Source organism: Telopea speciosissima, chromosome 1 (genome assembly GCF_018873765.1).
Source record: "Telopea speciosissima isolate NSW1024214 ecotype Mountain lineage chromosome 1, Tspe_v1, whole genome shotgun sequence".
In the NCBI taxonomy this organism is placed as follows: domain Eukaryota; kingdom Viridiplantae; phylum Streptophyta; class Magnoliopsida; order Proteales; family Proteaceae; genus Telopea; species Telopea speciosissima.
Window position 1 is genome coordinate 76,706,466 of NC_057916.1, and position 72,089 is coordinate 76,778,554.

General features: G+C 37.6%; 4 protein-coding genes and 1 non-coding gene across 6 annotated transcripts; 2 read left to right on the forward strand and 3 right to left on the reverse strand.

The window, feature by feature from the left end:
* Positions 1-15,701: 15,701 nt before the first annotated feature.
* On the reverse strand, positions 15,702-22,975 carry LOC122670277 (O-glucosyltransferase rumi homolog). Its single transcript, XM_043867152.1, has 6 exons — positions 22,697-22,975; positions 16,963-17,525; positions 16,690-16,882; positions 16,514-16,578; positions 16,205-16,415; positions 15,702-16,111 (listed from the first exon to the last, which is right to left on the reverse strand). The coding sequence occupies exons 1-6, from the start codon at positions 22,877-22,879 to the stop codon at positions 15,749-15,751; spliced, it is 1,578 nt and encodes a 525-aa protein (XP_043723087.1). The 5' UTR covers positions 22,880-22,975; the 3' UTR covers positions 15,702-15,748.
* LOC122649279 lies at positions 19,980-20,068 on the reverse strand. The gene has a single exon (XR_006331245.1). It is a non-coding gene; the product is annotated as a small nucleolar RNA snoR8a (small nucleolar RNA).
* Positions 22,976-47,832: 24,857 nt separating the features above from the next.
* LOC122648945 (heavy metal-associated isoprenylated plant protein 39) lies at positions 47,833-48,658 on the forward strand. The gene is made up of 3 exons (XM_043842272.1): positions 47,833-47,907; positions 48,062-48,143; positions 48,305-48,658. Exons 1-3 carry the CDS (start codon positions 47,899-47,901, stop codon positions 48,544-48,546), a joined length of 333 nt encoding a protein of 110 aa, XP_043698207.1. The 5' UTR covers positions 47,833-47,898; the 3' UTR covers positions 48,547-48,658.
* Positions 48,659-56,805: 8,147 nt separating this feature from the next.
* Positions 56,806-63,183, reverse strand: LOC122648943 (tRNA-specific adenosine deaminase TAD1). 2 transcript variants are annotated; one of them, XM_043842269.1, is made up of 10 exons: positions 62,915-63,183; positions 62,553-62,673; positions 61,681-61,835; positions 61,413-61,514; positions 59,981-60,094; positions 58,276-58,448; positions 58,120-58,196; positions 57,906-58,025; positions 57,673-57,760; positions 56,806-56,920 (listed from the first exon to the last, which is right to left on the reverse strand). In XM_043842269.1, exons 1-10 carry the CDS (start codon positions 63,090-63,092, stop codon positions 56,810-56,812), a joined length of 1,239 nt encoding a protein of 412 aa, XP_043698204.1. In that variant the 5' UTR covers positions 63,093-63,183; the 3' UTR covers positions 56,806-56,809. The 2 variants fall into 2 exon arrangements, with proteins under 2 accessions (XP_043698204.1, XP_043698203.1); XM_043842268.1 differs by having other exon boundaries at positions 61,645-61,835.
* A 7,150-nt stretch (positions 63,184-70,333) lies between these two features.
* LOC122648944 (protein LURP-one-related 4-like) lies at positions 70,334-71,314 on the forward strand. The gene is made up of 3 exons (XM_043842271.1): positions 70,334-70,651; positions 70,762-70,980; positions 71,090-71,314. The coding sequence occupies exons 1-3, from the start codon at positions 70,379-70,381 to the stop codon at positions 71,222-71,224; spliced, it is 627 nt and encodes a 208-aa protein (XP_043698206.1). The 5' UTR covers positions 70,334-70,378; the 3' UTR covers positions 71,225-71,314.
* Positions 71,315-72,089: the final 775 nt, after the last annotated feature.

Consider the following 72,089-nt stretch of genomic DNA (forward strand, 5'->3'; position numbering starts at 1 on the left):
TGAGGGAATTCTTTCTCTTTAAAACTATGGAGTCATATCTTCCACATCGTAGGTTGGTTGCTGGCCCAAATATTTAATCCCAAATATACTACAGAAAAATGAATAGAAAAACTATTCACCAAAGGACAATTTTAGACTATTACCAAAATTTAAAAAGAATATGGAAAAATATGTAATACATTGTAGTTATATGATTAAATAAACAGATTTTTTTCTCATAAAAAAAAAAAAGAAGGATTTTCCTATTGACATTTCTTAAGGTGTCAAATAATCCGTCTTACACGGCTCCCTCTTGTCTTGAACTCTCTCTTGTATTATTTCATATTCTATGTCACGGGTTTGAGGTTTCACCGTATAGTTGCAATAGCTTTTTCCGTCTAAAACTCCGCCATAGTGCGTGCTTCCCTTCCGCCACTGTGCATGCTTCTCTTTCGCCATAGGTTCTTTTCCCTCATTTCCTCTTGAGCTTCTCCTTCCGTTTTGCCCTTGCTATCGCCTTTGAAACTCCACTTTTCTTTTTGGCCTAATGGCCTCGGAACTTCCACTTCGTTTACTACCTCCAGAGGGACGTACTGGCACACTTGTAACGGAACCCACTACACCGGAAGAAGATGACACACTTTCACTGGATGAAGAGTTTGAAGATCAACTCGATGAGTGGTGCCGACCTCACCCTGGTTGGATAGATCGATTCTCACTGGTAAACCATACCGAAAACAAGCTACTCAGGAAGCATTGATCGCAACATGGCACCCTTCACAGAGTGTTTAGGTAACCCAAATAGCTAACCATCGATTTATTTTCCACTCTAATCACCCCCTTGATGTGCATAATATATGGGAAGGAAGCCCCTAGTCAGTTTCAGGGAATCTATTACTACTGGAGAAATGAAACAATAGTGGTGAATGGGCATTCTAGACCCAGGACTTTTGGATTCAATTCCATAACATCCAACATGAACTGCTATATGTTGAGTTGGGGTTGAAACTAGCATCTAAGGTGGGAGTTCTAAAGATAGCGAGGTTGATCACTGGTTCAAGAGATACTACTCCTTTCTTGCGATGCAAAGCTACTCTGGACATCAGGCAAACTTTGAAGAAAGAGGTGACTATCAAATGGCGATCAGGAAATCAGATAAGTATCTCTCTTCAATACGAGAGACTCCCTATCTATTGTTATAACTGTGGCAAGATTGGCCATGAGGAGCGAAGATGTGAAAGTTTTTTTATGGCCTAACAGAACCACTACGTTACTCATGGTTGTACTGATGTTCTTAACTGTGCTCTATTCCTGAAATCACCATATGGAAACATCCGAGCAAATGTCCCGATGGTTCAATTAATCGAAGCGGCGCCTACTGTGAAAGCTCCACCAAACAATTATTCAGTGGCAAAAGAAATCAGGACTAGGCATGATTCCCACACTAGCTCATCAGAAAACCAACCGAGACACTTCTCAGGCACCGGACAACAAGAAGGAGATCGCAAGAGCCAACACCTAAACCAACTACGCATGCCCCCTTCCCTGCCAAACCAAACACGTGGCAACACCATACACCTCCCAGCCCACAACCTCTACCATTCTGTACGATCCAATCACCCCACAAGTCTGTCAATCAGATCCCTGTGAGGACAAATGACAATGGCGGGGGATTGCCATGTGTCCTCCACCACGTACCCTCTTCGGGCAGAGAAGAGAGAGGTGAAAGTGAATGTCGGAGTCGCTACCTAGAGGAGGGTCTAGGACCTGAAAATGTAAATGTAATGATTCTCATGTTACGTCCTTTTGGGGACAAATGGTCTGTTGGTCTAGGTACGGGTCAAGTTATGGTCCGGGGAAGGTGTTAGGCACCCCAGTCCGCCCGAATTTGCTGATCTTTCTATTGCTAGGCAAAAATAGGTAAGGTCATAACATGCTTTGAGAGGAAAAAAAAAAAAAAAAAAAAAAAAGCTAAATCTGTAAAAAAGTAAAATACAAGGGAATAGGGGAGAAACACATACCCAGAGGTTTAGCTACAAGGCAAGGGTTAGTATACAGAAAAAGTATGGAAATGACTCAAAAACCTATGGGATCGAGGCATGGTTGACACTGAGCTAAACAGGATATGATGATGAACATATATAATCAAAGATAGTGGTTCGATGCATGTGCATGAGGAGCATGGAAATTGAGAGTAAAACAACATGAAAGCATGTGTACATGGCGTGTATGCATGAGGGAGTCTTAGACTACAAGGGATGGGGATCATAAGAAGGTGCATGCATGGAAGTAAAATCTTCATTATAAAAAGAGGATAAATAAATATAAAAAGGAAGAAGAAGAAGGGGTGTGATCACCATCTAGAAAGATGGGATCACATCCCCCTGGAGATGCAAAACAAAGATTAAGCGATTAATATCAAAATTTGATTAAAGTATAACGAGAAAGGATCTCCTACCTAGTTAGAAGACAAACAAGACCGAAGATGTGGAGGTTTTCTTTTTGTAACTCAGGAGATTTGTATGTAGAGCAAGTATCGCCGCTTGTGGTGGCTTCTCTTGTCTCTTTGTAAGCGAACACTTCGTTGTCAAGCCGAGACCACAGGATGGATGTCTTTTGATTTTGAATCTTGAAGCTTCAAGTGGGTATTGTCACACTCAAAATGTAGGAGAGGCAATAGGCTAAGGCTAAGGCTAAGTAAGGGCCAAAGGTTAAGGACTCAAAGCAAGAGAGTGGGAGATGGAATTGGGGCAAGCAAGCACCAAGGAAGGACTGTGTAACCCTCCTCAACGTAAGAGGAAGTGTATTTATAGATGTAGAGGGGTATGTGCACTCCCAAATTCGTGTAGGGACATTAGGTGTGATCTAGATCGTTCAAAGTTTGGGTCTTTGCATCGACGATGGGTGAAAAGTCAAGATAAGAGCCAATGGGGGGCAAGCATGTATTTTTGTTGTCTTAGGGGATGTTTCTTGGGGCCTAAGGAAGTCATAATATGCATACAAGGTGCCAAAAATAGGCTTGGTCATGAAAGCAATCGAAATCAGAGTAAAAAATAATAAATTTTGGCTTCTCAAATTTGCACAGATTCAACAATGAACTGGGGTCGAGTTGACATTGAAGAGGGGTAAAGTCGACATTGAGTCGTTGTCGATGAAAAACACTCAACATCGAAGAAAATTGATCAGCTAGTGAATTTTAAATTCTGAATATAGAGGTAAGTTTGACAGTAGAGATGTTCTTCCCGACAGTCAAAGGGGATATATCGATGTCGATGGGGTCAATGTCGACTCGGGGGCTTTGAGTGTCGACCTAGGCTTCAGTGTCGATAGGGATGGAATAGGCTATTTGGGCCAGGTTCTGTGTTGGGTTAGGCTGGTTCCAAGGGGTTTAGGTCAGGGCTAGCTTTTCCAAGGGTTCTTGGAGGGCTTGGAGGCTTTGATTTGGGCTCCGGCAAGGGAAAATCAACGATCGATAAACGGATTTGGGCAGTGCACACTGATGCTACATCCATAGATACACCGGCTCTAGGCCTTGGAGGGTGCTCATAATCGTTACGAGAAACCTCCGAGGGGACAGACAAAATGAGGTGTTTACAATCCCCTCTACCTTTTTCCGTTACAATAACAAAACCATAATTTCTCCATCCCATCACCTTAACATCATCATTACTTAACCCAGAATTGGAGACATCATCGTTACACTTGTTAATAGCTTTACAGAATCACCTACAACAAATTCTAAACCAGCAACATATCCTCAGTTTAATTGGCGCCCTGCCGGAGAACATTTCCCTATGTCACCCCAATAACATCGCCCTTCTTCCCAACCCCAATCCCACACCCACCCAAAATTCCCTAAGCCCAACAAACAACCAAACGATCATAAGCCCGGCTCATCATCTCACTAAATAAACCCAAGCCCAATAACTCAAATGAACCTAAGCCCAGTTCCAACCCTCACTTCTAAACCAAACGTCCCACAATATACACTCCAAGTTGACTCATCCCAAGATCCAAACCTTCTAATTCCAGAACAAGTTCTCCACCATTAGGTTATCTCTAGCCCAGAAATCCCTTTACAACATACCCAGAAGATTAATACACTTCAAACCAATCCCCCCCCCCACCTGCACTTCCCTACCCCTAATTCTTACAACCTTAGTCCCCACAATCTAAAGAAGCAAACCAGAGAAGTGAAGTAAAAAACTAGTCTCAAGTCAGGGTTGGTTGATATGAAGCCTCAGAGGACTCGCTCTAAGAGAGTTAGGTATAACCAGTAGAATGAGCACACAGGCCAAAAGGAAGAAATCCCATCCATTGTTGATCCTTTTTATTGGAAGGCCCCTTATTGGTTAGGGGAAATCAACCTCCAAGGACATCATGAGGCTTATCATCGGAATTGCCAGGGAATTGGGAGACCATTGACAATTCACTCTCTATCTAGTCTCTCATGAGTGTTTCATCCGGACATTATAATTCTTATGAAAACAAGGAGCTCAAAGAAGAAGTTAGCAAAGTTGGGCCGTCGTCTGAACCTTCTTGCATCCTTCATAGTCGATCCAATTGGATTTGCAAGAGGCCTTACTGTTCTTTGGGATCAACAACTCCACTTGAATATCTTATATGCCAACAACCGTTTGTTGATATTAAGGTAATCTCTTCTTTAAACCCCCCTTTTTTTCTCACCTGTATTTGTGGTAACCATGTGAAATCTAGGCACCAGCTTGTTTGGGACATGATTATGGACATAAGGGTTTTGGTTTGGTTCAGAGTGATGATGCGAGGAAAGAATAGGAGGAAGAGGAGGAAGAAGAAGGTTTCAGGTTCATGTGGGCTTTTAGGTTCCAGCCCAATCCAACCCAACCCAATGTTGTGTGACCCAAAGAGGGATTTGTTCTCTGCACAAGAGTGTGCACCTACCTGTATACGGTAGCCAATAGGAGCTAACACGGTAGCATCGCATCAGGCGGCCTTCATTTTTCCCTTTCATGGGGTGAAGCAGTCATTTCAACGTCTCTTGGAGTTTGGGCAAAGAAAATCCTACTTCAAACCTCTTGCCCGGAATACATACATCATTGAAAGAATAAAGGGTTCTGACAAAAACATTCACTCGACCAAAGAGTGTTACTTGGTGTCACTTCGCTTCACGCCCTTTTGTCTCTCTGTAACTCCGTCTTCTAGGTAACACCCTTCCTCCACACCTATGTGTGTGTCTCTCTCTAAACCTAGTTTTTCCTAATAGACTATTATTGTAATCATATTTCAACTCAGCATGATTCTGTTATTTCTTTGCTCGTAAAATTTTTTTTTAAACAGAACAGTTCTTTTTCTATAGAGGCATAGTTTTTTCCTATCTTTGTATTTTAATTATTATTTATTTTTTATGGATATTAATTTAAAATTTTTATTTATTTTGTAATTAAATCAAGTTTGTTTATTTACTTATTCCTTCACTGTAGAATGAGGTACTTTTAGTCCATGTGTTCATGGACAGATCGATTATGATAAGGTTTATAGACAATGTAGTTTTGACAAATTTCAGTCAATGGAGGAAGAAAATTATTCTAGAGGTTAGTGAAATTGTAGTGCATAATGCAATACCTTACATAAATACTCTTCAAATTTTATTCTGTAATCTTATGGGTTTGTAAATTTCTCAAAGGAGTTGAAGTCATTGCCATTGAGAAGGCAATGAACTTAAAAGAATTCATAACTCAACATAAAGAAACATTTGTGTTAATGGATTCCTTCCTTGTGCCTATTTATTCTGATCATCTGCTGCAAAAGATGATCAAGAAAATAATAGAAGCTCTAAAGAAAATTGGATCAGGTTATTTGGTCAAGGTATACTATATTCTGTAGTGTATACTAGACCGATATTGCATAAAAAATAGGAGGTGGATTGGGATAAAGGTAAGGGACTAGAGGTGGATAGTGGTAAGGGCCCAAAAATGGATAAGGGGCAAAAGTTGGATAAGGATAAGAAACAAGAGTTTGATAGTGGTAAGGGTAAGGGGCGTAAGAGTAAGAGGCAGGAAGTGAAAGTGCACAGGAGTAAGGAGTCGGAGGTGCGAAAGCTTAAGGGGTCAATTGTGCAAAAGAGTAAGCGGTTGGAGGTAGAAAAGGGAAGGTTCAAGCTTGTTCGGCTCATATCTAAGGATAATTTTAACATGACATTCTAGTTTATTAATATAAAAATTTCAAATTATATGTTATAATATATATTTTTTGTTTTGATTTATTTTAGTTTTGCAAGAATTGATGATGAATTATATAATTATGTTTTTTGATGAATTAGACAGGATATGCCCAGTATTGAGAGATCTGTCCATTTTCTAAGTTTTTTACAATCAATTGTAAGTGGGACAAGCTGTGTAGGTCAAAGAATAAAGGTGGATTGGGATTTCAAATGCGGTATCAGTGTTACTTGGGACTATCAATTGATATCAGAGAGAGGTTATCCAATAAATAAGTTTAACAACTTTCGGTTCAGTATACTGAGAGAGGATGTGCATTACTTAGTATGCCTAGCTACACAGTGGTTGTGAGGTAGGGTGTGCATGCGAATTATAAATTGATAATTGAGATAACCCAACCAGTCGACGTCTATGCAAATCATCTGTAGAATGTAACGTTGACTACAACAATACTATTCATAATATCCATCACCATCGAATATCTTAGGATGTATCTAAAACCATTAAAGATTTGTTTCAAGATTGATTTCAATATTTCAGAAGGAAACAAGGGGTGTCCGTTTCTATCATAGATAAAAAATTCAATGCCGTTCTAATTCAATTGTTGCAAATACTGTTAGAGGGAAATCGATCGCTCATAGGAAATAATATCATTTTCTTTGAAAGAAAAGAGTCCACTGGGGTGAAATACGAAATTCTTATTGTACGAGTAAAGTTTACGCATATAAACCGTTGAGCTTGGCGAATTCACCGTGTACCATCCCATGTAATCATTGTAAGACGATAATCGAATAACATGGTCATAAAATTGGACTTAACCATGAAATATACCATTTCTACTTCGATGACGGTTGTTGAAGACAAATGAATAAACCTATATAAAAAATATAAAAAAAATTAAAACACCGCCTCTATTCAGGGATTTGCCTGTCCAGATGTTAATGTTTAGTCCATGTGTTCAACAACAGATATATTATGACCAAGTCTATCGAAAATGTAGTTTCAACAAATTTTAGTCAATGGAGAAAAAAAAATTATTCTAGAGCTTGACGAAATTATAGTGCATAATGCAATACCTTCCATAAATACTCTCTAAAATTTATTCTGCAACCTTATGGGTTTGCCAGTATTCCCAAAGGAGTTGAAGTCATTGTCATTGAGAAGGCAATGAACTAAAAAAAATTCATAACTTAACATAAAGAAACATTTGTGATAAAGGATTCCTTCCGTGTGCCTATTTTTCCTGATCATTTGCTGCAAAAGATAATCAATAAAATATTAGAAGCTTCTTAAGTGAAACTAGACCAGTTTGTTTGGTCAATGATATACTACATTTTGTAGTGTATACTAGACCGATGTTGCATAAAGAGCAAAAGGTGGATGGGGGTAAGGAACTAGAGATGGATAGTGGTAAAGGCCCAACGATGGATAAGGGGTCACAGTTGGACAAGGATAAGAGGCAAGAGTTGGATAGCGGTATGGATAAGGGACTGAAAGTGGAAGTGCACAACGGTAAGCAGCCAGAGATGCGAAAGCGTAAGGGGTCAGTTGTGCAAAAGGGTAAGCGGTAGGAGGTGGATAAAGGAAGGTTTAAGCTTGTCCGACTCGTATCTAAAGGTAATTTTAACATGATATTCTAATTTATTAATATAAAAATTCTGGATTATATGTTATAATATATAATTTTTTTTATTTTAGTTTATTTTAGTTTTACAAGAATTAAAGATGAATAATATAATTACATTTTTGATGAGTTGGAAAGGATATGACTAACATTAAGAGATCTGTACATGTTTCAAGAATTTTTCAATTAAATATAAATGGGACAAGCTGTGTAGGTCAAAGGATGAAGGTGGATTGGGGTTTCGAGTAAGGTATTAATGTTACTTAGGACTATCAATTGGTATCAGAGAGAGATTACCCAATTAGAGACGTTTAACAGTTTTTCATTCAGTATACTAAGAGAGACTGTGCACTACCTGACAGGCCTAGCCACACAATTGGTGTGCATACGAGTTATAGATTGGTAATCTCTTATTTAAATCCCCCCCTTGTTTTCTCACCTGTGTTTATGGTGACCATGTGAAATCTAGGCACCAGCTTGTTTGGGACAAGATTATGGACATAAGGGTTTTGGTTTGATTCAGAGTGATGATGCGAGGAAAGATGAAGAGGAGGAAGAAGAAGGTCCCAGGTTCACGTGGGCTTTTAGATTTCAGCCCAGTCCAACCCAACCCAAGGTTGTGTGACCCAAAAAGGGATTTGTTCTTTGCATAGGAGCGTGCACCTGCCCATATACGATAGCTAATGGGAGCTCACAGATGGCATCGCATCAGGCGACCTTCATTTTCTCCTTTCATAGGGTGAAGCAGTCATTTCAACCTCTCTTGAAGTTTAGGTAAAGAAAACCCTATTTAAAACCTCTTACCCAGAATACAAACATCGTTGAAAGAACAAAGGGTTCCGACAAAAACACTCACTCGACCAAAGAATGTTACTTTGTGTCATTTCGCCTCATGCCTTTTTATCTCTCTGCAACTCCGTCTTCTAGGTAACACACTTCCTCCACACCTATGTCTACGTCTCTCTCTAAACCTAATTTTTTCTAATAAAATATTATTGTAATCACATTATAACTCACAATGATTCTGTTATTTTCTTTGCTCATATAATTATTATTTTTTTAATAAAACAGTTCATTTCTATGGAGGTATAGTTTTTTCCTATCCTTGGATTTTAATTATTATTTATTTTTTATGGATATTAATTTAAATTTTTTATTTATTTTATAATTAAATCAGGTTTGTTGTTTTACTTCTTCCTTCACTGTAGAATAAGGTACTTTTAGTCCATGTGTTCAAGGACAGATCGATTATGATCATGTTTATTGACAATGTAATTTCAATAAATTTTAGCCAATGGAAGAAGAAAATTATTTTAGAGGTTGGCGAAATTATAGTGCATAATGCAATATCTTACATAAATACTCTCCAAAATATATTCTGTAATCTTATGGGTTTGTAAGTTTTCCAAAGGAGTTGAAGTCATTGTCATTGAGAAGGCAATTAACTTAAAAGAATTCATAACTCAACATGAAGAAACATTTGTGTTAAAGGATTCTTTCCTTGTGTCTATTTTTCCTGGTCATCTGCTGCAAAAGATGATCAAGAAAATAATAAAAGATCTAAGAAAAACTGGATCAGGTTGTTTGGTCAAGATATAATATATTCTGTAGTGTATACTAGACCGATGTTGTATAAAAAACAGGAGATGGATTGTGATAAGGGTAAGAGACTGGAGGTGGATAGTGGTAAGGGTCCAAAGGTAGATAAGGGGCAAAAATTGGATAAGGATAAGAGGTAAGAGTTTAATAGTGGTAAGGGTAAGGGGCAAGAAGTGGAAGTGCACAAGGACAAGGAGCCGAAGGTGCGAAAGCTTAAGTGGTCAGTTATGCAAAAGAGCAAGCGGTTGGAGGTGAAAAAGGAAAGGTTCAAGCTTGTCCTGCTCGTATCTAAAGGTAATTTTAACATGACATCCTAGTTTATTAATATAAATTTTTTTAATTATATGTTATAATATATATTTTTTGTTTTGATTTATTTTAGTTTTGCAAGAATTGAGGATGAATTATATAATTACGTTTTTTGATGAGTTAAAAAAGATATGCCCATCATTGAGAGATCTATCAATTTTCTAAGATTTTTATAATTAATTATAAGTGAGACAAGCTGTGTAGGTCAAAGAATAAAGATGGATTATGATTTTGTTATTCAATAAAGAAATTTATCAATTTCGATTCAGTATACTGAAAGAGGGTGTGCACTACCTCGTAGGCCTAGCCACACAGTGGTTGTGAGGTGGAGTGTGCATACAAATTATAGATTGATAATTGAGGTACCCAACCAATTGATGTTTATGCAAATAATCTATAGAAAGTAACGTTGATGGTTGAAAATTTTTTAAGACACTAATTTACCCTTTTATCTGTATTACTTGGGACTATCATTAGTATCAGAGTGAAGTTACCCAATAAAAAAAAAAAAAAAATACTCACGCTCGTAATCGTAATGTCGCTCTCACTGAACAATGCATAACACATTATTTTAAATTTTTGAATTCCATACAAAATTACATCAATTTTATGAAGTAGGAAAAAATTGAAATGTTTGTTTTCATTCATTTCACTAGCTCTTTATGTTTTAAAATTTTTAGTATTTGATTTCATCGTGTCTTTACATTTTAATGTTTTTCTTAGTTATATTTTAAAGACATTGGAAACCGTACGTTCCATTGGCGAAGAGGTAATCATGTACAAGTCTGTAAAAAATTTTCTCTTTTTTTTCAAATTGAAATTAAAGCACAACCTCTATTCAGAGATTTGTCAGTCCAGATGTTAAAGTTTAGTTTATGTGTTCAACAACAGATATACTATGACCAGGTTTATCGAAAATATAGTTTTGATAAATTTTATTCAATGGAGGAAAAAAATTATTCTAGAGATTGATAAAATTGTAGTGCATAATGCAATACCTTATATAAATACTCTCCAAAATTTATTCTGCAACCTTATGAGTTTGCAAGTACTCCCAAAGTAGTTGAAGTCATTGTCATTGAGAAGCCAATAAACTTAAAAGAATTCATAACCCAATATAAAAAAATATTTGTGATAAATGATTCCTTCCTTGTGCCTATTTTTTCTGGTCATCTGCTATAAAAGATAATCATGAAAATATTATAAGCTCCTTAAATGAAACTATACCAGATTGTTTGGTTAAAGATATACTACATTTTGTAATATATACTGGACCGGTATTGCATAAAGAGCAGGAGGTGGATGAGGGTAATGGACTAGGGGTGGATAGTTGTAAGGGCCCAAATGTGGATAAGGTGTCAGAGTTAGATAAAGATAAGAGGCAATAGTTGGATAGTGGTAAGAGTAAGGGACCAAAAGTGAAAGTGCATAAAAGTAAGGAGCCAGAGGTGCGAAAGCATAAGGGGCCAATTGTGCAAAATGGTAAGCGATCGGAAGTAGATAAAGGAAGGTTCAAGCTTGTCCAGCTTGTATCTAAGGATAATTTTAACATGACATTTTTGTGTATTAATAGAAAATTTTCTGATTATATGTTAAAATATATATTTTTTTGTTTTGATTTATTTTAGTTTTGCAAGAATTGAAGATAGATTATATAATTACGTTTTTTGATGAGTTGAAAAGGATATGTCCAATATTAAGAGATCTGTCCATGTTTCAAGAATTTTGCAACCAATTATAAATGTGACAAGCTTTGTAGGTCAAAGGATAAAGATGGATTGGGGTTCCGAGCGAGGTATCAGTGTTACATGAGACTATCAATTGGTATCAGGGAGGTTATCGAATAGAGAAGTTTAGCAGTTTTCGATTCAGTATACTAAGGGATGGTATGCACTACTTGACAGGTCTAGCCACATAATTATAGATTGGTAATTGGGGTACCCCAATCAGTTGACGTTTTTACAAATCATCTGTAATCAGTAACGGTGATGGTTAGAAATTTTTTAAGACACTAATTTACCTCTCTCTGTGTTACTTGGAACTATCAATTGGTATTATAACGAGGTTACCCAATATGAAAAAAAAGTATTTATACTCGTAATCGCAATGTCATTCCCACTGTGCAATGCATAATCAATTATTTCAAATTTTAGTCTAAGTCTACGTCTCCTTTTTTCATAGTAACAATAAAGATTAATGATGTCGTGACCAAGTGTTCTTGCAAAAAATTTAGAATAAAATCTGAACGCAGTTTTTGGGGTTCCATATAAGATTTCTTTAGTTATATGAAACAAGAAAAAGTTGAAATTCCTGTTTCATTCTTTTCACTAGTTTTTTGTATTTTAATTTTTTTAGTCCTTGATTTCATCATCTCTTTACATTTTAATTTTTTTTTCTTAGTTTTATTTTGAAGACATTGGGAGCCATACGTTGCATTGGCGAAGAGGTAGTAGTGTATGAGTCAGCAAAAAATTTCTCTTCGTTTCAAATTCCTTTTATTTCCTTCTAGTTTTGTTTTATCATATTTTATCTTTATTTCTTCCCTTCCTCTCTTTTTCTTGTATTCCCCTCTATGGTTTGCTGTTTTTGTCCCCCCCTCCCCCAGGTTTTGATGTATCTCCATTTTATGGTTTTATCTTTTGTTAGGGCCTTTACCCTTGGATTGCATTTTTGTCTTTGCAATTGTTTCCTCTTTTCCTCTTCTCTTTAATATATTATCCATACACCTCCCCCACCCCCCCCCCCCAAAAAAAAAAAAATTTCTTATCTTGAGAAGAAAAAATAAGGCAACAGTCTTTACTGACCAATGTTTAAATGAATCTAGTTGTTGGTAAGGGTGTTTGGGTCCAGAAGTGGAACCGTCTCAAAATTGTCCCGCTAAAACCTGAAACTGACCCATCCCATTATTAAATGGAATGGATATGGGATTTGCTTTTGGGGATCGATTATTAACTGAAACAAGCCAGCTATGGGACGAGTGTCCCCCCAATAAGGAACCAACTACAACTAGAATTGCTAAGACTCGTTTTATTTGAATTTGATTTGGTATTGGTGAGTTGGAAGTGTAAAAATTATGGGCTTTGTTAGTGTTTGTATGGTTAAGAATTGTTGTATGGTTTTTTTATACTTAGAAATATATATTCAATTATTTGTATGTTTGAGAAAGTTTTTTGTATACTTTTGAATTTTGTATATATTTGACTGTTTGAAACTTTGAGTGCTTAGAACCGTTAAGGAAGCAGAATCAAACTGTCCTATTATTAAACGTGATTGTATCCTAGTTTTGGGATCTTTTAGTAAATGAGACGATTATGGGATTGGCCCCTTGGAATTGGAACCAATATGAAACCGTCCCAATTACCAAGAACCTTCACATTTGACACCCTTAGTTATTATGGATTCTACATGGACTCAATTTAAGGAAGAATTATTTTCTCAAATGTGACTTTTTACAAGCCACATTGGGACGATCATGGGTATGGCGAAGTATCTTAGCCAGGAGCAAAATTCTTCTTATGGGCCTTTTAAGACAAGTAGGGAAAGGGGACCAAATCAAAATTTGGGACGACCAATGGGTTCCGAGCCTACCATGTTTCAAGTTACAACAGTCTGGCCTAGATGCATGTCTATTGCATCTTGTATCTGACCTTATTGATGAAGAAAATAAGTGTTGGAACGTCCATCTCATGGAATCTTATCTTCACCCCGGTGATATTAAGGCAATTGTTGAAATTCCTCTGCCCTTATTTCTAATTGATGATTCTTAACCTGGGGAGGAGCCCCAAATGGATGTTACAATGTGAAGTCCGCTTATCATGTCCTTTGTGCTAAAACTTGAATGATGCTCCATGTTTAGCATTATCATCTTCTTCATCAAGAAGAGTGGGGCCACCTGTGGTATGGCAACAAATTTGGTCTTGTCAAACCCTTCCAAATATTAGATCTTTCTTTTCGCGTGCTTATGCAGATGGACTAAGCAACAACATTAGCTTTATCACATTGAAAAGTTCTATCGGGGACGGAATGTGTACAATGTGGAGATCCTATGGAAACAATTGATCATGTCCTCTTTGCATTCCCATTTGCAAAAGTGGTGTGGTTTGGTAGAACATTATCCTATATTGTCCCAGTTTTGTATACACCACACATACACCTCTGGGTCCATAATGGGAGGTCTTGAGAGTCCATGGGAAGAGAGCATATAGGGAGACCACTTCTCTCTGTAGTTTCATTGCATGATATATTTTGGCGGGCTCATAATGGTTATGTATTCTAAAGGCATACATGGTCTCCCAAAGAAGTCATTCATCAGTCTCATCAGGCCTTATTGAATTTCAAGAATCATGCATTCTCCAACTAAATACCATTACATTAGAGCATACACCATTGCAAGAATCATTATGGGAGCCTCTTGTGAGAGGCTATCTAAAGCTTAATTGTGAAGCATCACGAGTACCTGGTAGCTCTAATGGGATTCTTGTGTTTACTTTCCGGGACAAATATGCAGGCCAATACATGCTGTCTAAACCGGCTAAATTCATAACCATTCTCATCAGTGAAGCATTGGCAATTCTGGCAGACATTCTTCGAGCTATTGAAGATAGTTTGGACCATCTAATTATTGAATCTGACAACAAAGAATTGATTCTTTTCTCAAGTTTAGAATCATGTACTTTTGCTTTCATCCCAAGGGAGAAAAACAGTTTTGTTAACTCCTGCCAAGAGGAACTGGTCATTGACGTATAAGACTGATAGGCCATCTTCCACTCCATGACTTCTAGAAGCTTGTAATTCGGAATCCATGTGTACTGCACATTCTTATATGTAAAACTTTGTATACCAAAAAAAGGTCATTATTCCCTCTTCCTCTTGTTGTACGAAGTTTGAAATGCCCTTGCATTATTCTAAGAGTTCCACCTAACCACTAGAATCCATAGATTAAGGCTATGTTTGGATACAAGAAAAGAAAAAAAAAATAATAAGACAAAAATTATGTTGAGACAATGATTGATTTATGCCTATTTCTCTCCTCAAATTCAAAATTTTTTGAATTATTCTTTTCTTCTCTTTGCATCCAAACATAGGGAGATTTTCTTCATCAAGAATGAAAAAAATCACTCCAAATAAAAGAAGTATGAGAAAAGGATGAAAGAAACTCACTCCAAATAAAAGAAATATGAGAAAAGGATCGACACATTGCTCGTTTATATTGGCATCTTAAACCTGTAAGCTAATATCGAGGAGTGAGGAAAGGAATTTGGGTGTCAATTTGCATACAACAGGCCCACCACATTAAATGATGATACAAGAGAAAGAGAGAGAGAAACTATGGCTGTGTTTGGTATGTATTCTGGACAATTTTGCATTCTCGAACGATAAAAACAACTATTTTTATGATTCGAAAATGCGAAATTAACCTAGAATACATACCAAACACAGCCTATAAGCATGCCTTCAATTTTTATAAAAGTTTATTTCTTAAACAGATTTGCCCTTAATACGATTCATTCCATTGCTACGGATTGGTAAACACCGATATGGACACCTTAACTTAATCCCTAATTCAAATATGATAAATACAAGGCTGCCAGGCTATAAGAAGAATGGAGAATTTTCATTTTTTGATAGAGACGAAACATCGTTTACCCGATTTTCCTCCATTAGGAGGAAAAGACGCTGGTTTCTTGGAAAGTGGATACCTCTTTCGAGCATTCCGCAGTGACCAAGACCAGTAGAGCTTCCCAAATTAGGGGATCGGGACCTTACTTAGCACCACGCACATCAGAGTCACCTGGTCAACTGTTCCAGGTGCAAACCCTCAAGTTCCTCGAGCGGTATGTGTGCGTTTTTTGGGGTCCAATCCCAAAATCGGGACGAAACATGGCTTACGTAACGGATCCAGATACTCTACTGCCAAACTGCCCCGTCCTGCCATGCTGCGCAGACACAGCAAATACTCTAATCACACGGGTGGTTAATAGTCAGCAAAAATAAAGTCAACAAAATATAGAGAGAGAATCAAACAAGGACTAAGCTCTAGCTACTGTTCCATATTCAGATTCTCCCAATATTTTTTCTCCCATAATTCAACCTGCCGTATTGAATTCGCTTTTCTCTTCAGTAAGGCTTGGAGAGATGCAGGATCATAGGGAGGTGGCATTGTACATGGGCTTGTATCCTTAGTAGCATTCACCCTGGAATCCATCATTAACTCCTTCTCCAACCCCTCTGCAGGGCAAGCCATTACCTCTGGACAGAGCTCACTTGCTTGTTCAGGTATACTGGGTTTATATTTGAAAAGCTTCCCGTATTCATTTAGAAGATGAAACATATAATCATACACATAATCCATCTTCAGCTCCTCTTGTATGAATTCACTGGCTGCTCTTCCTATGCCCTGTGCCTGCCATGTCCCTCAAAGGTTTCAGAATTAATAACCAACACTCAAATCAAAAAGAAAAAAAAATATCAATAGTGATAGGATTTTCATTCCCACCTTTTGCTTGTGACGATTTCCCCAATCAACGGCAAACTTAATAGATCTGCACTTATCATCTTCCCTTATTGGCCAGTAGTGGTGAATTGGTTTTAGATGCCTTGTAAAGAAATCGTAGTAATGAGGCTTTACTAGTAAAGTGACAGAGTTGCAGGCTAGAATATATTTCTGACTAACTGACCATGCGGAGCCCTCAATGTAGACCTTATATCTGTATACGATGTTCATTAATGTTGGATTTTATTGATTTTCAATCCTTGAAAGTAAAGCAACAAATAACAGAGGAACTAGATTGTATAATTAGATTACCTGTGAGTGCATTGCCGTGACAAATCTGATTGCTTGTAGCCTTCTTGAGATTCACGGGCCCAATCCTGCAAAAGAAAATTCTATGAGCCCTATGTGTTTGTGATTGGGTCAATGAGAAGTTAGGAGAACAAAGTTATGCCCTTAACAGTGACACAACAGCTGATTCTGAGTACTACTTGCTTATAGAGGCGAGCATTCCAATCCAGTTTGTCGGATAAATTGCATTTCATGAGGTCTTGCCTTGTCGAAGCCACGTCTGGGTTTCCTTTCCAATAAGCATATGGTTCCCTGTTGATCCATTTGATTCTCTCATTGCCTTCTTTCAACTCGCCCAGCAGATACTCCCAAGGCTTCATGTGGACCTCTGGCCTGCACCAGCAGCCAAAGCTTTGATCAATGGTCATACTCATACTACAGGAAAGAAAGAAAGAAAAGCAAAAAGAGCTTACCAACCCCAGAAAGACCAATCAGGGAAAACTATATCTAAGGTATACTCGTTCCCACAGTAACGAAACAAGGGTGGAGGGGCAGTGGAGTTATGCCCTTCGTAGTCGCGTGCTTGGACGACCGGCCAATCGACGCAATCGAACATCAGCTCAAGGTCCGGCAACCTCCCAGGGTACCTGTTCAACATCTGTAAGATCCCCCACAAGGTGAAAACGTCCCTTGTCTGGAATGCTTTCGAGAAGGTCTCCAAGTAAGCTTTCCCATTGACGATCACTAGTCTAAAGTTAGCGGTCTTCTTGGCATTCTCCACCATCTCCTTCGTGATCCCCCTTTCCTTCCACGGCCGCAGATCTTCATGGATCCAGCGGAAATAATCAGGGCAAACTGGGTTCGATGATGAACGGTCATCTTCTACCGTCTGAATTGCTGCTGAGAAGCTTCTGGCAGGACAGCTTTGAGTCTGGTTTCCGGCGAAACAATTGAGTGGGATTTCTACTCTCTGATAATGTTTATGAATTGCGTCCGAGTTAACCACCAGTTTTTGCTTCGAAGCACCTATAAAAGACTGCAAATTGAAACCATTATCACCGTCTCAGCAGCGTTTAAGGGAAAATGCACGCTAATCCGATCGCATGGTTAGTGTGGTTCTACTTCTAAACACAAATCAATGCCTTTGAGCGTGAAAAGGCCGTTCATCGCAAGTAACATTACATCCAAACCACAACACAGATCTTCTACGGCATGCTGCCCTGTCCTGCCTGTACTGCGCAGACACAAGGCGACGCGCATTGACCACCTTAACCCCGCTCGGGTGAGGCGCTCGGGCAGGGGTAAGACTGTCAATACGCGCCGCCTTGTGTCTGCGCAGCACGGCAGGACGGGCAGCTTGTGTTGTAGAAGATCTGGATCCTCCAAACCAAGGATTTGGATCCTCCACTGCCGAGCTGCCCGGCAAGACTGTGCTGCTAAGACACGGTGAGGCACGCAATGATTGCCTTACCCCCACTTGGACAAGGTGCTCGGGCAGGGGTAAGGCGGTCATTGCATGCCTCACCATGTCTTGGCAGCATGGTCCTGCTGGGCAGCTCGGCATTAGAGGATCTGGATCTATGCAGTCATTGGATATCGTGTTGGTGTAAGGACTACACAACCAATTAGTGTTCGCTTATCCTTGAATTAAATATAAAAACTTTTGTAATCATTACTCTAAATTATTTTAAGGAAAAAGAACTGCCTGATTACGTGGCCCATATGTCCAGACACGAGGGTGCAAAAAATTACCACCCGCCCCCTTGAAATAAAAAACCCCCATCCATGTAGAGCACTAGCCATGGTTTTAGTGCACAATATCAGATTAGATATCAGTCACGTTCAAAACGAATATGATATCGATACTTACTGGCACGGATCGGCATGGATCGGCCCAATACCTCAAACCAAGACGCAAGCGCCTCCTTGTATCTATCTCTCTCCTCCCACAGTAAAGGGCAAATATGCCATTTCGTAGGAGGGAAGAGAGAGATAGACACAAGGAGTTGCTAGTGTATGGTACGCAACCTGGCAGTGTTCTTTCTCCACCTTCTAGTTGCATGGCCCTTGCACCAACACAAGGGCCAATGAGACTATGAGAGTGTGTGCAAGGGGATCAACATGGATGAGATTTTTGAATTCGTAGAAGGTTAGACGGTAATTTCATACACTCCTATGTCTAGACTTAGAATCCACACAACCATGTAGCATTCTTTTTTTAAATTAATTATTATATGGTATTTTATTTGCAAAATAACCCCTTAAATTAAAAATACAATAAAAATTACATTAAAAAATATGGGAGAGGGATTGCTACAACTGCAGAGTCCAGTTTCCTACCAATGATGGGGTGCTTGATCGAATCATCCATTTAATAATTGTACTTTTTGGGAAAAATATCATCTACATTACCCTAATCATTGAGTGTAGCAGAGAGAAAATATAGTAAAAAAGGGAAAATTTACTTGGATCCACTAGATAAGCAGGTTTTAAATTTGTTTTATATCCATTAATTTCTATTTTAAAAAGATCTACTTAATCCCTAAAATTGGTTAGTACTGTTTTAAAAAGGGTTAAGTACATGTACCCCCTATAATGCACCCAATATTCCTTGGGGGCTTCTGATAAGTTCACGTACCACCCCTCAATATTCCACGTATCACCCCTATTTTACCCCCCTAAAGCCATTTAAATCCAAAATGCTAAAAAAATGACCAAACTACCCTTTCTTCTATCTTTTCTAAAATTTGAAAAGACCTAATTACCCTGACCGATTTCCTAAAATTTGAAAAGACCAAAATACCCTTATCTTCCCCAAATCATCATCTTCTTTTACCATGTAGATACCCACCACCACCACACGGATATGCAGGTACCACCACCACCCTCTCTCTTCACCCCTCCCTTGCCTATTCTTCCACCAACACTGCCGCCCTTACCAATTCCACCACCGAGTCCCCCTCCCTTGCCTATTCCTCCACCAACACCACCGCCCTTACCAAATCCAACCCAGCTCCACCACCCTTTCCAAACCCACATCCAGCACCGCCAACCTTTTCGATTCCACCACCAAATCCATGATCGTGGCCCTGAATTTCCGCCCTTTCCATTCTCATCTGCAAAGCCCTTAACTAGGGCACCCAAGCCCTTGGTCCACCAAGTATAGATATTTTTCCCAAAGTTAACACCCTCATCCAAATCGTTATCTGAAGTCATAACCCTTTCCTGTTTCATTCTCAGTTTCTCTCATGTTAAGTAAAACCCATCACTTCCATTGAAATTTTATCGTGTTTCGCAACTGGCAATTGTTACTTAACTATAATTTTCAGTACTGAACTCCATTCTGCCGCCAAATCGTTTTATAAAGTTACAACAACTTTCCCGTTTCAGTCTCAGTTTCTCTAATCTTCAACTACAACCCATCACTTCAATTGAAATCCATTTCGACAACCTTGACACAAAACAGGAAGAAAAGAATATGAAATTTCGGTGGTGCTCATATTCTATGGGTGTTAAGGAGTCTATCATGCCATGGCGATGGCATTCAAAATGAGGAATTTTTATAATCATCACACCACAAACCTTATTCTCGAACAAACAAATTAAACCAAAAAAAAAAAAAAAAAAAAAAGGGGTCTAAATGTAAGAGTCAACAATATGGAGGCGAGCGTAAACCTAATCTCTGGATCTTTCATTTCGACAAATTAGGGCTTTAAACGCCACTACTCATTATTAGGAATGGTTCATAAGAGATTCTTAGATTTGGTAAGGGCGGCGGTGTTGATGAAGGAATAGGCAAGGGAGGGGGACTCGGGTGGTGGAATTGGTAGAGGTGGCGGAGTTGGAGGTGGTGCTGGAGGTGGGGCTTCACGATGGTGATGGTGTTAATGGTGGGTGGCGGTGGTGGGGGTGGTGGTGGGTATGTAAAAGAAGATGATGATTTGAGGAAGATTAGGGCATTTTGGTCTTTTCAAAATTTAGTAAATAGGTCGGGATAATTAGGTCTTCTCAAAATTTAGAAAAGATAGAAGAAAGGGTAGTTTGGTAATTTTTTAGCATTTAATACCTAGTGTGGACTTAAATGGCTTTAGGGGGTAACGTAGGGGTGGTACATGGAATATTGAGGGGTGGTACGTTGACTTATCAGAAGCTTAGGGGGGTACGAGGAATATTGGGTGCATTACAGGGGGTACGTGTACTTAACCCTTTTAAAAACCGTGAAATCCGAAGAAAGTGCACCTTAATTGTAAGAATAGAAATTAAAGCTCCTATTACTCCCTCCAAAAAAATTTGAAAACAAAACTATAGAATCGCATTAGAAAAAACAATAAACCAAAACAAAAAAAGAGGATGGTGGGATTCATAAACACCTCCTAGGGTATTAGAAATTAAAGCTCCTATTACTCCCTCCAAAAAAATATGAAACAAAGCTATAGAAACGTATTAGAAAAAACCAAAAAACCAAAACAAAAAAAGAGGATGGAGGGATTCATAAACCCCTCCTAGGGTTTTATGTTCCAAAATACCCTCCTGATGCCTATTCCTGCCCTCTTCGCAGCGCGGTGAATGGGAGTGAAAGAAAACTTGGTAAAAAACATAAAACAAAAAACAGAGTAAGAGAACCAATAAAAAAACGAGTAAAGAAAGTGGAGCACCCTTCCCTCCTATTTTCCACATCATGATTTAAAACGGAATTTTTGGGCAATTTTAAAAGTTTGCTTTTATTTTTTTTCTTGCATGGCATGATTACTAACCAACTTTGAAGATTGAGTAAATCTTTCAAAAAAGAAAATAGTGGATGTAAAACAAATTTAAAACCAACTTATCTTGTAATTTCTGTTTTTATCTAGTAGATCCAAGAAATTGTCCCCTAGAGAAACTATATAAGAGGGAAATTGCAATCTTGTAATATGGGGAAATTTTTCCGTATTAAATGTTAAAAAAAAAAAAAAAATTTAAAATTAAATGAATATTACAATATCAAGTCACTGAAAAAAGATTGCCACGATGTGAGTGTAAATTCTTACACAAACCCTCTCAGATATAATATCTATGGACCTCACTCCCTCTCTCTTCATAAAACCTCACGGATTATATATATAATGATTTTATTTTATTTTATTTTAAAAAAAGAGCATGTTGGAGAGCTTGGCCCTTGTGCATGCACCTTGGCCAATGGGATCGTGTATGGGGCGGGGAACCAAGGGGCATGATGGTTATTTCATGCACCTCTATGTCCAAGCACAGGGGCCACACTCCCTTCTCGCGAACACTCACCCTTTTTTTTTCAAAACAAGGGGTAAAGTTTTCTACTGGGGAGAATGGCCAATAAAATTCCTTTGCCGTGCTGCAAGAGTGCAAGGTACTTAATCGGTTTGGTTTCGCTATAATCGATTCGGTTCAAATCGTTTAATTAAACGGTCTCACTTTTGAAATCATAATCGAACCATTTATTAAACGATTTCATGGTTTCGATTTTAAATGGTTTGGTTCGGTAAACGATTTCTATTTGCTTTTGACACATTTTTGTACATTTAGAGTGTTAAACGGTTTATTCGATTAAATGATTTGATTCGATTCAATTCAAAACGTTTAACTAAATGACCTTAATTTTAAAACCATAACCGAACAATTTATTAATCAATTTCACGGTTTCATCTTAAACGGTTCGATTCTGTTTCGATAAACGGTTTGGGTTTGCTTTCGACACCCTTAATTTTAGGGGGCTGTATATGTAGGAGCGGTCTTTTTTTCCTTTGAAACAATCTTTGTCTCCTTTCTATTCGTTTTTTGGAAGTCTCCGTAGACGCATAAATCAAGGGGTAAGGGCAATAATAAAGATCAGTTTTCCGACAGTCGTTGATTGGTGTAACGTGTACGTTTTACAAATGCTCCCCTACTGCCTAAGTAGCAGGTAACGGTAATTCCGTTTTTAAACGAGACTCACGGCGCAAATTAGGAGAGAACAGGTTCCAAGTTCTAGGCTTCAATGGTCTCTAACATGGAGGGCATTAACTACCAATTAAGAACTAACTCCCCGAAATAGCTGAAATTGAAAATTCTAATTTTCTATTCTCCTCCTTCCCCTTCTCCTCCTCCTCCTCCTGCGGAGAAAGGGGGGAAAGGAGAAACGAAATCATTAATTTTCTTGAGCTTAGACATCGATTTTGGAAATTTTATGGTTCTGTAAGGAGTAAGGTCACATACCAAGTCGATCCAGCGAAATGAGAGGAAGGCTCCAATGAAAAGGACGATGACGAAGAGCACTGTGGTTCTCGCAGATCCCTTCTTTAATGGCCGCTTGAACATCCCTGAAAAATGTTTATAGATTCCAGATCCATGCCAGAACATTTCCTGGTCCTGATGATTTCTCTCCATGTTCTCTCTCATTCTCTGTTTCCCGATCTCCGATCCACCTGACTGCTTCCTTATTGAAGATGAACATCTAACACTCAGTTGCTACATATCTCAGGTCGAGCTAATTAAGTTTGTCTGCTTCGATCTGAAAACACAAATCGGAAGCATTTAAAAGAAATCTCCACATTTTTCTAATACTCTCTCTCTCTCTTTCATCTAAAAATTTCATCTTGAACCACGAATCAGTAGCGAGTTTCCACATCAAAAAGTAGCTTCACAACCGCAGAAGAAACCATAAACTTACAAGTTACAACCGGTCTCAGTCACTAAGACCTTCACCTTCGTTTGCCTTACTGTGTCTCTTCAGCTTAGATTTCTGTCTGGCTTTCACCTGAAAAAAAGGGAAATATGAAGGCTGATAAGATAAAAACAGAACAGGGGCGAAGTGAAACAAATAAAAATTAAAAAAGGAAAAACTCAAAAAGAGAAGGAATTTCGTGAACATGCAATTATAAGAGAGAGGAGACCTACAGAGAAGCATTCCCGCTAGCAAGCGGGTGTAGAGAAGCGCAGAGAGGGGAAGGGGATTCCTCTGTTCCTTCTTCTTCTGCTTGGTCTTCGTCTTCTTCTTCTTCTTCTTCCTCTTCCTCTTCCAATGAAATATGAGACGGGAAAACAAATAAATAAATAAAATTTGGAATCCTTGTTGGAACAGAGGAATCAGAACCTTTTCAGGAGTGACTGTTTAGAGGTAGAGGTGTAGATACTAGATAGACAGAACTACTAGAAGGATCCGGGTGGCATTGAAAGTGAAATGACAAAATGCCCAACCGAAACTAAGGCGGCTTCGGACACAATTACTAAAACGGGAGGGAAAACGGGAATTGCAAGTTGTGGGTTGGAAACTGGAACTTTGGAGTTAAAGTGGCCAACAAACCCAACCGAGTCACAGATAATGGACCCGGGTTTGATCCATCTTTGGGGAATTAGGTCACCAAACCCTGGAAAAAAGTGCTAGGTTGTTGTTGACCTTGTAATCCCACGTGGTCCAATTTTTGCAACAAAATAATTTAGGTATCAGACATAGATATGGCTGCAATCGAAAATTGAAATTTTCTGCAAAAAAATTGACCTTTTGATCTAAAATTGAACCAATTTAACTGTGTATACATATCAGTATCTTCGCTTTGGAGAGGTGTGGGAGCATGTATAGAGTGCTTATGATATTAACAATGAGAGTAAAAAGAGATTATATGAGAAGGGTATATAGAGGGGATCACATTTGTTTGTTTCTGCATTCCACTTTCAAGTTTCCAAGTTTTTTGTCCCATAATTTGACAATAACCGAATGAAATGCATGAGTCGACGGGGTTGGAGTGCAGTTCAAGGAACCGGGATTAGATTGACTAATTTTGAATTGGAATTGGTCACAATTGATCTCAATTCTAGTCAATCGGATCTAGTGGTCATTTTAAGATCAATTTAGACCGATTCTTACCGATCGGAATTGATCTCCAATGCCAACTCTGATCTCTTGAACCGTGGGTTGGAGGGAGTGCTGAATTAAACCTGCAGGTAGGATTCAGGCATTACAACGAAATCTGTTTATAATTTTTTTATTTTTTTTTACCATTTATTGTCACAACCATTCGAGGTGACATTAAGATATCATTCACCAAAAAGTCATCCCTTCCAATTATGGGTGTGTGGTGCGTGTTATTTTGCTAGACTTGAGTGTCCACCAAGAATCCCAATAACAAATTAAAGGTAGCATTACAACATAGCCCCGTGCGAATGGACCTTGGTACAATGAAAAGGTTGCTCCATTGTGACTAAGTAGTCATGAATTCGAGTTTTCGAAAACAGTCTCTCCACAAAGTAGGGGTAAAATTGTATACATTATGACCCTGAACATTGCAGTAGTGGATTTTAATCCTCTTCAATTCATAAAAGTGTGCAATGCGGCATTGCTAAGTGAAGATGTCGATACGTGACAGCTCAAACATTCAACAGTCCAAGCTCATCATAAGTCAATGAGCTTAAACCATTGAATGTCCAAACTGTTACGTATCGACATCTCCACTACGAACTGCCGCACTACACAGTTTTTAGAAATTGGAGAAGATTAAATAAAAGTTATTAAATTATCATTATCAAATCTTCCATTAATGAATCGCGTTACTTAGGGGGGACCATGGAAACCACAGTCCAATCTAATGTTGACTATATCAATTGACTTGCGAGTCTCAACTCTCAAGAGGCATTCGAGTTAAGTTGAATTCATGTTATAAAAAACAATGATTATTTAAATAATAATATGATTATTCAACGCAAATACTTAAATTCAAGGAGGTAGTTTCCCCATATTTACGGTGAATGGAGAATCTTTGCTCATGGGTTTCCTTGTCTTGAGATGGGTATCAAGAACAATGGGGAGGCTATTATCGCCTTGTACAATAGGGGTCAGAATAATAACGACCTTACATGGGTATGTAAACCTTACTCTAAGTAGTGGATCAAACCTTTTTACTTAATCTAGACTCAAATACGTAATCTGGTTGGGAGAAAGGGCAGAGACTAACCCTAATATGATAACCCCCATCTTAATATTATGGGATTGAATTTTCATGTTTATTTACGTAGACTCATGTCTCCCTATGTGTATCTCTCTTTTTCTTCTTATGAAACGATATATCTATCCCCTATTGTGGGAGAAGAGAGATTGACACTAAGAGACGCTAACATATGCTATGCAACATGGTAGCGTTCTTTTCCCCTAATATTACATAGGAAAAAAGAACTTTGTTTGGGAGTGTGGCTCCAGTGCCCAAACATAGGATGCGGCGAAATGACAATCCCACCTTTGTTGATACTTTTGTGTGCGTTCCCGTTGACTCCTACAGTGGCATAAGAGCCATACTTCAAGATAGACGACTCTTTTTCCCCTATCATATGTCCTCATAATTTAAGTTGTTACCAAAGTGATGACCTTAGAAATTATAATCAACTTTTGATTGTTATTTGTCTTAATCCTAAATGTTCTTTAAATCAAAGGTAAAAGGGGATTTTTACCATTATGGTCATACTACAGGTCCACCTTTGAGGGCCATGAAAAGTATAGAGCACAGCTGCATAGCTATCCTATTCCTTTTAACTCCCAAAGTACATCAAGGGATCTGAACATATATGAATCATCTCTAATACGACCGGATTCGATCATGTCCGGATCCATGAATCCATCTGTTGACACCCAAATGCAGATTAGGCCTTGTAAATTGGTTGGGTTTCCGGTAAAATCCATCCGGTTCCTAATCAATTCCTGTCTTAAGGGGTTAGGATCAGAATTGGCATGTTTATCTAATCGGTTTCAGAATTGAGATCCAGAATCGTTTATTAATGGATGGGACGGTTCGATTCCTAATCGAAAATTTTACCTAACCATACTAAAATCCAAATATAATGTTCAAATCAAAATATAAACAAAAATGCATAAAAATAAATCTCCATTACTAATCATACTAATAAATCTTAAATTCAAAAACCCAAATCACCAACACCAAATATATAATTAGGGAGAGGGATATCGTTCGTGTACGGTAAATTAGAATCACTTTTTCGGTAACAAAACTAGAACCAATAACATCATACAAAAGAGGTAAATTGATCATATTAAAGGGAGAAAAGAGAGAGAGAGACAAAGAGACCGCTAGCTTACGGTACACCAAGAATGTGTCCAGTTTTTTACCATATGGCTATAATACTATTTTATGCTCTAAAAAAATAAAGGCTATAATCCATCATGGTCGAATCTTCCATTAAATGAATAACATTAAGGGGGACATGGAAACAATAAAATCCAATCTGAGGTTGACTCGCGAGCTATCGAGCCTTCTCAAATCTCAACTCCATGGGCCTTCACATTAAAATTGAATTTCTGATTATAAAAAACCTGGATTATAGGTCCCCAAAAACACATAACTATGCTTACTCTATGTCAGACTTGTCGGTACTTAAATCTAGAGTGACAAAGTCAAATACCGCTCTAATTTTATAATAATTCTGGCCATTGGATGGATAGGTCTACGATTGGATGGGTATTTATCAATTCATGATCTAATTCAATCAAATATCTTCAAATGTATTGGCATGCAAACTTATATTTTGGGGAAAAAGGCTTTGTTCGTGAGCGTGGCTCTTACGTCTAGATAAAGGATGGTGCGAAATGATCACCTCACCCCTATGAAAGGCAAAAACCCCACCCCTGCTTTGATGTTTGTGCGTGTGGTTCCATTGGCCCCCGTGTTGGCGTAAAGGCATGCTCCTAGATAGAATGCATTCTCTTATATTTTGTAGTCATGCGTGTATGCCCTTGCACCCTCTTGTAATACCTAGATTTTCAAAACCTTATTATGTCATGTGGGTAACTCTTTATGGGCTGAAACTCAAACACGTAGGCTACTAACCTTGAGGTCTACATATGTCTATAAAATTTGAGTTTCATCTGATCTGCTATAAGGCAAAATAACTTGACACCTTTTATTTTTATCTAATGGTTGGAAAAAAATTTAGCAAGATCTCCAGGAGATAAGCTAGTAAGCTACCAATCCGACGGTCAAAAAAGTATTGACTCCAAATTTTCAGCTTCATGTAATATTCTTCGAAATTGGGCATGTCCAATGAGAGGTCACAAATTCTTCAGAAATGATACAAAATGTCAAAATGATAGGTCATGATCCTCCTTAGATTCTTCACAAACATAAATAAGTGTCCAAGCTCCAAAGCCATCAGATATAAATCTAGATTCTCTATTAGTGATGTAACCATGTGACTGGACTCTTGTATCAAAATTAATTCCTAATTTTCATTCCTAAAAAGTTGAAACTACCCCTCCTCGTTCTAATTGGATGGTATCAATGGTCATCATAGTGAGCGGATTCTTGCTTCACCATTGGTGAAAGGAAACTGTCCTATAAACTCATACAAAATGAGGAAGAGTTTAGCTCGTCTCCAAGGAGCACGCCCAGGGTGCTGCCAGCCATTGGGCTGTGCCGCACACATCCCTAGGCATGCGTCGAGATGTGTGCGGCACAGCTCGACCACTGGATGCCCCTTGGCAGCACCCTGGGCGCTGGGCTCCCTGGAGACGATCCTGTTCCAATGAGGAAAGCATAATAGTTTTTTGGTTTTTTTGGTAGAATGGGTGAAAGCATAATTAATAGTTAACGACCCCAATAATGTAGGTTTGTTAGGTGAACGGTGACCCTGCCTGAAATTCAAGCCCACCTTTTTGACAGCCCATAAATTGAACATACGTCATACATATGGGCCCAGATCTGCTGAAAGGTTTTTAGGCCTGATTAGGCTGGTAGGAATTGGCCCAGCAAAGAAATTAAAGTAGAAATTGCCTAGCGCTTCTGAATCACCCATGTCTTTCCGATATTTTCTGTCTTCCCTGACCATGAAGGTCTGTTATTTACGAAACCGATTTTTGTATTCTAGTTGATGTGGTGTTGAACAGATTCCCCCATATCGATAATGTAGGGGTGTCAAAATTGGAATCAAACCGAGTAAACCGGCTCATATTGAATCAAGATGGCCTAGACTGAATCGGATTAATGTTTTATTGAACATGTTTCGGAATGGGTATTACGACCCCAAAGCCGAGCTGAACCATATTGGAAACAGAAATAACCTGACCACGAAACCGATACTACTCAAAACCCGGATTGAAATTGAATCAAACCGATCTACCCCGATAAGAACCCGAACCCATTAAAAAAAGTTCAGTTTGTTCCATAATTTTGAATAAATATGTGTGGTAAACAGAAGTCGACCCCGATAACAAACCAATACAACCCGAAACCAAACCAAATTAAAAACTGAACTTTCCTTAGTGGTTTGGTTTCAGATTTACCATTTTCACACCAAAACCAACCGATTGACACCCCTACCCTAAGCTTTTATATAACTTTCTTTACCTTATTTTATTATTATTATTTTTTTCTTAAGGTGGGAAGAACTTACTAAACATGAACATGGTTGCATAGCTACATTAGAAATTTAAAATTTTATGTTAACCCAAGCGAACCCAAGTCAAGGCCAATGATAATATAATGTATGGGAGTGGAGCTAATCCAAGGTTTAAAAACTTGGAATCCGATAGGAATCAGGCTCTATCAAGTGCAATTTAAATTGTCTCAGAAACGGCTGGACACAGTTCACATTGAACAGCGTTAATTGGAATAGACCCTTGTCAATTCCTCTGATGTCGATTTTAAATCCACTGAGCCCAAAATTTTTGATTAGATTAGATTAGATTAGACCAACTTACTGGGTTAGACTTGGTAGAATAAAATATGTGGAACATCCATAGAAATTAATGAGCATACAAAAGCATAAAGGTGTTCTTGGCGTACCTAGATCCATGTTTGTGGAAGTTGAACTCTTGACGATCCCTGTCGCACACGAACTGTTGGTCTGGTCTGCCCTCTGTCACACAACTTTTGGTTTTCTCAGAGTGGTTACTTAATGGACCAGTGACAACTATTTATAGTGGTGAGGGCAGAGACCAACCCTGTATAGAAACTAGGGTTTTCTTCCCATTAAGGAAACAATACTTTAGGTCCACACATAGTAACTGGACTCATACCATTAAGACAACTTCCATCAACACAACTAAATCGATTTTAATAAAATAAAAGTGGGACTATGCCAGCCCACCTTATGAAAATTTTACAATCTCTTACTTGGACTGCATATGTCATAAGTTTTGATTTTGAAAACCTTTTAAAACAACTCTCCGGTTTAGACAAACTGATTGTGGCCACAAAAGATAATGTTGAATGGAGTACGTCTTAAAACTGATGTCTTGGTCCGAATGAAACTACAAACACCCAACAATGCAGATCGTCACATCTAAAGAGACATGAGACCTAACACGTCAAAGTGCTTATGGCTTCACCGACTTGGGCTGTACAGTATGAGAGTGTGATATAGAAAATGCATGATATAATGATCAACATGCCAATTTTCAAATTGGTCCAGACTCGAAAACCGAATGAACCGCATGAGACAAATACTGGAGATCTCATTTACCATAAGCGTCGCCCAAACGCAAACACTTCACATAAGGAAACTCGTTGGGATTGGGTCCGAATGTCCCAACATAGCAGTTCACGTCCTCTAGACTGAATGAGGCTTTTCTAGTGAACAAAATATACGTGTATTTACTGAAGGCCTCAGATACCATAGGAGACAAATACACCACATAGCCTCAAATATCTGAAGGAGGCAACTGACCAAGTGTACACAATAGCATCTGTATGCATTTACTTAACAACTGGATGTACATGTATTGACTGGAACCTCGTATACCGAGTGAGGTAAATACACCACATATGACCTCAATTAATTCTCTATGAGGCAATTAATCAAGTGTATACACATAAACAAATGGCCATAACAAATATGCATGTATATTCTCGAGAATAAAATGTCACGAAAAGACATGAATCTGAAATCAGTTGCAACTATATACACAAGCAAAACTCCCACTAATAGAATGTATCAAAAGATCTAACAAGTTCCATATTACTGTCATACTCCTGAAAATTTTTGGAGTCAAGTACTTAGTGAGAGGATCAACAATCATACTGTCTACAGTAATGTACCATACTGAGTTTTATGACTCACAAACTTTCTCTCTAACAAGGAATCATAAATATCAAATTCCCTGAGTTGAAAATTTCTCAGCCATAAAATCTAAATAGTGATATCACAATAAGCCACAAATCCCTATCTGCATAGAAAAAAGTAGTCGGTGTCTGTAAAACACTCTCTTAACATATAGCACCATCTGTCATTACAAAGAAATATTCACATATGGTCTTTTAGGTCATCTTGGCAGTTACCTAATGTGCTACTCCAAGATTATTCAAATATAAAATAAGCAATATCACTCCATATGTATTCTTGAGTTCACATTAAACTACCAACATTAAACGCACAAAGAGTATTATTCACATGAGTTCACTGAGTGTTGGTAAATCTGTTTTCGTTCATAAGAAGTCTTTTGAGACAAACCAAGAATACATATAGCTCTATTACGGTGAATCTTAATGCCTAAACATAAGAGGCTTCACCAAGATCTTTTTACCAAAATGGTTAATACTGTTTTATCTGAAGTAAAATGATAATATTATTACTTGCAGCAAGAATATCATCACTATAAAATACAAGAAAAGATTATCTAACTCCCACTGATCCTCAGATAAATATTATCAAACTAAGACAAGAATAACTGAATAATGTACCATACAAGAAATGTATTAAGCATTTTATCTCCATTTAGCTCAACTTGCACGACATAATTAGTAATTTATAATATATTCATGAACATACACTATTATAAGAACTAAGTGTAAACAACACAAAATCCATGTAAGTGTTCTTTAAAGCTCATCATGAACAACGAATCTTCTGTTTACAGGTGTAATGAGTTTCTGTTCCTTAGCATTCTCAATCAAAATGATACTTTTCTTGATGGTCATGTCCATAATGTATATTATAACTATCAGATATAATCGATTTGACTCCTCCCACTTTTCATAAAGACCTTTATGTTCAATGGAACTGTCAGCCAAAGGCTGGGGTGGTTTGCTAATAAATTAAAATGACAAAAACCATACTCACTGTAGCCATAGAAAATATTAAAGAATCCGTTCCATTCCCTAAATTGGAATCATTCAAGATTTTGTGATGGAAGATAATTAAGAAGTTAAAACTGGTAAACATGATCACATAAAAATTTATCAAAATATACAATATGTAATAACTGAAGGCATATCTATATCCCAATAACATGACTGAAAATGATTAATTAGGAGTTATTAACCAGATTTATCCCAGTTTTATTTTCAATAACTGTAGAAAAACATAAACTGGGCAAAGATCCGACGTCATTGGGGTCACACCTGTAGTGGCAAGATCGCCCAACACGTAGTGGAATCTCTCACATGTAAGACGAGACGCTTGCAACAACACCACTCTAAAGATTCCGTCACCTGTGGTGGCAAGACAAGAACCTCTAAAATAGAGAAGTCCAAAATGTCACCCTCACACCATCAAGCGAAACTGACCATACAATGACTCACCTGTGGTGGCAAGAGCACATCATTAGCCATATGGTTTCCTTGACTGCAATCCATCCGAATAGTCAATGATGATCTCACAGTCCAAGTAACTAGCCCACTGAGTGGAAGCATAATCACTTAAATCATGAACCTCATAGACTTGGATTGCTATTGAATGCCCATTTATTTCAATAATCTCCATCAATATTGCTTTTATCATAAAACACACATAGCCAGTATATTTACAGTAATGTCACTAACCTTTTCGTGATGTTCAGAATTATCACAGAATGTCAACATCATGAGTAGGCTACATGCAATCCCTCGTGACGAAATCGAATGTCACAGACTATATAACACCAATGAGCAGGTCTAAATACATCAAATTGGCTAAAAATTTGTGAAAAACCAGTGTAATGCATCCATCACCCATAGTAGGGCATAGTAGGATTGAATTCTTTCTTCCCACCGGTGACACCCAAATAAAGCTTCATATAAGATCTAAAACATGTTCACTTTTGAACTAAACAACCTTGTTAAAAAAAAAACTGTCATAAACTGAAAGATCAAAATCGGTGAAAATCAAAAGATCATACTGGCAACGGGTCTACTGATCCAAAAAAGTCGACGGACTGGATTATTGAGTGTACCAAACCTAATGGAATACAATGACAGAAAAACAGTGCATAATAGGGTCTACTGGTCCAAAAAAGTCAACGGGTCTACTGATCCAAAAAAGTCGACGGACTGGATTATTGAGTCTACCCAACCTAATGGAATACAATGACAGAAAAATAGTGCATAATAGTAGGACGAACTAGTCACTAGATTCATAATTATGACATCGTAGAGGTTCCAAAATAATGACTGTAAGCACACAGAAACTAATCCACAAATGCTTCTTGATAAATGATCTTCAAGATCAAAAATGATATTAGAACCAATCAACAAAAGCGATTTCTAGAGATGAAGTCAAACTCAATAATCATAAGGTCATATATGGGATTCAGAAATTAAGTCACACTTAAAATCGTAGGATTTCTGATTCACTTCCATAAATAATTTATGGCCAATACATTTACAAGACTTTTCAAGTAGGTTACATTAAAACTATGATGGAAGTATTTAATTTATAATTTTATAAGTCCAAGCTCACTATTTTAATGATCCAAAACCTCAATTATATGTGGGCAACATCATGCCCATCTTGTGCAGGAGTTTAGATAAAATTTCACTACCTTCACATATTTATAAGATTGCCTAAAATAACTTTATGGGATACGAACTGATGGAGCATGTGACAACAATATCCCCTCAATGACAAACTTCTAAATACCAGACATTAAAGATTGTATTTTTCTAAATGTCACAAATAATCCAAAAGCATACATCACTGATTATAATACCTCATGACAATACAAAAAAGTCACGAGTTCCTTATGTATTATAATACACATGTGGTTTTACTTACTACCTTGTAACTTACTTAGATGTCACAACCTTAATGGCACTGAACCCACACATAGAATGATCCTAAATGTGATGTTGCAAAAGTACATGTGTGTGACATAGTATAAGGAAAAACAAAGCGATTAACCATTTAAACAACCAATATGCACCAAAATTTACTTTATTTATCCAATCAACATTTTAAAAAGCCAAAGGGATACATATTACAGTCAAACAGACCCTTATGTGAGAGTTTAATCTAATGTCTCTCAAAATTGAGAATATACTTTAACACGTTCCTGACACTGTATGGAACATTAAATTACCATTGACTCAAATTTTATGCTCCCATCGATCCATGGTGCCCTTAAAATTCATGGTAAAAACGGTTCAAAAATGGCTTAAAATAGCCTTCAATTAATGTAGAAATCAATTTTGCTAAAACGATCTGTCAGAGAATAAATGAAAATTTCTCTGAAAAAATTCAACCAATGGAAATTTCTTTGAAATGCTTTCATGAATTATATCAACAAAAAAATTATTTTTGTAAATGGAATGAACCAAATCATTTTCTACAAATAATCCATAGCCTGAATTGAACCAAAACTAGGGTTGTCAATAATACCCGGCTGGCCCGAACCCGCCCTGAGCCCGGCCCGAACCTGACCCTGATCTGCCAGCCCGAAGGGCGGGTTAGGGTTGAGTTTTTGGCTGACCCTGGCAGGGTCAGGTCGGGTTCGGGATAAGACCCCGGGCTTAACCCGGCCCAGCCCAACCCGACCCTGTATTAGTTATAAACATATATATTAATAATAATGTATAATATTATAAGTGAAAATACAAAAATGCCCATAAGAGATAACCTAGTAACCCTAATCGCATATTCCTTTTTCAATTTTCAATCTTCACTCTTCATCAGCCGCTCTCAACGCTAGCCTCTGCTGCCTTCATCTTCCTCGGTTCCTCCTTCCCGATGGCTATTCACTTGACGATCAAGGGCCGGCATTAAGGTATGTTCATGATTTCTTCTTCGTCATCTACCTCGTCTTCATCATCATCGTTCCTATATCTGTGTTTTGGGGTGAACAAGATGGATACTCAGCCTGCAAAGGCACGTTTGGTAATCATCCTCTTCAATCTTCGCTAAATCCTGAATTTTAACTTTGATTTGGGCCTTTCTTCCCCATCCTTGCAACAACATTGCTGCTAGTACTTGCTACAGAGTTTATCTCTTCCCCCCCGCCTCCGATTCTTGATTGATTCAACCATGGATTGATTAATAGGGATCCGTTCCAAAAGAGTTAAGGGTAACAGTTCGTTTTTGGTGTTTTTTTTTTTTTTTTTTTGGTGAACAGAAAGGAGTAATAGTTTGGATCAGAGGAGGTTATAATGGTTCTTAGAGAATGTCTCTTCTGATTTAAGGATGGTGTCTCGTGTCTGCTTTGTACAAAGGGATTTCAAGTACTCTTTCATCTTCAATACTTTTAATGATGGACAAAAGGTCATAATTTTATGGAAATATATATTGTGCGGCTTTGTGCCTCTGTAGCTAGAACTGCGTAAACCTGGACTACTATATACCATGGTTGTGCTTCGACTTCAATAAAATTTTGTAGTAGAAACAATGCAGACATCGTCTGTTTCTTGTATTATTTTTATCGTCATTTTTTTTTACTCTGCACTTTGGTACATGGCTCCAAAACACTCATCCAAACTTCCTGAAACATTTACTGATAAATTTTATTATTATTTTTCTTCTTTCATTGAGGCCCTTACATTGTAGCCTTAACATCAATCCCCCTGCCATCTGAAATTTAAAAGGGTTAAATGATTACCTGGATCGGCCCCTCCCTTTACCTCTGTACATAAAGGGATCTTGACAAGTGAAAACAACATTAAGCTGTTCTCAGGCTTAAAAACCAGCCATATCACCAAATTAGCCTTCTGAAGGTGTCAGCTGGATCCGGTGAGATCCCAATCCTTCATCATACATGAGAAAATAGGGTCAAGACAGGATCAATCAGGGCCAACCCGACCCTGCCTGACCCTATCAGGGTCGGGTCGGGTCAGAGTTGAGGGTTTCTTGGCCCTGCCAAGGTTGGGTCAGGGTCAAGGTTTAGGTTAAGGCCTCTAGAGTCAGGGTCAGGGTTTAGGCAGGCCCGGCCCAACCCGACCCATTGACAGCCCTAACCAAAACAGACAAATTGAACAAAAAATTGAACAAAGTTCATAATTACATTGTCTCACTGGTCGAACCATATGATCGGTTCGGAGTACATAATTCCATCCTCCCATCGGTTCGATCAGTCAATTTGACAATATGATAAACATGGCATGAAACGATGATAAGCCTTTAACAAAGAAAATTAATACAGACTTATATCATATTGCACATTTTAATTTATTGGACTTTATAATAATAATAAGCTACCAAAAAATCGAATGGGTTCATTTTATTTCTGTTAAAAATCTTCTTTAGGCATGTAACAAGTACAACTGAAATAAAACTAAGTGTTACCTTGCATACTAGTTTCCTATCGTGCCAATTTTCAACATAATAAAGTACAAATCAAACACATAAACGTGTTCCTATTGGAACACCACAATGTACAAGTATTACCGCATGGTGACAATAACAAGAAGTCAAGAGGTATATATCACATATGTCCTTTTATTACAATGTATACCATTAATGATTCGTACTGTATCATGGAACACTAGAGTATGAAACAATTAATATCTATATAAGGTGTTTCATCATGCCATTACTAGATCCAACAAGTAAATAATTTACTATCACAGTGACAATCACAAAATCTCATTATGTGAAAATTAGTAACATAGCAAAAAAAAAAAAAATTCTAAGTGTTAGAAATCATGCGTTCCCTATCATGACAGATCAGAACAACACAAAATATAAACAAAACCAGAAAAATAAACTAAACCTCTCTTCTTTTTTTTTCTGTTTTGTTTTTGTATACAAAAAAACGTTTTTTCTGTTTCTGTTTCACCCGTTTTCTGTTTCTGTTTCCCTTTTTTTTTTTTAAAGATTCTGTTTTAATGAACCAGACCAAAACAAGGTCAAACCGATCCTGATCAACGGTCAACCCATTGACCAATCAACAATCACCTAGGTCTGATCAACGGGTCAAAACTCGGGTCAGTGGGCCGGGTTACCTAGGTGCACGTTAGCAACCTTGATCCGTGCACGATAGCAAAACCCATTATCAACTTTTATTAACATTTTGTTTTATTTATTTACTTATTTTTGTAACCTTTTTGACTTTTTAAACCTTTTTTGACTTTCACCTTTTGAACCCTTTTTTTTAAATAATTAAAGGGGAGAATCAAATAGGGAATATTCCCTATCTTGTTCCCCAAATCGCAAAAGGAGAAAACGCAGGTGGGTTTTTGCAAAAAAACCTTCCCACTACCGCCGGTCGTGGTGGTCAAACCAAGGACCGATGGCAAGCATAAACGTCGGCGAATGACCACCGTCCACGGGCGACCAAAACCCCAGCCTATGCTGACCGAAAAAGCAGACAACGGGAGAGATCGAAACGAAAAAACAGGGTTTCAATAGAAAAAATAAAAAAACTCTTTTTGCCTTTTGCAGTGGGAGAATCATGGGTCGACGGCCAGCAAACACGCCGGCGAACGTTCGTCAACCACCGGTGACCTTAACCCCGGCCTCAATGGCCGGTAAAACCCCACAGCCAAAAAACTTTCCTATAAAAAATCAACACCCAAAACCTTTTTAGGGTTTCATAACACCACCGCTTCAACCCTTCCTTTTTCTTTTTTTTTTGATGTTTCTGGTTGCCAAAGGGAAAAGCATTCGGCCAAACCTGCGGCCAAAAAGGTTCTGCTCACTCGGCCATGGTTTCGGCCATGGCCAATGCAAAATTTTTTTTTTTTTCCTTCTTGATCTATGAGGCTTTCACACACAACCAAAAATACAAAAATGCAGCCCCATTGATCAACCATGATCAATCTCTGATACCATTGATAGAATAAAATATGCGGAACATCCATGGAGATCAATGAGCACACAAAAACATAGAGGTGTTCATGGCGTACCTGGATCCATGTTTGTGGAAGCCGAACTCTTGACGATCCCTGTCGCACACGAACTGTTGGTCTGGTCTGCCCTCTTCCACACAACTTTTGATTTTTTCAGAGTGGTCACTTAATGGGCAATGACAACTATTTATAGTGGTGAGGGCAGGGACCAACCCTGCATAGAAACTAGGTTTTCCTTCCCATTAAGGAAACAATACTTTAGGTTCATACATAGTAACTGGACTCATACCATTAAGGCAACTTCCATCAACACAATTAAACCGATTTTAATAAAATAAAAGTGGGACTATGCCAGCCCACCTTATGGAAATCTTACAGGACTGACACTATTAATCAGTCTAAGGGTGTTTAATCGGTTTGGTTCGGTTCAGTTCAAGGTATGAAGTGTAGAAACTGGAACCAAATCACTTATTAAATGGTTCCAATATCCCACATCGAAATCGTATCTAATAAAATATTTTAGGCCTGATTTGGTATGATTTCTATTTCAATTTCAGGGGGTGATTTCTATTTCTGAAATTGTTTGGTTTGATTTTTGCACCTTATTTCAGTGAAATAGAAATTCTGAAATAGCTGAGGAGCTGTTTCAGAATTTCTATTTCATTTGATTTAGTACTCTTGCTCTTGAATGAACACATGATTAATTTCATGGGCAAAGTAGTAATTTCATGTTAAAAATAAAACACCACCCTTCTTCTCCTAATGGTCTCACCATCACCACCCCACTCCCACTATTGCCACCGCCACCACCACCATTACTACCCTGCTACCACCACCACCACTATCCCGCTACCACCACCACCACCACCACTATTACCCCACTACCACCACCACCACCACTACCCTGCTATCACCACCACTGTTACTGCCACCGCTACCGATACCACCTCCACCACCACTACTTCCATGTCACCACCACCACTACCCCGCCGCCACCATCACCATCCTTCCCAAAGAAATATAGAGAATCTATTCTTAGAATTTGAATTATCAAATGGATTTTTTTATTCTTGAAATATTTCATATTTATACAACCAAAACAATTTCAATTTTTTGACCAAAAATTTTGTCACCGGTTTGAGTTAACAGTTCTAGGCCCAATTGAGAATGAATCTATTTTGTTTAACCCAATCAAGAAATCTGATTCTGTTTTGCATGACCATGGCATCTAGGCCTAAATTGTGATTTATGAAATGAAAAACAGTTTAAATTAATTTACATGGTGTACATTTACTATAACACACTAGAGAGTCTATGTAGAATGTCGGGATTAATCGATTTTTGTATGTATAATCGGTTCAACAATGTAATCGATTATAAATAATTTTAAAATCAGTGATTTATCAATTCAAAACCGAACCACAGTTTATAAACGGTTTGTTTTTTTTTAAATCATAATTGAATCATTAATAATGGAATCGATTCCAGTTTAAATGATTCGAGTTACTTCCCGTTTAAACAATTTGATTTACAAATCACATCCTTAATAATCTGTCATAACTTATAAATAATGACAAATGCCAGTTTATATAAGCCTTTTTTCCTTGGCAAGTTTTCCTTCGATTGCAGAAAGATAGAATTTCTTCTTCACTGGTGAAGTGATATCATGATTGGATTCTTAAGTCATCATTATACCTTCACCCCCTATTGATGAAATTGAAAATGCCTCCCCTTTGACAGGTACCAATTTCCTTTGTCATGGTTGACGAGAAATTCAGTCCTTCAAACTCGTTTGCCGTAGTATTCCCTTACATCAAAAGACAACACTTCTCCCTTAGATTTAGATTTTGATCCTAGATTTTCTCAAATGCTGAATATAGGGGTAAGTAAGGGTGTTAAATGGTTTGATTCAGAGTGTAGTATATATAAATCAAAATTAAACCGTTTATTAAACAGTTCCAGTTAGCAAAATTGAAACCATTTATAAAACGGTTTTGTTTTCCTAGTTTATAAATGATTTTGGTTTCCTATTTTAAACAGTTTTGATCACGATTTTATGATGGGTTTGAGGCAATAAGCTCATCATAAATTCATAAATGGTCCTTAAATGGGTCTTCTAATGGTTCTTAAATGGTTTTCTTATTCTAACCCTTTTCGTAATTGCATATATATTTTAAATTCTAATTGGTCACTTACCAAAATGCAAAGACTTGGCATAAACGGTCTAACAGATTAAACGGTTTAGAATTGAGAAAAAATAAACCATTTATTATAGGTTGCATTTTTATATAAATTAGAACCGAAGTATTTATCAAATGATTTATTGGTATTTCGATTTCGATAAACTGTTTCGGATTTATATTTAGCACCTTTTAAGAGTAATTAATTTTTTGGGGCGGATCATGGGAAAGACCGTACCGGCTTTCTATGGATCCACAAACAGAGAGTTGGATCTTTATTGTCTCTATTTACCTGTTCTTCAATTTCCTCCATTACTTCTAATAAGGAATGAAAATGATCACCCTACCCTTTGCCCGAATACACTGTCTGGGTGAGATCCACTCCCCCTGTTAGATGCAATGGAGGAAATGAAGGGACAGATATGTGGGGACAATAATTTTACCAGAGAATCCACTGACAAGTGACAAGCTCAATTCAATGATGCAATGATGCAATGATGCTATACTGCTATGGAGAGAATTGTTGGGATAGTTCTTGGAAATTCGAAGAGGGAGGTCTACCCGCTGATCCAAGAGGTCCATGAACTGGAAAGAACAACCACACAAACAGAAGGCAGAAGGCATAATCATTGCATCACTGCTTGTACTTGAGAAGGAATAAAACCGGAAAAGAAAACACAATTAATATCTTAGCGCTAAACTCCTTTCTATGTCTTCTTAGTCTTTCTTTAACAGTTTTGGCAGCTTTCGAAACGATTGGATTGGAGCAAGAGGATCCGGCTCCTCTCCTTCGATCCCTACACTCAAGGAGTACAAGGGGGAGGCATCCAACCGCGTTGCCCTCCTAAGCATGCAGGGATATGTGCCTTTGTGGGGTCTGGCGCGCATCCTGGTATGCCCCAACAGCCCAGTCCCGTTGGATGCTCCTGGGCGCTGGGTTCGCAAGAGAGGAACCCAATCCTTGGATCAACCATACAAAAAATAAATAAAATATAATAAAATGAAAGATGGAGAAGAAAGACTGCATTTGATTCCGACAGTCAGATTCTGATTCGATGCTTGACTAATGTTACAACCTGACAACCATCTGACATTTTTACCATTATTTTAGATATTCAAATAAAGGAAAACCTCGAGTTTTGTTCCTACTTTCATGTACTTAAATCTAAAAGTATAGGCATCCAGTTTCTGGTGTTTTTTTATTCTGAGAAACACATAAACATCTAAAAAATGCTTGATAAATACTGTTTCATAGAAATTATTTTTTGATGGATAATTCATAATTTCTATTCCTCAGAAGACTTTTTACAGAACATGTTGGGGCATTGCTGATCACATTTGGACCAAAAGTGTGCCCGATAAAATCGATTATCCAAACCCTCCAAAACCTAAACACTCTTTCACTCTCGCAAACTCTCACAAAAAGACCTTCTTCACAGCGGAGCTCCCTGGTCTCGCTCTCTTGCTCTCTCGCTCTGTCGCTCTCTGGGGGCTCTCCTACAGACGATCTGAAGGTATTTCGACGGCAACCTGCAACTCTAAAGGTAACTCATCTATCTCTTGCTATCTCTCACTCTCTGTCACAACTATGCTTTCTCTCAGTCACTCTCTCTGTGTCAATCTGCAACTTCTCTCTGGCTCACTCACTCTCTCTCTCGCTCACTCTCTCCCTCTCTGTCGTTCTCTCTGTTCTAAACCCACAGTACAAGGAGAAAACCATTTTGAATCCCTAAAACGAAGAAAGAGAATCCTTGTAAGAAAGAGTAACCCACCCAAGACCTCAAGATCTCAGTAGAGCTACATGGTTGGGCCTCTTCCTCTTCCTCTACCTCCCTTGTTCAAGATCTCAGGGCTTTTTTTTTCTTCTCAATTTCTTTTCTTTTTCATATTTTAATTGAAGAAACTTATGAGATCTGTAGTGTTTTGTGATAAAGATTTGCTAATTTGTGATTTCTGATATTAGAAAACTTTTTAGTGTTGTGTTTTTTCATTATTCCTCCATATCGGATTTGTTTGGTTGGATTTGAACAGTTGTATTGCTTATGAATGATTAATTTCTGGTTTGATAGACTCTACTCTTGGATCTTGGTTTTATTATTATTTTTTTTCCTTATCCCTGTCTGGTTTTCGGAGTTAGTTAATTCTCTGTAAGCCTTCTCAACTGTTTCTTGTGATTAATAGATATATATTTTTAATTTAAATGTGATTTCTCTCTCTGTAATCCATTCAGGCTAATTTAATTGTAGTTTTAAGCTTTGTTTTCAATTCTGCCAATACTAGAAACTTGAATAGAAAAAGATTTGCATCTCCTCTTAGTGCCATTTAAGTAAGTCATCTCTATCATTCTACTTGTATTAACTCAGATCCCTATCCCTATGCATTCATATCAAGCTTCACTCCACAGATCTAACTGGAAAAAATTGGAGATAACCCCAATAAGTAGTCTTTGTTTTGTGGTAAACAATAAGTAGAGTTTCATATCATTGTACTGAGTGACAACTCCCATTTGAGATGGTCACTTTGATTTTTTTTTTCCCTTCTTTTCTTGCATATCATTACTCACAATTAGTCAACATAAAAGTATAATGCATTAGTTCATGATCATAGTTTTTTAATTATAATTTTGTTATTGTTCCAAACATTTAATTGGTATGTTTGGAGCTCAAATGTGGCGGAATCATTCATGGAATCATTCATTACTTTTTTGTACAGAACAATTTTGCATTATTATAACTGAATGCATTGAGGGATATTTTTCTAAGTTCTAATATTTATATCTCGTCTCCTCAACCATCCATATCCTGAATTGACTCTTAGCCGGTGCTCTCTATCTCTCTCTCTCTCTTCTCATCATCATCTTGTTGATGATCAGGAAGAAATCTGCAGACCTTGTTCATGTCTTGTTATGTACTTTGCATCTCGTCTTTGCCACCCCCACCCCACCCCCCCCAAAAAAAAAAAGGATATTAATGTGGGTTTGATTCTTTTAGAATATAGGGTTGATACAAGAGTGGCCTACGTTGATACCCCCAAATTTTGCCATGTGGCAATTTTGAATGGGGTCCAAATTTATGGACAGGTAGACCCCAAATTCTTTGTGCTCACATGTAAAATTGCAACTTAAATAGAGTTTGTCAAGTGATAGAATAGAGTTAAAGGGGCATGGAGATAATCTGTTATCATTTCCTTGATAACTTTTATTCAGGGTTCTCGGATATGAAACAACATTGTTGGTGAGAGATGACCTTCAGATCATGTGCAAGCGTTTTGGGTGAGGTTCATGTATCCACATTGTTTGCATCCATGGATTCCTTCTTTCAATGGTTTTAGGATTCTTCAATCTTGCTTCTATCACGTTTCTTATTCTTTTGTAAGTGAGTTGATTCTGCCATCAAGGTAATGAAACCTGAACCTTCCTAACCATCTTTAATCTGTTGTGTTAATTCAGTGACAACTTGATGGGCCTTTAGCTTAAATTGGTAGAGCACTTGGAACATGAGCATGTTCCAAGAGGATGGTGGTTCGAGTCCACCAAGGCCCTCTTTATTCAACTGTTCATAGCATAGTTAGTTATGCCACTAATCCAATCAAGAACCCAATTTTAATGGCATCTTTGAAATTTGACATCTTTTTATACTTACTTTGATTATGTTAATGAGATATTTTAATTTTATGCTAAGGTTGGTAAGAGAAAAGGATTTTACAAGTCTTTTTTTGGTATAATTGATAAAGAAATGGCTTTATCATAATTAATATTAAATAGGAAAGATATTTTTTAATTGCAATGTTTATTATTAAAAGTACATTATTCAAGATAAATATTATTAAAATTGGTCACATTTCCAAAATAGAAACAGATTTTATCAAGCACCAATGATGTTCAATTGTCTTCTGGAAACGTTTCCAGAACAGGTTTACCAAGCGGGTAAAAAACGGTTTCTCAGTAAAGAAAATGAAAAAAAGTGTGTTGGGAAACAAAAAAATGTTTTGGTGTTTCTCAGCACATTTCCAAAACAGAAACACCAGGTAAGGTTATCAAGCGGTGCCATAGTTTCCACCATATAGACTCTAAGTTAACCTTTCATGGAGTTTTGAGAGTCAGTAACTTACGATCCAGCTGTCTCATCCGAGAGTAATGAACTCTGGTGGGTATCTCACATCGGAGAGTAATGAATTCTGATGTGTGCTAATAAAGTCTTGGACATCCTCACCTATTGAACCGGTTTTGTGGGCTGAGATCCTGAATCGTATCAGTCCTTCCATGAAGGGCAGTATGACGCCCATGACCCCTGTTCCAAACACAGAGGGGCATGGAATGACCACCTCACTCCCATGAAAGGTCATGAAAGATAAAAATCCAACCCTTATTCATGTTTCCACAAACGCTTTTATTGGCCTCCACTTTAGCGCATGGGCCATGCTACCTTTCAAGAAACTTTCTCCCAAAAATAATATAAAGGATCGGAAGAGTTTTACAAAAGATTTAGAGTCTCCTGAATAGTTATACATGAGCATCTTTTGCAATACTATTATTGAGATCTCTAGCAAGTAATTGATATAAAAGATCTACTCAATAGGGTTGGATTGCAGCCTAACAAAAACAATTTGCAGTTCAATTCGTTTCTCTACCCAAAATAGAATTAATGGATGTCCAAGAATAGTGATATGAGATTTCAATTTGATCCAAATGCCACCAAGTTTTCCATGGATCTCGCAAATTCTTTGTAATATATTGAATGGCAAACTTCAAATCCAAGTAAACTTTTTTTACGGCCACCATTAACCCCCTTCTTATACGTTCAAACTCCAACCAAATAACCAACTTATTTTTGTGAGCAACCATATCCAGCTGACCAGCTCTGTCCAAGTATTTATGTGGCTTCTCACATTACTCTTTAGAGACGGACTCTATCCCTCAAGCATTGGTTCAGGCTGGTCCCGTTTTGTTCTACCTAATTTGTAGAGGCTCAAGCTGTGACGAATTAAAATCCTCTTCAATGCCCGCATCTGTTAGTGTGGTGGTGTCAGAGCTCGACACCTGGTAGATGCTATATTCAACTGTGTCAAGGTTTTTTTTTTTCTTTTTTCTCAAACTCGACACCATTGGATTTAGCATCTGCCATGTGTTGAGCTCCAACACAGTGCACCTGGAGAAGATCTTTGTCCAGCTGTGACCACCAAATCAGATTTCTCACCCCTTGTCGGTAACAACCCCACACCATCTCCCACGGGATCCATGAAATGTGATCCAGACACGTGACCGCCACTGGTGAAACAAAAAAGCATCTTTAAGTTTTCCATAAAACAGTCTAGCAGCTGAAAAGCATTATACTACAATGTCATCCGTACTATTTAATATTTAATAATACACCTACAGGTAAGCAGATTTGGAGGTGCTTAGTGGTTAGACTTTCTTAATTTTGCCAACTAATTAGGCTGCGTTTAGTATGCATTCCAGGTGGATTTCGCTTTCTCAAATGATAAAAACAATTATTTTTATCATCAAGAATGCAAAACTAACATAAAATGCATCCCAAGAATGCATATCAAACACAGCCTAATTAACTAATTGCCTAAAAAAAGCACTCAAAAAGGAAGGTGAGGAGGCTTTCTATCTTACACCGAATCTGGTCACAGAAGATAGGGGGGAGGGTTTTAAAAAAACAAAGGGAAAGAGAAAAGAAATATGCTTCAAGCCCAACAAACTCGTTCAAATATGGAGGACTAAGGCTGGCGACTAGCTCCCATTGTCAAACACATTAATCTGAAGGGAAAGAGAACGTCACCCAGTTGTGCAATGCACGTTGTCCCTGCGTCCTGACAGGGGCACACAAAATGACCGTTGCACCCTCCTGAACCCCGAAAATAACTAAGGATGCGACAATCATTTCATGCACCCGTGTCAGGGCGCAAGAGCAGCATGCCTAGCACAACTGGGTGGCATTTTTCCTCCTCAGTCTGAGAGTCCATCTAGAGGCTGGCAGCTAACCCCAGACCTTATTCAATCTATTGTCAAACCCATTAATCTTAGATTTCATTTAGAACAATGGTGGCATTCAATCTAACTCCCGAACTTTAGGGTAAAGGGCTTTCCTCAAGATCTTTGTCGTATTATTTGAGAGGACAAAGGTGGACTTCAAGTTTTTCGTATGTAATTTTATATTTAATTTGTGATGGGAAAGGGTGAGGTGATTTGGTTTCGAATTGAAAGTGATTATTTCTCCATGAGTCAGGGTAAGGCGGGTTATGTCCCCCTTGTTTTTACTGGCTTTATATCTTAATAAAGTTTAGGGCTTCCCTGAGTCCCAAATAATATATAAACTTTAAAAAAATAAAAAATGTAGAGAAGTTCTTCCTAGGATCATAAGCCCAGTAGTCATACATTACTACTCGAAGAACGATGTGAAATTGAAACCTTTTGTTCTTAACCATGGAGCTGCACTCACTGTATCAAACAGAATGACGAAATCAACAACCATTATATGGTGCAATGAAGTTCATGGTTCAAGATTTCGCAAAATATTGCCGATATATCGGCATATTTCAGAAATCTCGACACTACCGAGACGAAATGGCTATACGAAATGAAAAAAGTACAAATTTTGCCGAAATTTCATGATATTTCGAGAAATTTCATGAAATTTCAGGATTTACATGACAATTGTGGATGACTATACTCGTTTCTTTTCCAAAACTATATCGTGGTCCACATATGTCCTTTAGACAGAGAGCAATGGACGTCGACTCCAACGGAACATGAATGAGATCAATCTAGGAAGGCATAGAAATTATTACTAGGATTTTTTTTTATGACAGTTGTAAGTCTTGTGAGTTGTGAATTGTGACTTTGTGTATTCATTATTGAGTATTGAACCAATGATTTTTATGGAGTTTATGACTTATACACTTATGACTGTATGAGTTTAAAGTTTAAACTAAAGGTTACATTTAACTTTATTTTTGTTTCATTACTTTATTTAAATTTGTTATTATATGTCTTTAGTACTTATGCAATGTGTATTTAACTATTTATACATCAAGGTCCGACCGTATACTGTCAATCAAAGGTGCAAACCCAAAACACCACTTTAAGTTCACTTTTTTGCAATATGAAAATTTAAATGTGTTTATTTAGCTTAAATAGTTGTGTATATAAAGTATCAAACCTTAATATAGTCAAAAATTCACCAAGATGGACTGCCAAAATATGGCCAAAAAAATACCATATAAATTTCAGATATTTCGGAAATCTCGACCTACCCAAAATGGCGAGATGAGACGAAATCTAGAACCTTGATGAAGTTTGGTCAATCTTAAAAGCTCCATCAAGAATGAAACATGCCTACACAACTATCCAACTCAGACTGGTGGTTGATTGTGCATCTCTCGCTTTGCAAAGGATGTGCGAATTGTGTAGTTGGACTTGAAAACCTAAATCAGGATTACTTGCCTCTCAATACTTCTTCCATTTAAGTTCTTTTTTTCTTTTTAAATAAAAATATTCTAGCCAATAAGAGGGAATATGTTCACCTTTGCTAACTTTCTGTAACTGGTTCGTTTGGACACTTTAATGAAAAAAAAATACAGATCAATAGTCAAAATGGCATAAACAGACACAATTGGGATCACTACCCAGTCCCCACAATAGCATGATAGGGAAGGTTGGATTGTGATCATGGGTACCACAAAGCAAATCAATTACCAAACCCAAAAGTTGTACCTTAAAGGCTTAAAGATGGAAGGTACATGGTTGCCACTTCATATGCTACTGAGTACTGATAGAAAAGCAGAACCATTAGCTTCTCTCCTTCCATTTTATCACAATTAGTATAGGTCCATAGGGGTAATAGGATATATGCTCGCCCAGGCCTCTGGTGTGGAGAGATTTGGGGAATATCCGGTCCAAATGCCTTCCCAGCCAGGACATTTTCGTCATTTAAAAACACACCTGAAATCCACTGAACTTTATTGTGCGCTACAGTAGGAATGAATCTGAGTGCGGAAGAAACTTTGAATGGATCGAAGATGGTCAGTCTCTCGAAAGTAAAATTAAACATTTCGGTAGTAGGTGACCATTGACTATGACTTCTCCTTTCTGACCTTTTGGGCCCATAAATATGAATGAAACGAGCTCAACCTGTTCTCATTTCTGCAATTTTTTTAGATCGTCTTTCTTCCGCAAGTGTTCACACCATCCAGTAAGCATTTTTAATTTTGAGCTTCACCTGATTTACTTCCGATCTCCAACCTTCTCTAACCTTAAAATCAAATGGCACAGGTACTCTATCCTTCTACCCATTTCTTAATTTTTATTTTTTGTTACTTTGATGTATCAGAAGAATCTAATCTACTCTTTCTCTTCTCTCCTCTTCCCCAACACCCCCCCCCTCTCCCACCTTTTTTTTTTTTCTGGGATTTGGTGGAATCTTTAGCAGAAGGTGGTCCTGAAGATCCTGACCATGACCGACGATAAAACGAAGCAGAAAGCAATAGAAGCCGCTGCTGACATATACGGTAGTTTACAATATCCTTCTCAGCTCTTGAAATTTTCATTTTAAAAGAGAGATTAGAACTTGCTTTGAAATTTCTTTATAGAATCTCTCCATTACTCTGAAATGAAAAGAAACGCATTGGTTGGTTTCTAAATACTTAGATTTGATATTTTTTATTAACAGGGGTGGATTCAATAGCAGCTGATACGAAAGAGCAGAAGCTCACAGTGATAGGGGAAATGGACACAATTGCAGTAGCAAAAAAGTTGAAGAAATTAGGGAAGGTTGACATCATATCAGTAGGGCCAGCTAAAGAAGAAAAGAAAGAAGAAAAGAAAGAAGAGAAGAAAGAAGAAAAGAAAGCAGAGAAACCCGCTGCTGCCCCAGCTGAGAAGAAAGAAGAAAAGAAGGAAGAGAAAAAGTAAGCAAATACCCCAAATTTTCTTATTTCTTCACAGTTATGATGTATATGGGTGTCTGAGTTGATGATCATTATATCCTTTATTTAGTGGAATAATGAAAATTTTCCAACATGAACTTCATTAATTCAAAGACTAATCCCAAATATTTAAAGGGATGATAATGTTCTCTGCACTAGGGTGGATGAAATGACCTTCCCCCCCCCCCCCCCCACTGAATGGCCGAAATGACCGTCAAACCCTGCCCCATGTGGTTGTAGGCCCTTATTAATTGTGATAAAATGAGGTTTTCATCAATGTATCTGGAAGCGCAGCCCTCTATCTTGACAAAGAGGCCGTCCTGGTGACAGACAGACCTTCGTTAACAACCAGAAGCCGCCTCCCTAACAACCCTTTCCAAAGAAGATAGTCCACGTGCATGAGCCTTTGAAGTGGCTTGCTAGATTTTATAGAAAAACCTAGAGCGATGCAGGCAAAAAATAGAAATTGCAAATAAATAATAATACAAATACACACAAAGATTTATGTGGTTCGGTAAGATTATCTATATTTATAAAGATAAGATCTACTTCAGTATCAAGGGTTATAGTCATTCATCATCACACCTCTTAGATTGATTTTAGAGAAACATACGTCAAAACAACCGTATCTACAAATAAATAGCAAAATCCTATATAGATAAATTACCAAAATACCCATATAACCCTAAAAAATCTCTCAAAACTATCGCCCTGCACCCCTCATGGACCCATCAGTTGGTCATAACTCTGATAACAAAGATTAACGCACAAGATGGGCCAATTCCTCAAGATCTTCAGAATCAGCCCACTAATGCAAGCCACAGAATTGACCCAAAAAACACAGCCAAGAGGAAGAATGAATGAACTCTTTTGAACTGTTATGGGAACTGGGAAGCTATTCAAATGTGAAACAACTCCTCAAGAAGGACCACCTGATAGCCCATATGCGTGTTAGTTTCAATCAATGCAGACAAATTCATAGGCCCCATCTGGGTCTTGAATTCTTAAATTCCAGACCGACTCTCCCTGATTCCCTTTGAATCAAATCTTCAAGTGAGTCTTCAATCTCAACAATAATGCATGGATAGAATCCTAAAAATGGGAATAATATTTTGTCTTTCATATCCATTTGGTGGACATAATTATCAAGTTGGCTTGCGGCTTAACCCCACCCTCTGCACCAATAAAAAAAAGTCTTGAGTAATCAATTGAGAGGAGAACGACCCAACCGAAAGGGAGGGAGTAATTGGATCACTCCTCACAGTTGAGTGGCATCAGAAAGCATTATTTGCAGAAAATCCCATTGAAAACCTTCCAATGTGTCCACCTCAGAAAGTGGAGAAGTGGGCTCCCTTAGTAGAAAAATGATTCACGAGATTATTCTGTTCATGGCTTCAGGGTGAGCATGTAAACACAAGATGGAAGCAGGCAAATCAAATCAAATAAATGTTAGAACTGGGGCCACACCTTTTGGCTTCAACCCCTTTGTTTAAGAACACTTACGCGTTACGAGGAGAATTGAAAATTTGACACCTAATGCAGAAAACTAAGGCTGTGTTTGGTATGCACTCTGAGAATGTTTTCTAGGTTGATTTCATATTTTCGGACGATAAAAATATTTATTTTTATCATTTGAAATGCAAAAGACCTCTTGTAAGCTGTAGGTCATAGCAGAGGTCACCCACGTTTGCCCTTCACCCCTTCCTATATGGCTGCCACTAGGAATGAACGGCATGAATTAAGGGTGTCAAAGTTCAGCTCCAACCGGTCAACTGAGTTCAGATTGAACCCTTAAAGGTTTAGGATTCATGGAAGCGATAGAAACAGAGATCAAACCAGACCAACCAAAAATCAGACCAAACCCGATAAAGAATCAAGATTGGGAATGATAGTAACCCAATAAGAAACACAACCCTAGATTTTTTCCATCACTTTCCCAATGTATACATGTAAAATTGAAACCGGATCGGACCAATAATAGTCCAATTACATACCGATAATAAAACCGGATCAAACTTGACCAAATCAAAACTGAAAATTCCTTAATGGTTTGGTTTCAAATTGGCCAATTTATAGACCGAAACCAATTCATCCTTAGCTTGAACCAACAACTACTCAAGAGGCACGCCACAATTCGAAGCCTGTTCATACGTAAACCCCACCTCCCCCCCCCCCCCCCCCCCTCCCCTCCCTCCCTCTCTGAGGGGGAATCAAAACCTGTTCATACCTTAACAATTCACATCCATAACCTACACGCACCTAATGGCTATTGACTGTATTAAGAGAGAAAGAAATAGAGGGAGGAGACGTACCAACCACTTTAAACAGTACTCGTCATACACAGGCATGCATGCACGCCACACCCTGGCCCCACTAAAAACAAATGATGCAACAGCAGCAGCAGCATCTTTCCTCGTCAAAAGGATAAAAGTATAAAACAAATGGAGATTTTCAACAGTACGCGTCAGCATGTGTCACTTAGAGCCGGTGGGTCCCTTTGTGCCCCTTTGTGCCAAATCCTGAATTGAACATGTCACATCATCTAATTCACAAGAACAAAGTTTGGCACGCTGTCAAGGTGTCCCAGCGAGTGTCATATATTCTCTCTCTCTTGAAAAGACCCTGTGTTAAGATCCAAAATGTTGATGACGTTAATAAAATGCTAAAAACAAGTCCACTGAACCAGGATTAGGCTACAGAAAGAAGGGAGCAGAACAGAGAGAACTATCTTACTTTTTTTGCCCCTTTACAAAGACCATCCTCTCTTATTTAAGGATTATCATCTTTTCAAGTGCAGTGCATCACAATTAAAATTCCAATCCTAAAAAAAATAGGGTAATTTACACATACCACCCCTGAGGTTTGATGAAAGGATGATTTTACCCCCCAATTTTGGAAAATTCTACATACTCCCTTGAGGTTTACAAACGGTAACAAATAAACCCATTCCGTCAGTTTATGACTAACGCTGTTAAAATCAAAAAGTAAAGCGACAAAAATACCCCTTCAAGAAAGAAAAAAAAACCTACAACTCATCTTCCCCAATTGATCTCCAAATCAATTGGGGAAGATGAGTTACAAGTATCCCCATCAATTGCTCCATCCTTGGCTTCTAATGGAACATCTCCGGTGAGCTTCCAGTGTACGTTTGGATTAACGAAACTAGGGTTTTCTTGGTCTTTAAAAATTTTAGCATATTTGCAATGATTCAAGCCAAATTCCAATCTAGACCTAATTCCTGGGTTTTAAGCCTGATGAGAAGATAAAATGCATTTTATTAGGAAAATGCTCAATCTAAGTTATGCCAAGGTTTACACAGAAAGTAGACAATAGACAATTATGACTGGCTCTACTCAAGTATGAATATGTTAGAAGAAAAGAAAAAAATAGAGAGAGAAAATGAACTACCAATAAGATGGACTTACCTTTTGACAATCAGGTAGATATCTGGCTATTTTTAGGGCTTCCACAACCAGGTAGGTAAATCGATGACAGAGGTTGCAGAGCACCAGAAATCAAAGGTGAAAACTACGTTTACCAAAACTAAGGCGACGCCCTACAAGGTTGTTCGCTAGAAAGAAGATCTGTGGAGCGGATACAATTGAGGATAAGCCCAATGGATGCTGTGGAGCTCCAGAAATTAAAGGCGGAAACCACTGAGGGGCAAAACTAGGGCGTCGGCCTTTCAAGGTTTTTTGATGGGAAGAGGAATTGTGAAGCAGCTACACTTGAGAATTACCCCCAATAGAATCTGTGGAGCTCGAGATTGGAGGAGGAGATGGTACCGAGGGTTGAGCGCAGGTCGTCCTTCACTGTTGCGTGGTTGAATGAGGAAAGGGGCTGAAGACCACCGTGGCTGATTTTGTTATGAGGCTCCAACAAGATATCCCTCGTCCCTCCACCTCGAGCCTCATCACACACAATGCAGCGGAACTCAAACCAATTCTCGACGAAAGCCCAAGAAGCTCACCGGAGATGTTCCATTAGAAGCCATGGATGCAACAATCGATGGGGAGACTTGGAACTCATCTTCCCCAATCGATTTGGGGAAGATGAGTTGCAGGTTTTTTTTTTTTCTTTTCTTGAAGGGGCATTTTTGTCACTTTACCTTTTGATTTTAACAGTGTTAGTCATAAACTGACGGAATGGGTTTATTTGTTACCATTTGTAAACCTCAGGGGGGTACACAGAATTTTTCTAAACTGGAGGGGTAAAATCATCCTTTCGTCAAACCTCAAGGGTGGTATGTGTAAATTACCCAAAAACATGGGCATAAGTGTTGGATGCACATCATTGAATTTTGACTCAAAAAAGTGTTGAGTAGACGGTTAGATTCTTAAGACACCGGGCGACTAACTCACCAATTCTGTTTACAACAAACTAACTCAAATCAACTGAACTGACCCTGTTATTCTGTTTACAACAAACTAAAGATTCTAACTCAACTCAACTCAACTGACTTAGTTATTTTATTATACGTAGTCCCTTAAGGCAAGAGATCTATTCCTCTACCTAGTGCTCCTACGTAGGGGCAGATCAACAGCCACCTCTGGCCACATTAGACCCCTCGCCCTCCTATATCCAGTCCTGGGATTAGTGTATATTGTTAACTTATCAAAAGCTGACACCATGTCCATCCCTCTCAAGAAAAAAAAAAGCTTTAGTCTCTAACAGTAAAAAAAAAAAAAGTAGAAAGGCTTCCACCTTTATATTTCTATTAGGTGTATGCCACCAAAATCCCATCCATCACCAACGGTGAAAAAAAGAATATCTGGAGCCAAAAGATACTCTATTTGAATTGAGAGAGTATTTGAACCTTTGTCTAATAAGGGCAAGAATTAATAATGGCATTTACAATTCCAGGAGTCGGATTAGAACGTCAACTCACCATAGGTGACGAGATTTGTGAAGGAAAACTTTCCCCAATAAGAAATAGGGAGATGATTTACTACAAAAATAGTGTAAGAAGGAATCGAAACACTACAACCAATGAGGGGTTGGAAAACGATATCAACCATATGAAGTCTACATGATTATATTAGAAGAGAGAAATGTCAATATGGGTTCAATTGTTTATTATATTATATAAAGATAATTTAAAAGAATCTATACAAGGGTAGTGAGAGTGACTAACACGTTCTCTATTTATATTAACATCTTACACGCCAAACCAATAGCAATAAACGAAAAAAGAGAAATCAATGAATGTAAATATACTATACAAAAGGACCCACATCTTTAATGAAGAAAGAATAAGAAAAGAAATCACAACCTTTTTCCCCAAGTATTATTAATAAACAAATAGGGAAAATTATGGATCAGCATTGTGGGTGATATTTTGAAATTGCACCTAATAATTATCTCTACTTCCAAGATGATATTGGTAGTTTTGAATATCAGATACAAACTAGCAATGTGTCAAATTTTAACGTCAAATTCAATCATTTACCCCCGCGGTGATGACACTTAACCCCTCTTCCACCCATGTTTGTCCATGCACCATCGTACACCTTCTCTAGTCTTGAAATTTTAGTTTGTTTTAGCACCTAGCCAACTTAGATTGGAGAGAAACTTGACACATGTGCATAAAAAACTTAAAGTCAAACTATATTAAAGCTGCCACGTGGTAAATATTTGATGCAAGCTGGTGTTTTGTGAAGACGCTCTCATGGTTCTCATACACGACTTAAAAAAATAGTCTAATAATGAAAAAAAAAATTCTCTTCATTCTATAACTCTCATATTTGTTAATCAATTATTAGAAATGCCTTTTCTATCAGCAATATTTCTTTTTTATTGGTGGACATTCTAGCAACAATGTTGACATATAAATTATAAAAGGACATTAAAAAAGAAAGAACTTATGTACATTATTTAAATCATATAACGTTATAATTCTATGCGATTATTAGCCATAAAAGAGCATATTATACTCTGATAATGTGATTAAAATAATTTGACTTTGATGCAGATCTTTACTAAAGTTATAATTATTAAATAGATATCCTACTACATAATGCAACATTAATGACAAGAACTCATAAACATATAACCCAGTCGGTGGAAAGACCTAGTGCACCTTTTATATTAATTAGGCGCTAATTCCATGCAAATTTGATGAAGATAGATAGAAGAGAATATTTTCAAATTTTATACATTAGCTAGTTTTTTTTTTTTGGTAAGAATCACATTAGTTAGTTCGCCTTCATTACTATAGCGACTCATGGACGTGTTCTTCCATCTAATGGTTACCATGAAGGATTAGACACTTACATTCCAACCATTAAATCAATGGACTCCACTCTGTTGGAATTTGTATCTGGACGCAAAGACTGCCCATCAAGTTTATCCCTTTCAGGTTTTTTATTTTTTAAATTATCCAATAGGCCTCAATAAGTCAGCCTTTGGCTCCTCATTGTTTCAATTCTCACCAGAATCTTTCTTTTACGTTAGGACTTTCTCCAGTTTTTACTTCTCACCTCCAATAAAAGTCCAGTTTACAAAGCTTACCATGGTTATTTTGGATACTCTAGTTTGCAGATCGCTTCCCAGGTAACCAAGAGAAACTAAGCAGGAACCAACAAACTAGTTCGAAATAGTATTTCCCTGCATCAGTCATAAGGAAAAACCAAAACACATCAAAAAAATCAGGGACGAAACTTGCGGGTGCCATTAAAGCTTCGCTCTCTGCTATCTCGTTACCTATTTTGTTCTGTTGACCAAAAAGTTTAGGAAGCCACACACTTGAAAGTGACATACCTGTTTCTCCGTTTCTACTGGACTGCAGATGGTCCTGTGAGAGACTGTTCTGAACCAAGGGAGAGCATACCAAAGACAGCATTGATGAATACATGGTTAAAACACTTGTGTAACACCTTAACTTTATATTAAGTCCTAGACCCCTGCTCTTCACTCAACAGTGAAAACTAGACATTGTACATCCTGTCGTCCATAACCGCTGATTTTTACACATAAGCCATGTACAGTACCTGGAACAGGTAGCAGACTATAGCACTGATTGATGATAGTTTCAGGTTTTTTTTTTCCTTCCTTTCTTGTAGGCATGGTTTCAGTCCCTTGATAAAGGAGGACATGGCACTCAAGATCCCACAGATAATACTGATCCACCAAGACTGCCACCCATCATGAAATACTGGTTTCTTACATCTCAACACCCATTACTGCATTTCCACCTAAAACCAGACATGTAGATAAACAAAGCATCCTGCTAGAGCTTCCCATAAAATCACAGTTGACTGCAAGGTTTGAACAATAATGGATGCCTCTATTTTTGGATGATCAACAAAAATATATGTGCAGAAAGCCACCAGTCAGAATCTATGCTCAATAGTCTGTGATACTCTTGACCTTTTACAGAGTTTCCCTATTAATACGATAGCCAAGACTGATAAGCACATGAACTAATTCTTATGCAGAAAAGTACCTCACAACACTCATAAAGACAAAATCTGCATATAACCTGTAATATCAATCGATGTTCAAACTGTACATTTATGATTCTCTTGGCCTTTTACATATCATGAGTTTCCCTATCAATACGATAGCCAAGACTGATAAGCACATAAACTAATTCTGATGCAGAAAAGTACTTCACAACACTCATAAAGACGAAATCTGCATATAACCTGTGATATCAATAGATGTTCAAACTGTACATTTATGATTCCCTACCTAGTGTTTTTTTTTCATCTTATATCAAACAAGTAAATCCAAGTTCCAGCTTCCCTCTTGCTTGCAAAGATGGTTGAAACAAGGTATATGAGTGCCGAATTATGAGATTGCAAAGCCTTTTGTATCTCTGATTTTGAGGACAAGCTCTTGTGCATCCAAAGTAAGGGTGTCCATTGGTTTGGTTTCGGTTTGGTTCAGGATACAATATGCAAAAAATGAACCAAGCAGCTTTAAAAACTAAAACAAACCGGTTCGTTTTGGTTCGGTTCTTTTTTATGTATTTGGCCTACATTTGTTTCTTATCTGGTTTTATTTGGTTCACACTTGTTTTTTATATGATTTTCGGTTCAGGTTCAGTTCATACGGTCGAGCTTGGTTTATTTTATTACTGTTCATAACGCCAGTTTTAACTTTAAAGCCGAACCACTTTTTCTGGTTCGGCTTTAGACATCCATTTTTGTTCCGGTACTAAATTGACACCCTTAATTTAAAAGACCAAGTTAATAATAGTGATTTAAAGTCCAGAAGATAGTTACACAGCAGATGACCTCACCTTACTACCTTAAAATAGGGAATGCCGCAAGATCCATAGGTTTCAGAATCCAATTTCTGAAAGGCAGATTATCTTTGAAAATCTTCAAAGTGGAACTGTATTCATCAGCTCTTTCCTGCATAGTAGTTTAAGACTTCAACATTGTTTACAGGTATACTGATGAGTGATGATCATAAATATCAAACTTTTAACTCATTACAGAAAAATATTTGGCAATTCAAAATAAAGCAGGTTCAGGTAAACTAGCATGACTCATAAAGACAATGACCTGAGTTAGTGCATTAAGCAAGACCCATCTCAACTAGATCAAACTACAGTTACATTGCAATAGTTGATATAACATTCCAAGGAATTGTGGATGAGGCTGGACCTGGACACAATAAGCTGGATAAACATTGGTAGTTCACAGGTTAAAAACCATATTTATAGTTTATCCCAAACATATTCCTTGAATAGTTGAATAGATACGTCCAATATCCTGGTCCTCTTGATAACCATCCTCACATATATTATGCTACGCTAGGGCGTTTTTTTTTCTTTTGTATTTAGCATATCTTTCCATAACCATTTTTAGCTGCACAACTATCATCTCACTCCAAAGAAAAGAACATGGTGCATACACTGAGGCAGCTTCTTAAAGCCAGGTTTCAAACATGGCACTCTCATATGCCTTCTGATAATGACGTTGTCGGGGATGAAATGTTGGAGCTTACCACCATGAGATGTTCTTGGTGATAATCGTGCTACAACCATAAATGGGTCCCTTGTTTCTCATTTTTAATACAAACTTTGACTTGCCAAAAAGAGGAATCCAACTAAAAGGTATGGCATATTTCTTATCAATATGTAGAGTAAACCAGATATTACCTTCAATTCTCGATAAGATACAGCATCAGCCAGGACTTCATCAGAGCATCCACATCTCAGTGACACAAAGAGATCCAACAGGCGTTTCCTGCATAGAATATAAAGATACATGATGCAAAATAGTTATATCCTTCTGTAACCACAGGATGTAATACGTTCACAAAACACAAAGTGAAAACAAGAAGCATCTATGCCTTCCAGTAAGATTTTCACAGATCAAGCATTTTGCGTACTTGCATAAAGACGATTCAGTGGCGGGGGAAAGTGCCCCTTTTGAGGATGTGCCTTGCTTTCTGCCAGTGGTTCCAAGGATAACTTCATGCAAGCCATACTTGTTCCAGCAAACAGAATACCTGGGAATTATTAAATATACCACTTTTAACAAATGAATAATCTTTCAACATTTGATATGCCAAGGATAGAGTGAAATGAAGATTTAAAACACACCCGCAAGTTAAAGTTTCTGCAGTGGAGTCTGATTGCTGAAACTCCTTAGGTGGTATTGGGGCCTCCCAAAATAGTGGCTGCCAATGGCATAATAGTGAGTATGTCATAAATATGCTTGCTTTACTCATTTGTTAAGATGTAATACACATTTTGAACCTTGTTCACTCGAAATGGTGCAGTAAGCCTGCTAGATAATGGAAAGATGCGATCAAAAAGTGCTCTCTTCAAATTATACTCTAGGGGAAGTTCTTCAGAACGATTGCTAGGAGAGCGCCCAACAGTAATGGAAGATAGGTAGACAGGTTGAAGAAAGCAAGAAAGCAAAGATCCTGAGACAAAGAGGAAGAGATGTATAATGAAAACCTGAACAATGGCTGTCATGTGTATTTTGGGATGACAAAATAAACATCATGATCCTTCTTTATTACCCAAAAAAAAGCATCTCATAAAGGCTAAACAACGATAAAAAAGAGTTTGTATGGAATGGTACATCAGACGTATATCTTGACTCTTGAGAAGGTGAGGTTGATTGCAGTGACTCATATAGAAAGTTAAAAAATAGACATAATCAGGTTGCAGTCATCTCCATATGCTTTGATAGAATGAATAGAAGGATGGAGTTCTCTTTCCATATTTTTTAAGTGAGTATAAGGGAAATGTGGAGATGAGAGTAAAAATTATAGTCAAATAAAAATTACCATAACTTGCTACCTGCTTCCAAAGTGCACATAATTTACAGCTACAATTTTCCTCCAAAAGAAGTTTGCCTAAATAAAATCAGGGGAAAAAAAATCACTGGGCAAAAGGTTCCGGATACTTTCAAAGTAGGTTAAATATCTTACTTACTTGCCATTTTCCTGCACCATAATGCACCTACACTCTCTCTCTTTTCTTTTTATTTAATTTTTTTTTTTTTTTTTTTTTTTGGGGGGGGGGGGGGGGGGGGGCTGGTGGCAACAAGAAAGCAAAACACAAAGCTTCACAGAAGAAGAGAAAATGATTCAAGATAAGCAGAACCTCAAGAAAAGAAATATTTTCAACTGCCTTGATGTAGTTCGCAACCAGAAGGAAGAGAGAGATAAGAGTCTTCTTGTGGTTCGGTCCGGTTCATCATTGAACCAAATTTTGACCCAAACCAACCCATGAGATTGGAGATCCTGGTTTCCTTAAAACCTAGATATTGGGGGGTCTAGGTAGGATAATAGTTTCCTTATCTTGTTGGTTTACTTTATTAGAGTTCAATTTGTAACAGCCTAACAGGTTACTCCTATTACAGCATACGAAGTTTTCCAATGTTTGTTTTTTGATGGAAATAAACATTGGAAAACTTTTCAACATGATGATTTGGTATTCAAAGTTAACTCCAAAAACTTCGTAGTGGAACCATGTTAGAAACACTTGACAGCTACCATCCCAATGGAAACTATCAACATGATGTCACATAGGAGGCTAGGGATCCATCTGTTATTCAATCCACTTTTAAAGCATGATCAATTAGCTCAAACAAAAAGAAAATGCAAAATCAACGAAGATAATTGCTACAAATTTTTTTTATTTTTTGGTAATCCAATTTTCACTGTTGTTGGCCATCACATTTCCAGAAAAATAAGGATTGAATATGTTTGCACAAGGAGGTAACCATATGGCACTAAATCAGTTGTTTAAACATAGCATTCATTAGACACTCCTACCAGCTCTGTGTTGTAGAAGCTAAACATACTTTTCATCTTAAAATATAATTCAACACCAGCAGCACGCAACATCTGTGACAATTAACATACTAGTATAGTCAACCAATTCAATAGAGTATTGCAATTAAAGGCAATAAAAGTCAAGTGAAAGTCATAGAAAGTATTAAAACCTTGGATGCCCACAACATTCCATCGGGCAATTTTATCGGAGCAGCTCACTGACAATGTTGTATCACCACGACCAGGTTTCCTCTGAACCATGCCAACAGCTTGTATACAGTCACCTGATCAAGAATACAAAAAAATAAATGTACACCCATATAGATCTAGCACTTATGTATGAATTCATATCCCATTAAGCTGCTAAAATTAAATATAACATTTTGAATGAAGATTGATGTCAAAAGACAGATCGACAATACAGAAGAGGGTGACAGATATAACAGAATATTCACAGTAACGAGTCTTAGAATTTATAGACAAGAATGAAATCATAGATCTGCTTTCTAAGGCCTCAGTTGTACAGGACTTAATGATCAAAACCCACCATCCTTATCAATTATACCAAGGAAGAGTACAGAATATGTAAGAAAAATTCCAAGTCCCATTAAATTAAAGACAGATTGACGAGATTAATCCAATTCTCTAGAAAGGATTGAAGGTTGGGAGAGCTTCACCATGACAAGAAAACTGAGCAGATGAAAGATAAATTGTAGGCTTGTGACAAGGAAATCTTCAGAAACATTGACAACATCCAAAAGCCTAGAAGAGGCGGATGGAATTATTTGACAATGAAGACAAGGATGGCATCATCAAGGAGAAAGGTGAGAAAAGAGAACTGCCAAAATAAGAACTAGCATGTAGTACTCATAAGAAGGAACTCACATAGAAGCAAAAGAAATCAACAACTATTTTTTATTTTCACAAAGAAAGAGAATATCAAGGAGGAAACCTAAAATTTATTTGGAGATTTTTTTTGTTTCAAGACTCTGTGTTATCAGGTTCCAAAAAAACATACCAAGGAACTTTGCCCCCCCCCCCCCCGCACCTAGGAGGCATGCACAAGATGGCTAGTAACTTAAGCAAGCTTTTTTTTTTTTTTTGATGTTAAACAAATTCGTGAATTCTATTAAACAGAAACGTAAGAAAGTGAATTGTTCAATCTGTCAGCAATAACAGTTGTACAATTCATGTGCACAAAAAACAAAAGTTACACGTAAGTGAGGATGGTTTTAGTTCATGTATTTCAAAAACTAAAGTTATAATTTATTAAACATGTGTGTGTAACAAAACCATCTAAGCAGGCCCATTATCCAGTGCATCCAAATAAAATCAAAATGTTGAAACAATCACTTATTGAAGTTAGGAAGCATTCATCGTTACAAACCTCTTCCCCCCCACAAAAAATAAATAAATAAGATAAAACAGTCTATTTCCAGCTTTACATGTTTGGTGGCTACCAGGTAAGGGATGGATTATTCAGTAATAATGAAAAAGAGAAGCTCAAAATCTGAGATTCCAAATCCAAATAATGATACTCATTCAATGATTTATGACACTCCAACAATCTGTTACCATCATTGTTTATGAATTCTTCATTACCTTCATCGGTGGAACTCATGAGTCCATTCATAGATAGTGATGAACTTTGTTCTGTTAGGGGTGAATCTCTAATTGAAAGCAATGACGAAGAGGCATCCCCACCTACAAAAGAGAAAACCAGAATGGGATAAACACCTAAGCAGTTTTCCCCCAACAATATATAGAGGACAGAAAACTTCGATTGTTTATAGAGCCACTGAAAGATAATACAAGGGCTTTGAGTAAGACTTACAGGGCAACTGTGATATATATAAATGCAGCTGCCAACCTGGTCGGATAGAGTATTTTCCTTCACCATGACCATCGATCTCCAAATGGAAAAGGAAGTTCATGGAATTATCACTCTGCATCTGTTGTCTACCATTATTACATCCATCCCTGGTACAAATGGTATTGAGATATCCAATCTCTGTATAAAAGAACCTGCCATAATGGGGATGACATACTTCTCAACGCATACATTGAAAAACTATACAAAATAGCGTGCAACTGAGGACAACTAAAATGACATGGTTTAGAAGAAAATAATTTCAAATTTTAGTATAATATAAATCACAACCTAAAGATCTTGAAAAAAAAATGTTCTGGGCATGTAAAAATTAAGCATGTCATGGAAAGAAAACAAATAGCTGAAGTTAGACCCTGGCAACCCACTTACAATGACACGGACTGAGGCACCATAGATGGGGGCAACTGGGTGCACTGCCACACTAAAAAGTTTGGAGGCCATACCTCCCCTCCCCCAAGTTGACTGATATTACTTGTCCATTCCCTCAGGTTCCAGTGCATTCAACAGAAGTTATTTTATAGGAATTGTCTTACAAGCAAAAGGAAATATAAAGAGTTTCATCAAAAAATTTGATTTTCTAGGATAAACTCTTTTCTCTTGAAACAAAAGGAGCATTGAAGAACCGTTAATACAAAGCACGATTTTCTTTTTCTTATTCTTTTTTTTTTTTTTTTTGGAATATAAAACGCATGATTAATCTCCCTTCTCCCCAGTAATATCTCATAAAGCCATTGAATCAAGCATGTCATAATTGCTTTAAGTTTAAGCCTTTAAGGTGCATTCAACTGTCCATCTCTATAAATTTAAACAAATTTATAATTGATGAGAATAAGAGCATAGTGAAACTGAACCTCAGGAGAGCTCTTCGTGCAATAATTTCTGCATGCGAATCGTTTACCACATCGCCATGTGCACTCAGCCTCGACCGTCCGAGACATTTAGTTCCCGTTCCCACTGCGATAACTTGTAAATCTGAAAGAGTGGGGAGGGGGGAAAGACCATGGCAGCCACAAATGAGTCCGGCACAGTAACCTCCCTAATCACGTTTTGGACATAGTGGAACAAATGCGAAATTCGAGTCGAATTTCATACAGACATTCATGATCCATTAGGCTAGTTGTATAGTTTCCCCGAATTGAGAGAACAACAGAAACAACTCTGAACACTATGCCCTAGAAAAGAACATTAGGGTTTTGCGGGAGGGGAAGCGCACCTTGAGAAGGAGAAGAAACGAGAAATGCCGCCAAAACGGTAGTTTCTCGCCCTTGAGGTTTTCCTTTCTTCGGGAGAGAATTATAAACTGATAAAACTGCCTCTGATACCCTCTCTCCCCAACTCTTCTTCGAAGGAGGAGAAGGAGGAGAAGATGACGATTCAGCGCGGGAAGCCATAAATTTCAGAATAGCCGGGAAATTTTCAATCTACGCTATTTATTGTAGAGGCGGTGAATAATGTTGGTGTCGATCTTCTCGGCCCGGCCTGTCTAGCCCGTACATACCCGGACAGATTAATATAATGCATGCTATCTGATTTGGCCTCATATTCCTACGGATGTAAACGGATCGGATTTGGCTTGGATAGTGCTATATCCGCATCTACATCTGCATTCAATTAGCTTTCTAACGGATTCGAATAATGCTAAATGGAAACGGATATGAACACGGATATTTTATCCATTTATATGTAAATATAGCTTTTCGGATAGCTATAGTCTATTTGTATCTGCATCCGTTTAGCTTTCGGATAGATTCAGATAGTGCTTATCGGATACGAATATGGATACGAAAACGGATTTCGGCTATTCATTTACATCCCTACATCTTCCGATCCTTTACTTTAGAATTTGTTGGACAAGGCCATGTTTGGATGGGAGATTCTTGATTTTGTGATTGTGGAATTGTGAGGAAATTTTAGAATCTGCGTGCCCCAACAAATTTTTTACATAAAATTTTAAGAAACTCTAGGCGTTGAGAGGGTCACCCATGCAAGGGTCGATAGCATACCCTTGGAAGTCCCATCCAACGATAGTAAGGGCAAGGAATCTCTATACCCACATTATAAAGAAATTCGATCCTTTTCTTACAAGACATGGACCATAGCCACAAATGCAACATTATCAAAATAAAGACGAAGACCATGGCTTTCCTTCTGCTCCAATTATCTACTGTAGTTCACATTAGTCTTAAAAACTTCATTTGCGCACACATAAAATGGCATGTGGGATCATTATCCAGTGCTGATCCCGCCTATATGGGATCCTAGGAGGGGTGATTGACTGACTGGTAGAGTTGGTCCTAACCTTTGGCATTTTTACATAAAATGACCACCCTCAAAATTCGAACTAAGCATTTGCCCTGGCAGTATAAACCTTTTACCAGCGAATTTTTCTTTCTTTTTTTTTAAGGAAACTAATTGAAGTAGCCAATAGAATTTACCCATTTCAGGTATATGGACAACAAATCTTCCATCTATTATCAAAAAATAAATAAATCTTCCATACGAATTGAATTCCTTGAATGGCCACATGAATTTGTTCCTTCCCATGATAGAGATACATATAAACATAGTATAAGAACAAGTTCTTGAAAAAGGTTCTCTTTCAAGAAAATTACTTTTAGAAGCGCCAAAAGCCAGAAATTAAGCTTTTGTTTTTCTTTTTACTATTTTGGGACTAAAAGGAATTATAATTTCCCTTAAATTAATGATATTCAACCCTAAAGAATACACTATGGACATTTTTCGTTTTTGAATGAGATTGGTTGAGACATCCCATCAACATTTAAAACCACCAAATGAGTGGACATTAAAGATAATTGGTTTTTGATAATTTTCTGTCTGCTGCACTATCAGTAATTAACAAATATTTTCATAAAACACAAACTCTTGTTTGTAGTACTTAACTTTAATTTCTTGATTAGAATTTTAATCTATTCTCCCAATGGCATTGAAATAGGATTACAAAGAAACCACCACCATTGTCATTCCTAGTGCCGAAAAATAGATGATCTATAGGTTTTTTTTTTTTTTTTAAAAAAAAAAAGAAAGAAGAAGAAGATGATGAGCCCATTTCATAAAAACACTTGATAATGCAACAAAAGAAGCAAGTGATTTACTATTAATTACACTTTTTTTTTGTGTTTATTATCAATACCATTCATTTTATGTGGTTAATCTTCAGGGTGCGACACTAGTTAGATATGGCTTCTGTGTCATCTTCCAATTTAAGCAAGTTATTTTCTTCTTTTAATAGAGCACAAAATTATTATTATTTTTTGGTAATCTTCTGGAACTTTTTCTTATGTAACATATATATATACCATAGTGGTGAGGCTTTTGGATGAAAGGTTGAATCGTAAAAGAAGAGTTGCAGAAGTCAACTGATAATTGACCTGTCTGATAGTGGATAGTGGTGGGGCTTTTTATTTTCGCATTTCTTTCCAAAATATTTTGAGGGGTAGCATCTAAAAACCAAACTTAGTCTACAGTAATTGTGTTTAGTGCGTCATTTTGATTGGTTTAGTGACAGTGATGCTAGGCGTAACAGAATCCAACCATTACATGTGACAAGTTAACAATTGGTTTTGGGGAAAAAAACGCTACCTGGTTTGTGCGGTACCTAGACATAGAGTCACACAAAATGACTGCCGTGCCTCCATGAAAAAGTGGTTGTCATTTTGTGCAGTCCTATGTCTAGGCGTAGGAGTCAGGCATCGCACACTACCAGATAGTATTCTCTTTCCCATTGGTTCATTATCAAATGGTGAGGACTCACTCATGGGTTTGAATCAAAGGGTTTTTGGATCCAATCCACATATAGTTTGCCATTCAATTTTTTTTTTAATATAATAGTAAGGGGGAGGTTTTAATGCACAGTTGCATGAGAGAGATAGAGGTTACTATACAAAGCGTCAAAGGGGTTGGATTTGTCTTTTCAATCCCTTCTTGTATGAGGGGGGACAGGACCGTGCACGGAACCTTTTGCCTAATAATAAAATGCAGAAATTACAGACAGATGCATGCTATTTCATGACGGCTTAAGATAAACGTCCTTTGATAGTCCACAAAATTTTCTCACATGATAAAATGATGTGACAATTCCAACTATTGGATAGACAATGGACGGTCTAGATAGGCCATTATTTGCCAAATTTTAAACTCAAATTCAACTATATATTTATTGCGTATTGGCATGCATCCTCATGTGTGTCCACGCATGGCGACAAAATTTAAACCATTAATTTGCACTTTTTCCATAATCTTAATTTCTAAGCTCTATTCTATCCACTTGGCAAAATTCATTTGGGCTAAATTTTAACACATGAACAGGGAACTTAGGGGTTGTACATGCAATGTGGCTTCATCTAACATGCCATATGACATATGTTTGGGCCAAGTAGATAGGCTTATCTAGTCGGATTGACTATTGTGAGACCCTCGTATTTAGTTGTCATAGTTGAGTTTAGAACCCTGAATAGACAATTGGTGATAAACTGGGGGAAGGTGAGGGTGGCATCAAGTCCTCATACCCCTCATGACCTAGGTGACATATATAATGAAATAGACGAAGCAAAGAGTCGAGATCCGAGAGGGTGAGATAACTTAAAAAACCCGTCCTTAATTTGAATTGTTGGTTGCAACTCACTTGCATGAAGCAAAAATCACTAGGAAGTGCCGATCAACCATACATTGGTGAATTTGTTCTCAGGCCTTGTATACATCACTCATCACATTATTGAAGCTGGCCATTCCCAAAGTCATAACTTTAACCACGAGGAGGTGGATGATGAAGGCATGGGTAGTGATTAGACTGAAATTGTATCTTTTTCAAGTAGAACTATTAATGCTTGTTAGGTATTTTGGTTTGACATTACTTTACGCGTAAAAAGAAGCAAGCTACATCTGTGTTAAGGTTGGAGCTTAAAAGGTCTTCTTTCATTTCTCGGTGATGAAGTAAAACCAAGTTCATCGTCTTCGAAAATTAAATATAAACATCAAAATCTTACATGTGAAAACACATTTGGACCCCGTCTGTTCCATTCAATGGGTTAATTAAAACTTAATTGGATGGATTAATACACAAATGTAGTTTTTTTTAAATTGTGTCAAAGACTCAAAAGAGTCAAATTAGTAGATAGGGATTACGGAAGTGTTAGGTTGAGACCGTTCCAAAGTCTGAAATCTCTACGGAACGTCAACTATGAAGCTACGACGAGTACTGATCACCTGTACGTTTTATCTCATCCGCAAGCTCTTGCACCTTTTTGTTTCGTTCTACATTTTCTTTTTTTTTTTTTGGGTAGATTTTTCGTTCTACATTCATTCACATGTATTATTTAGTATTTTTATACCTTTTTTTAAGTTAGAAGATTTCCATTTAAGTCACCTAACGGGGCGGCTAAGAGAGGATAAATACTATAATATTTCCATTAGAAATGATCGTTAGCAGAGATGTTGAGTTCTTAATTTGATTGAATATAAGCATTTAAACTTTGGTTTGAACCTAAAAAAAGTATTGGTGATCATGAATAATAGGGTGTAGGAGTTAATAATGAACCAAAAATTCAATCATAGAAAAGTTTTCTTCTCCACAGGTGAAGGAAGACTTAGTCCCTTATATATTCATGAAAGAATTAAAATCACTATATCGTATAAAAGGTAGTGGTGAAAAATGAAATGGATACAATATCTCTTGAGGGAGGAAGCCAAATATGATATTTGACCAAAATATTATAGTTACCCCTTGGGAAACGTCAAAATAAAACCACTATCCGTATAAGACTTAGTTTTTCATCACAATAGGTGAAGATAAATTTCTTCTCCGATGGTATTTGATACTATGATTGGACTCTAGGAAGAGGAAATGTCATCATTAATTTTAATGTCGAAATTTTGAAATACTCTTCTTTAGTCCAATCAAAGAGTCAGATCAAGTGGATAAAGAGATTCCCTCATCACCGTGGGTTGAGAGAATTGAATCCTTTAGTATAAGTCTTAAAACTACTGTGATAGATTGGGAAAATACATAGGTTAATTAGCATCGTGAATGGGGTGAGAGTGTTAATAGGAGAGGGGTGGGCTTGCCGCTTGCTCTAGATAAGTAGGTGGCCTTGCCCAATGGTAGGGCTAGGGATGGGAGAGACAAAGTGGTGTTTTCCTATGGGGGAGAGGAGAGATAGAAATGTTGGCCCACCATTTTCCCTATATTAATAATATTATGGGAAAATGTTCTCTGGGGGGAGGGTGTAGGTCACGCCCAGACAATGAGGGGAGAAATGACTGCCCCATCCTCTATGAAATGCAAAAATTCCACCCTTGAGATGCCAACATGCACACTCTCATTGGCTGCGATGCGGGTGTGGCCCCTGCGCTCCACCATAGAGAATGCTCTCCCGAATATTATATATCGAAGAAGCTAAATTTACTCGGAATCACATTTATTAAAAAAGAAACAACAATATGATGAAACTAAAGTAAGGCTGCTTCGTCTCAATTGAAAGGAAAATAGAGTGAATGAAAGTGAAATCAATTTATTTACCATATTTCGTAAAAACTTAAAAAAATGACTATGAGACATATATATAAGATGATAGAATAGAAAATGCTCCTATAATAACTAATAAGAAAGTGAATTGACCAAGAAATGATATTGAATATTCAATATATTTTAAGGGAAAAGGTTTTACGTACGATTATGTCTTTAATAGTTAAATGGGAAAGGGGTACAAGTGTTATTACACATCTGCCCCCCAACCTCATGGATCATATACGTACATGATCGTGTATAAAAATTAGATTCATTTTTTAATTCAAAAAATTTGAACCAATAGATAAATATAGAAGATTGGAAGCCATAAAAGTGGAATCAATTCTTCTTTTTTTTTTGGTAAGTGAATCAATTCTCTTTTCTATTATAATAAAGGTAGCAGGTCTCAAGGTAGACAAATTTTATGAATTATATAAATTGGGTTTCTAGTAGAATTTAAATAATCCAATTTGAACTTACCCAAAAAAAAAAAATTCCAATTTGAATATTTTTTCTCTGCACAATTAACTTAGCTGACTGTGGTTTGTTTTCTTTTAAACGGTTTATGATTATTTTATCCTTCTATACCTGCCATCTTATTTTGCCATTATTTTTTTTTTCGCCACATTTTTAATGTTTTAAAAAATAATTACCAAGAAATTATTTTAAATGTTTTAAAAAATGATCACCAAACAATTTTGAATTTTTTGGATAGAAAACATTATTCATTTGATTTGCACAGAGACGACTCAGACGAGCAGACGACGAAGTTGAAAAGCTGGGAATTCAATAAATCACCGCTGCCCACACCGCATGCCCTCCACATCGTGCTCTCACGCCAGTGGTTGACCGTTGTTTGGTTACAAGAACAGCCCTAATCCGGATGCACATCACACCTGTCTAAGATCAGCTTCTAGTTTTAGCAGCAACGTTACAAAACCCTGCCACGTAAAGGTGTCAATCTTGAACCGGAAGTGACTAGTTGAAATGGAATCGGCTGTTCAAAACCGATCGAATCAAATCGAACCAATTATTTTTTGTTTTAAAATCTAATAATTGATTCTTTTTCGATTCTGATTTAATTGTTAAAACGGTAAATTGATTAAATATTATAATATTCTTTATAAAGAACGAAGCTTAAGAAAAGGAGAGAGAGAGAGAGAGTGTTTGGACAAAATTGTGTTGCTCCACTTTACGTGAGAGAATCTTCACGTAAATGACTCATAGTCGTTCAGATGAAATCCAATCTGTAAAAATCTGCATGGTTGTGAATCATTCACGACGTAAAGAGTCACCGAACTTCCGATTCACATCTTTATTCTTTTTTTTTTGGTAGGAATTTACACCCTTATTTACCAATGGTTATAGTCGAATCCCTCACCCCTTCAAGGGTGGAGGGCCAGATTAATGGGTTGAACTAGAGGGGTCAGCTTAAACTTTTATCAATTTTAGGATTAAGTTTTCCTCCATCCAAAGAGAACGATTCATCCGCCATTCCCCTCCTAAGATTTTCGTATGTTTCAAAATACCCTTTGAATATCCTTTGCTGCCCCGCAGATCCCATTCACCTTGGGTGGAGGGAAACTCGATCCTTTTATAAAAATGGTGGCTGGTGTACGTTGGTTATCCTTTCAGTACTGAGCTGCCCAAGCAAGTTTGCAACTCTGGATTTGATTTCCATTTAAAGATAAACATTCAGTGATTCAGATTAAACTGTGATGTGGAAGCATTTAAAGGATAAGGTTTGAGATGAGATATAAAATGAAACAAGTTAAAACAGTGCAACCCCCCCCATCTTCCCCATGACATCAACATTTCTTGAGTAATAATTAAAACTAAATTTGATGATGACTTAAGAACCATTAATTGCTTTATGGTTCCCCAATAGAATTGTTTAAGCTTTAAACCCTTTGATATAAGCCAAAAGATAATTAATAGAAAGAAAAAAGATAATTTAAGCTTTGAAGTATTAGGCTCCCACTTAAGGTTTCAGTGTTCCACTTTCTCAATAAACTATTACCCTTAACACGCAGAGGGGGCCAAATCAAACTTCATTTTCCCATGCCTTAATTGTGACAATGGCAGCATATGTGTTATAAAACAAACACCAGAGATAGCTAGCCTTCATCTTAATCCAATTTTAATTCTCATCTCATGGCAAAGGTGTTCCCTCAACGATCCCTTTCTTCTTCTTCTTCTTCATCTTCCTTATCTGCTGCTGCTTCTCCTTCTTCTTATGTGACTACAAAGAGGGAAACTTTCACAATCTGGATGAAATCTCTTGTTATGCACAGCAATGGTTGCACTGTCTATAACTCATCAAGTGGTGAGATTGTTTACCGGATTGACAACTACAATGAGAAGTGCAGAGATGAAGTTGATCTCATGGATTTCAGAGGCAATGTCCTCCTTACTATACGTCAAAAGGTAATGAATTTGTTTTTCAATTCTTCTCGTTAATGGCTAGCTTTTAAGAATGAGTTCTACCCAAAATATACTGACTTGGGTTTTCTTATTTTTGTTGAAATTTGATGCAGAAACTGAGACTATTAGGATGCTGGGAGGGCTATAGAAACAATGCTTCCAAGCCATGGTTTCAAGTTAAGAAACTGTACAAGATTCTAAAGAGGAAATCATCTTATAAAGTTACTGTACATTGTGATCAAGCTCAACCAAGTCTGTACCTAATAGAAGAATTAATTACAGGCAAATCAGAATACAAGATATTGAATGAATCAGGAGAGCCCATTGCAGAGGTTAGTTTCTATTGTGTTATATAGTGTCTGATCTGAAGTACATATCCAGATTAGTTTAGTTTTTGTATTAAAATCTTGAAATTTTTGTGTTTTTGTTTTGAATTTTCAGGTAAAGCAGAAGCAATCATCCTCAGGAGTTTCATTTGGAAATGATGTATTAACTTTGATGGTAGAACCTCACATAGATCACTCCTTGATAATGGGTATTGTTACAGTTTATGGCATAATCTGTCATAAACTGTGAATTTTTGAAGAATCCATGATAAGAACTTGCAGAAGAGTTCTGACGAAGCCTGAAGATGCAGATCCTGATGAAGGGCCTCGATCTCTTGAGATATTGCATGCACATAGTCCTTGCATTCACAAGCGAAGAGACAGCTTTGGACCTGAGTGTTTCCGGGCTTTTTAGTGAAAAACAAAGCTCATGAGGGAGGCAAGAGAGACCTTCGAGGTGTAAACTTTACTGCTGGTTTGTCCTTTTGGGGGAAGGTGGGGCTAGCCACGTGAAAAGGCCTCGATTTATGTTTCATGAAACCTTGAGATTGTATTTCTAAAGTGACACAGGAATCATAAAGTGCAATTATCATTCATGTCAAGGCTCACCTAATGTCGCTCTTTTGCACTTATGCCTTCAAGGAAAAAGAACCGTGTCTGTTGATGGTAGGGGTGGGGTTGAGGAGTGTGGCCCCTGCGCCCAAACACCGAGTGGGAGGAGGCAAATGATCATCCTACCCCCATGATAGGTAAAAATGTTCTCTGATTGATGTTTTTGCACGTGTTTCCATTGGTCCCAGTCATACGTATGTAGGGGGTGGGTTTGAGGAGTGTGGCTCTTGTGCCCAAACACGGGGGGGGGGGGGGTGAAATGATCGCCTTACCCTCATGATAGGTAAAAATGTTCACTAATTGATGTTTTCGCACGTGCTCCCATTGGTCCCATACGTATGCAGGGGTGGGGTTGAAGAGTGTGGCCCCTGTGCCCAAACACAGAGGGAGGGGGAAAATGATCACCCTACCCCCATGATAGGAAAAAATGTTTATTGATTGATGCTTTCGCACGTGCTCACATTGGTCACATACGTATGCAAGGGCCATGCTCTCCCATAGAA

Excerpts from the sequence above, each read along its gene's own strand:
- LOC122670277 (XM_043867152.1), bottom strand. The coding sequence starts at position 22,879 with ATGAGAGAGAACATGGAGAGAAATCATCAGGACCAGGAAATGTTCTGG. Across the intron at positions 17,526-22,696 it reads CATTTCGCTGGATCGACTTG|TCTTTTATAGGTGCTTCGAA; the intron begins GTATGTGACCTT and ends TTCAATTTGCAG. Across the intron at positions 16,883-16,962 it reads GATTGGTCTTTCTGGGGTTG|GCCAGAGGTCCACATGAAGC; the intron begins GTAAGCTCTTTT and ends CTGCTGGTGCAG.
- LOC122648945 (XM_043842272.1), top strand. Across the intron at positions 48,144-48,304 it reads AGCCGCTGCTGACATATACG|GGGTGGATTCAATAGCAGCT; the intron begins GTAGTTTACAAT and ends TTTTATTAACAG.
- LOC122648943 (XM_043842268.1), bottom strand. The coding sequence starts at position 63,092 with ATGGCTTCCCGCGCTGAATCGTCATCTTCTCCTCCTTCTCCTCCTTCG. Across the intron at positions 61,515-61,644 it reads ATATATATCACAGTTGCCCT|GTGGGGATGCCTCTTCGTCA; the intron begins GTAAGTCTTACT and ends TCTCTTTTGTAG. Across the intron at positions 58,197-58,275 it reads CACCATTTCGAGTGAACAAG|CCACTATTTTGGGAGGCCCC; the intron begins GTTCAAAATGTG and ends TGCCATTGGCAG.
- LOC122648944 (XM_043842271.1), top strand. The coding sequence starts at position 70,379 with ATGGCAAAGGTGTTCCCTCAACGATCCCTTTCTTCTTCTTCTTCTTCA. Across the intron at positions 70,652-70,761 it reads TCCTTACTATACGTCAAAAG|AAACTGAGACTATTAGGATG; the intron begins GTAATGAATTTG and ends AATTTGATGCAG. Across the intron at positions 70,981-71,089 it reads CAGGAGAGCCCATTGCAGAG|GTAAAGCAGAAGCAATCATC; the intron begins GTTAGTTTCTAT and ends TTGAATTTTCAG.